Here is a 61,857-nt window from a genome sequence, read left to right as displayed (position 1 = left end):
ATATGGATCGGTTTTTTTAAAATTAGATCAGTTTGGTGTAGTGCGGTTATCCATTTTTTACTCATATATGAATCAATTTTTTTAAAAAAGTGAACCGAAAAATGGATTAGATATTTGAACCGATTTTATAAAATGGATCGGTTCGAATTTTTTTCCAAAATGAATCAAATTATTCAATGCAGATTGGATCAATTATAAATTGATTCGAATTAATTTGAATTTTTTCACACCCCTAATATTTACTAACGTCAGATACTCTAAATTCGATACTTTTCCTCTAGTCAGTGAGTAATATAACGCTATTTTGGTCATGCTATAAGAGAAAAGGATATATAGAATAATTCTAGTGAGATATCATTGTTTGTGTAGATGTTATTAATTTTACATTATATTTCAGTTAGCTTCATATTACTCTTAAGATGCAATATATGATGCATAAAAGTTATCACTTTTCAAGATTTTATATCTGTTTGGTGGTATGCACTCATATTGAAAACGATTTTTTGTTAATAATTAATTTTAAAAAATTGTCGTTAAGAAATTTTTAAAATAATATATTAAGTTTCGTGTTCTTTTATAATTAAACTTGTTTATTATTAATTTTTCATTCAATATCATTAAAGTAATAATTAATGAGATCATGTTAAAACTTTAGATACTTATACAAGATAATCACACCGACTGCTGCAAAAAAAAAAATCTAAATGACATATTGCTTCAAATAATGAATTTAATTAAAATAGAGTAAATTATATTCTTTCCTCAAGATAAATATGAATATTATTCTCATTTTTATATTAAAAATTACAATTTTTTTCATCGACAAATTTTAATATATAATAATTTATTTATTTTTAAATTTTTCGTCAAAGTTTTATTATTACACTTTTCTCTCTTTTGTGTTAAAATAAACATTTTTTTTGTTAATTAATTTAAATATGTTATATTTTAATAATTTTTTTTATTTACATATTTAATTATTATTTTAAAATTACTATTAATTTTGCAAAATTAATTATATATCTTAAAAAATATTTTTCATTATTGTTTTCACTAAATATTTTTAAAATTATATATCAAAATAAAAATAATTTATATATATAAGTATAATAAAATTAAATATAAATATTAAAGTAATATTTAATCAATGTAATATTTTATCTTTTAAAAAATAATATTTTTATTTTGTAGTATTAATTATATATATTAAAGGTAATATATAAACATTAAGATATTATTTAATTGATGTTATTAATAAAATATTTTAATATCTAAATAAATTAATGTTTTATGATAAATTATTATTTATTATATTTAATTAATATAATGCTAAAATATATATGAATATTATATACATAATTTTTAAAATAAATATATTAATCTTAAAAAATTATTATTAAATAAATATAATTATTACAAAATTTATTAATCACACACACACACATATATATATATATATATATATATTAATTTATATTATATATATTGACATATAAATATAAAAGTATGCCTATATAATTTATTTATAAATTATATTTACTTATTATTTTAATTAATTTAAATTTTATTATATGTTTATAATTTTTTAATCAAATGAATGAATGACAATGAATTGATATATTTTAATTAATAAAAATATTTTAAGAATGTAATTTATATTAATAATATTAAATTAAATAAACCAAATTATATATTTTAACATAAAAGAGAAAAATAGTGTAATAATCTTATTTTCGAGAGTAACGTAATTTACTCTAAATAATATCGATAATTTAAAGATAGTTTAAATTTTTATTTAATCATAAATTAACATATATTATAAAATTATTTTTATAATAATTAGTTTAAAAAATATTTCAAATATTTATAGCTAATTGTAGAAAAGTGCATGCAAAATAAACTATTAAATAATTTATTTAACCTGCTACATTAAATCTGAAATTTTGTGTGAAAATTTCTGTTGTACAAATATCTTAATTGACTATATACAATGTATAGGGCAGTTTTAATGTTTTATTTCCTAAAATGAGCTGAGTTGCGTCATTACAGTCATCTAGTGTCATGTCATTTCACCTTTTCTGTGCTTCCATTCGATTGTATCTCACTTTCTCTTTGTAGTAAAGATTAGAGAGCCACGGGGGCATCTACGCAACAATTATTCAATCAAGTAGTTCTCCATCAACAAAGCCATCATATCACAAAATAATTAATGCTATTAAAACAGTATACATGCCTATGGTGGTAGTTAGTGATTGAGTTCCAATTTGTTAATTGATTTTAAGTAATTAAAGGGTGAAAGATTTTTATTAAAAAAAAACTATTTATTAATGTATGATAATTATTTTATTTTTTTCTTTAATTATGATAACTCAACTTTATTATCATTCTATTTCTAACTTAATCAAATATATAGTGATTTAATGTTTTATTATTTTTTGAGATACACAGTAGCTTGTATCTAAAATTAATATATAGTTTCTCTGTTATAGTAATAACAGCGCTAACTTACCATCTCTATCAGTTTAGATTATTATCAGATAAGTGGAGTTGCTTGCATTCATTGATGGCATCAACCCAATCATTTTGATTGTTATTAATTTTTTCACCTTCATGCTGACGTGTTGGTATATGATTTCTATGTTGACGTGGGGCCAAAATACGTCATTGATGGAACAATATATTGTTTACGAAGCCAAAACTCATTATCGACTATGGGCCAAAAAATGAGAAAATGAAGATATTAATGTGAATAAAAATGTGATCATGACAACTTCTAAAGAAGTTTTAATGAAGGCAAGATATAAAAAATAAAAATAAAAATTGTTAGTTGTCAAAGTGGATTTATTATTAGCTCCATGCTTAGTCTATAAAATAAGGTTTTGTGGCCCCTACAAGTATTTCAAACTTCTTTTCTTCTATTTAATTTACTTCGATAAGTTTCTCTTGTTAATAATATTTTTCTATTTTAAGGAGTGAATTTTAGAATGAAAAATAATATAATTTTTTCATTTGGTAAGGTTTCTTTTTTTTTCTATTATGCTTATTGTCTTCTCTTTTTTTTCTTTCTTGTTTTCTCATGTCTTATTTTAGTCATGTTATTATTTAGTTACTTTGATATCCAATAATTTATAGTTCAGATTTATATATTTGTATATTCAAGTAATCTTGAATGAGTCTTACTAGTATTAGACCATTCTTTACTCAGCACAAGAAATCAACTGTGTTAAGTCCGAAACATGTTAAAGTTAGACTTAGGTAATTAAAATCAATCAACCACATAACATGTGCAATTTAATTTTGATTGATTGTGTTAAATGGTTTTACTAGTTGATTTGATGATTAGAACGTGTTTTTGGATTATATTCGAACCGGAAAAAAGGGAAAGATTTCAACGAACTAGCTCTAATGAAGCAGTACCCAAGCAGCAAGGGTTGATGGTACTGTTAGACATCACCAGCATGCAATCTAAAGTTCAAGTCACTAAGAATTCAAGCCAAGTAATAACATGTAAGAAAAGAAATGTCTCACTTGTAACGTGAGGTTGATTTATATAATGGTAATAAGGGTAGAAGTTTATTATTCATGTAGACCAGATAATTTGTTATGATACACATGGTAGCATTCGTGAATGCATGATTATATTGACCCACACATGATTAGATTGATCCCAAAGTGATTAGACCGATTTCAAATCGACTTATGTAATTGAGTCAATTTTAAGTCGGTCTTAGCATAGCCTAATGGGTTGATTAACTGGAACTTGCATGGAGAATCCAACGATTACTGCTTCAGAGCTAGATGCAAGTAAATTCTCTAGGACTCTTCAACTTAGCAGACGCAAAGGTTAATGAGCAGTAGCAGCTTCCCTCCATTTTTTTTCATCGAATTGATGTGCTGAAGATGCAGATACCGGTGATTTCAGCTTAGCATTAAAGTTCAACACTTATAACGAAAGAAACTCGCGCATCCATGGAGCCAACTTGCCTAAAGTTATCGTCCCGGTGTTCATAGTTAATGCAAGTTTAATACACTGACTCTGAACAACAATTGCAAGGTGTTTGCATACTTACAATTTAAAAAGGCCTACCATAAAATTGATGGCAATCCGGTTTAATATTTCAGATGCACAGTTAATCAGAAAATAAATAAAATGGATAATCAAGAATAGTCCTTGGAAACTAGTGATCGAGGAAACCGAGCTAAGCTGCTTCATATATTAATAAAAAAAACAAAATAAATAAATAAAATGCTAGCCCTTGAGTTTTCTATCATTTCTGCTTTTCTTCCTATATTCTCTATTCTCTGAAGGGTATTGTTTTTTTATCAATAGGTTGCACATTGCTGCTTTGACTGCTTCAGCTGCTGCTAAAAACACATTGTCATCAACGGATGCAGTTCCTTGCAACGTTTCTAGCAACTTTTCTCTCCCAGGTATGTTATCATCTTCCAGAACAACTGGCTCTTGCTTAACATCAATACCAGAAATTACTCGGACACGAGCCAAAGAGGGGTTATTACAACCAGGTAAATTAGAGACACCTGTAACCATCCATAATTTCCCTGTAGAGGAGCTGCTCCCCAAGCAGGTAGGGACAAAGGCCTCTCCAGCAACAGAAACCACCTGCAATGTTCCCGTCATTTTAAATGCTTTCCTTTAGAAACAAATATTTTCCTTCTTAGGCAATAGCAGTTTAACAACACGGGTAGAAATCTAACTTCGCAAATGAAAAATAGAGAGAGACTTTGTTTACAATAACAGCCATTACCTTTGCAAGAGAGAGACTTTGTGCTGAAACATTGCAATTCAACAATACTATTCCTTGCAAACTACAGGGGTATCAAATAAAACTTGTCAGTAAACCAAAACAATTCTCCCAAAGCAAAATATGACAGAATGCTATTGTGAGAGACTTGCCTCTGAATGGCTACTGCAACAAGCAAACCATCCTGGATGGTGCATAAATCAGTAACAGCATGGCCATGCTCCTCTGCTTTGCCATTAGACTCTAAAAGTCCTGCCTTTGGAAACAGAGGAAGAAAAACAAGAACGTAAAAACCAAGTGCAACAGCAAAAGGAGATAATAACCATCACTTTATTGAAATCGCTATAAATTATTTTATTCATGTTGACAAGAATTGAATAGTCCAGTAATAATTTTCAAAATGCTTTCATAGTGACAAAAAAAATTATACAACTCTGATTAATATGGAAATACCTTAATTGCAACCTCACAGGTATCTAAGAGTGCTCCAGAGGTGATATCCCACAACCGAACCTGTGGAAAGCAATTCACGTTATTTTCATCTAAAAGAGAGTCATAAAGAAAATAGACAGAATGGTTGAATCCTGATAGGTTGAATGAATTACTAACTGTGGAATCACCACTTCCAGAGACAAGAAGACCTTGAGGGCACTCCTGAGACTGAATGAAGGCAAGGCAGGAAACAAACCTGCAAGTAGATACATTTTTTTTGAATCAGGGTTCTCTATCACAAAATCTAAGCCATAAAATAACATTATTTATATTTAATTATAATTTAGAAACAATTTTTACAAATTTCATGCATTGTTTGGTGCAGTTTTGTTCAGGTGATCCTAATCCAATTTGAAATGGATCATATCAAAAAAGGACTTATGCGACACTCAGCATCCGCAATCATGAAATGTTCGTATTGTTATTCATTGAAAGTCATCAAATTCAAGAATAATGTAAGCAACTCTTACTCTGTATGACCGAGACAAAAACTCTGTATCTGGTGAGCTCCATTCAAGGGCTTGTTGGGAAAATTAGTAACCTGTAATATGCATATACTTATTAATATTACAGAACCTAAAAAAAAAAAAAAAAAAAAAAAGGCCATAACAAATGATGCTGTTTCAGATGCGAGAAATGTTATAGCTTACGCGAATTTTGAAATCACGATCAGCACTTAAAATAAAGCGACCATCCGGTGAAAATTCCTGCAGAAGAGAATCACGTAACAGCAATTAAACGAAAAATAACCTAACTAGGAAAAAAAAAAAAGCAATAACAAGTTTTGCGACAAACCAAGCTAGTGATGATACTGCAATAGTGAGAAAGAAGCGGTGCCGGTTTCTTATCGCGCAACGGTGGATCGAGATCGACGACCCAAACAAGGCCGAACTTATCCGCGAAGCACACGAAGGTTCCGTCGTTGCTAACGGCAACAGCGGTTACTCTCTTCTCGGAGGACCTAATTACAGGAAGGAACTAAATGATTGAATTGAAAGAATGCACGCGACGCAACAGAGGGTGAGTGTGAGAGAGAGATGTTATTATTACACGGTGGTGATGCAGCGCCACGACTGCGTTGACCAGACCTTGACGGTTTTATCGTCACCGGCGGAGACTAAGAGTTTTCCGCTGGCGCCGAAGCGAATGGCTCTGATGTTGTCCTTGTGGAAGGGAACGGCGTCGGAGTCGTCAACTAAGGAGGCTGCGGAACCGGCACTGTGGGTTTATCAGCATAATAACAAAACTAAGATGAAATGAAATGAGAAATGAGAGAGAAAGTGCCTACAGGAGATCGAAGACGCGGAGGTGGGGGCCGACGGCGACGGCGACGGAGGACTGGTCGGGGTGGACGGCGATGAGAGCCGGAGCCACTTCGGTTTCCTTCTTCGGTTCCGATTCCATGATGCTACTCGGAAACTAACCTCCGTGTTAGGGTTTGGCGCTTCTTTCGTTCCAAATATTGGGCTCACTTTGCTCGCTTGACCCACCAAGGAAAAAATGAAAAATGAAAAAAAAAAAAAAAACTAGAAAATAATGTGATTAATTCAAATTTTAATCACATTATCTGGTCGTTTCGATTTTTAGATGAATTAGACATTGTAAAGTGCACACTTCAATTGCTGTATCAAAAAATATCTTGGTAATATCCTTGATAAACGTTAGATGCTTAATAGTGAACGTATCCATAAAAGGGAGAGGAGAGAAATTCTTAACTAATTTTGAAGTGAAGCCAAAATGAAATGTTTATATTGTATGTTACATATGTAACAACTAACAAGCCAAACTTATCAAACTATTTGTGTATCTCATTTTAATAACATTTTATTTTGGCAAACAGTAATTTCTATGAATCGGAAAATACATGTCTAACAAAAGCAAGGAAAGAAACATGTGAAACATCTTCCAAGTCAATTAAAGAAAAGAGACCATCATTCTAACTGTAGTGCGTAGTATCAACATAACCCTCAAACACTCCATTATTGAGATAAGTATGTAAGGGATATGGGAATGAAAAATCCATTTCATAGCTAATTTAATTTTCATATTAACTTAGCTGCAAAAGCCACCAGTGCAAGAGGCGCGGGTTAAATTTTAAAAAAATATATACTTGGCTTATCTAAAATTGAAGGGTGTATTTTAAAAGATAAAATGTGTTTACCATTGTTAATTAGAAAATTAATGATTAAAATATCAACTATTGATATTCTATTTAACAATTATGTGTGTAGTTGATATTTCACTTTCAAGAGGTGGAGAGGCTACTTCATATAGCTTTAGCTTTTTCACTTTTTTATTACACAAGTTTGAGACTATAGACTTAAACCACGGAAAAGGTTAACACTTATATTCATGTTTCTTTCCAACGAAAGACATACTAAAGATGAATTGAAAGTACAACAGACTTCACTGAAATATTGGCACTAAAATATGTCCTATAGGCCACACACAAGACTTTCAGACCCTTTGGTTCTTATCTTCTGTCGGAAGACTATTGTTTAATCTCACCAAAAATTCCATATTGATAAGGAATCAAAGTGAATGTTAGTTTACAACCACCTTCCTATCCTAATTTGTCATGACGTCTTTTGAAGAGAAAGTCACAAATCCACAAAAAAGTGAAATGCGGCATACTTGGCAAAACAATTCACATTCGACAGTTCTACTATAAAGTTGGATAGATAAACGGGTGAATAGCTACGCAATCCCTCTCACCTATTTTCACTAAAGAAAATAAACGGGTGAATAGCTAAATGAAGTTGATATTTTCCCCGCGAAGTGATAAATTTCAAGGTGGGAATAGCACAGATTGATTTGTTGTCTGGTTAATGGTGATCCTTTACTGTTTTGCTGCGAACAAAACAGATACAGAAACTCACCTCGTTACCACATGTGATCCACGTAAAAACAAGAACAATAACAAATATTATGGCTTACATACAAAACAGGGAAGCCATTGAACACTGATTCTTTGTCTAGTTGAAGGGATCCAAATCCCCACGAGCACATATTACACTAGAACCTAGTAAACGAAAGCCTAAATTGTCAGCAGCGTACAACCAACAATAGTACCACGACACCGAGTCATTGGAGCTGCCTGGCGCCAAGCTGGTCTCTCACTTCCAAGAGAGAGAACATCAACTTCGGATAATGGCTTAATGTCCCAATTCCATCTATCAGGGCCAATGAAGCCTCCAATCACGTATAACTCATCACCTAGTCCAGTCATTGCAAATCCAATTCTCTTTCGAAACTCGGATGCTGAACCGACAACCTTTCTCCCTTCTTTGTCCTGCTTGATAATTAATCCATTGCTCATCACATAAAGTGCATCACGGACAACTGCCATTGGACCTTGGAGCCACGCACATTCCTCAACTGCCCACCCAGGCCCTGCATTATCTAATACTTGCACTGTTGACATATCCTTGTGCAGTACATGTACCTTTCCACCAATCACTACTCCTGAACAGGCTGAATTATGAGTGCGATGAAGATCAGGCATTGGAATCCAAACATCCTTCTCGGGATCATACATTTCTGCTTGAGATATAGATTTTCTGCAGCTGGTGAAGCCCCCAGCCACAACAATTTTCCCATTCAAAACGCAGCATGCAAACATAGAACGGGGAACAAGCATTGATGCACGGGGGGCCCATTGCCGGACTACAGGGTCATAAGACCAGACTTCATCTGTTGCAAAACAACCATCTTGGTCTCCAGTCAAAGGATCAACAGCATCACTTCCCCCACCAATCACAAACAACTTTCCAGAAGTGGAAACGGCACCAAAGTTGGAAAGGTGCCTGATCTTTGAGGGAAGAACAGGAAGTGTAATCCAGAGATCTCGCATAGGGTCATACAGCTGCCATAAGTTCTCTGGATCAAAAGCACAGACACATAACAGATCCTCAATCGAACCAACCTCCTGCCGAGCTTTAAATAGTTCAGGGCTACGAATAGCTGCTTGCCAAGAACGAGAGACAAGCTCCAATATTGGGTGGAGATAGAAGGGAACCCGTGCAAGGCACCTAATTGCAACAGCGTCAGGAAGTCCTTCAATCAGTCCAGACATTATAAATTTATAACTGCAGTTTCATCTATTTCTGATAACTCTTCACCACTGACTTCTGTTTTTGTAGAAGGTGCACCTGCAATCACAATATTTATCCATTAATGTATAGCAATATTGTGATACTTTAGAAATTGAAATTCAGAGTGTCAGTACTAATTTGAAAGGCATGGTAGACTTTGAATGAAATTCAAATTCAATTTTCAAACTTTAATGAAAATCTGTTGTCTAGAAACATGGAAGACTTTATTGGATATCTAAACAAATTAAACAAGAACATTTCTTTTCTGTGAATTTAACTTCAGCAAGAATAACAACCAAAACAGTTCAGTTGAATATAATTTATGATAATATTGGCTGCCTCTATAAATGATTTGTTTTATAGAACTTGCTATATTTTAGAACTTGAGAAAAGATACAGGTCATTAAATTAACAAAATATTAAGGAATATTGGATTTACATGTAAAAATATATTTAATTTTATTTTCATTCACTCTGATTATAAATAGTAGTAACAACTAACAAGTGAATCTCACATAGAGAAACATTATGACCCATTGGATTTCAAACCAGTGGTCCCTCCCTCTACCTAATGGTAGAAGTCATGTTGACAATCTAGACACAAACATGATAGTTTATTTCCTAAGAGTCAAACAAAGACAAGCTGATTGTTTAAGAAGAAGCCAAAAAAATGACTTCTAAGAAATCTCACATTTTCACCCTCTTAGCCCCAGCCACTGCCCCATGTTCTCACATGGTCTTCAAACTAATCATGAATTTTCATTTCATCTACCTCCTCAATCCCATTGAAGAATTGAGACTGTATATTACTGAAATACTGCTTTCAACATCACGCCCTCAATTTTTTTTTTTAAAAACAACTTAAATTTATTACATGATTATTCTCGTAAAAATATATCAACCAGCCTAAATCCTAAATTTCAACTCACACTGACATATCTACACTTAAGGGACTTTGGCTCATCTCATTTTAGACCACTCAACACATTCTCAAGGTTTTCAATATAGTTGTGGTAAATGGTAATACTATGGGTCCAATACATACTACAATGGTTAATTAATCAGCAGGATCTAATTCCCAAAGACTGCCTTGTACTTTCTCTGTTTTACATTTTGCATTCCATGCCCGAACTTGTTATTGAAAGTTACATAGACCCTCCCTAAGATGCATTAACTTTAGCTTAGCACAGCACAGTTTCATGGTTCCAAAAGTAAAGCAAAATGCATACTGAGGATCAAGGAAGAGTTAGTTAAGTATTGGAGTTCGAACACTATATGTCAAACCTAAATAATATATCAATAAACTAGTTATAAAGGAGTAGTTAAGGAAATACGAATCAGAGACACCTAATTCAATGAAACTGTAAGAGGGTCGTATACCAGACTCCTCTCCTTAACGGGCACAAAATAGAGCAAAATGTTTCTCTGTCATTTGAGAAAACCATGAATGACTAAATAAATTTAACCTTAGTATGCAGATGCTCCCAAGCAAAAACAAAGGTAAGAAAACAATTAACATGTAAAAGGACAAATAAACCCCATTGGAAATGATATGTCATAGCAAACATATGTGAACAAAAGCTACACGAAAACAGACCATGTCAGGAAATACCAAAAGCCACAGCCATAGAGAGGTGAAAAAAGAAAAGGCAAATATAATCTCATTTGCATACAATCCAATGCTTTGATAACAGGATGCGCATCCGTTGTTCAAAAGAAAAAAAAATCAGCAAAGAACAAGACTAGTTTGAGTTTCAGTGCATGACCCAAAACAAATGAAATTACAAAGCTGAAAATGTGTTGAATAGGGAGGCCAAACTGAGTTGTAGGAAGAGCAAAGTGAAATGGGAAAAATAAAGAGAGTGGCGTGTCGTATTGGATTCACGAAGCACTTGACGTGCAGAAAGGTCTCAGAAATGAAATAGGGATTCCAGCCCTAACATTTTAGAGGAAAAGGAAATTGCAGTGTAAGAAAATTAGGGGAATTGCGAGAGAGTGGAAATTGGGAATGAATAGAGCAATGGGCATTGGATCAAGTGGAAAGCGAAGCAAAATCAACCTAAATTAAGTATCGTCCCTCACTCACGATTCGAATAACAAGAATTAGAAAACAAAGATAACCAAGAAATAGGGGAAGCTGATTTACCTTACCTAGCCGCGAAGACCAAAGGGAATTGTTTGCGTTTTAGAGAGAGAGAAGAAGAAATTAAAGAGTTTAGGCCTTAGAATGTGAATGTGAATGTGAATGTGAATGTGAATGTTGTGCGTTACTTGCCCTCACCAGTCACCTAAGGTTTTGATTTGTTTCTGAAAATTGCAAACCCAATGTGTGTTGTTTTGCTAATTCTATTTCCCAATATTAGGTTTATTTTGGGAATGAAAATAATATTTGTATTTAATATTAATATATAAATAAGGATAGGGATCCCTTTAACTGCGTAATGAGTTGCGTTGCGTGCCACCCTGACTCACTGCTTGTACTCATTGCAGACGAATACGCTCACAGCATATTCTAAATTCCTTTTCATTTTTCTTCCCCCACAACTTCTGGAATCTCCAGTTTTTTTTTTTTATTGACGTTGGGTTAGGTTGACATGCGAATTGAATTGCGCGTGCAGAACAAACAAAATTGAAAAATAATGAAACAACAGGGACCTTTTCTTCTTACATCTCTTCTCACCCTTTCTAATCTATTCAATGCCTCCCTTCATTTCATTTCGATATTCACTCATCATTTCCTATGGACCAGCTAATCAATCTACCTTTCTTTTTTTCTTAAAAATTACTTTATTTAACTTTTAAATGCATGTCAAAAAATATAGATACAATGTTAATATAATTTATTTTTTCACTAAAATAATAATTAATAATGAAGTAATATAAATAAAATCTTGAATATATTAGATGATTTATTTATGAAGAGATAAATCTTTCATTATAGTTTATAAAATATACTACTAACATTTTAACATGTGTGATACATAAAATAATTATTTTTTTATATAACTAAATGTTATATGATAAATATATGTTTTGATTATATATAGAGAGAGTATTATAATCAAATTTTTATAACAAATAAATAATTTTAAATATTTTTAATTATATTTTTAGTTTTTTATGATATTTTTTTAATTCATTTTAGTGCTTTTATTTAAATATTCATCTTGATTCTTTATCTTCTAAATTTAGGTTTTTTTAGCTTTTTTTTTTACTAATTTAAGACTTGAAATTTGTCTCATAAAATTTACTTATATGAAAATTATTAAATATAATTAAAGTTCAAAACAAAATTATTATAAACATGATAAAAAAAATTAAAGTTTAAAAAATAAGCAATTAAAAAATATACAAAAAAATATAAAAGTAATGAAAATGAGTAATAATTGAATTTTAAAGATAAAAAATATATATATTTTATATTAAATTTCTTCCTCTTTCATATGCTAAAATAAGAAGAAAGAATCTTTTAGTGGACTCTACCATTTTATATGTTTAATATATTTTTTTATTTTTTATATGTTTGTCAAGATTTCTTTTCCTAAAATAAATAGTTTGTATTTAAAAAAAAAAAAAAACAACTCTTATCTGCTCCTTAAAGAATTACTTTTTGTAAAAGGATTTGTTTAAAACTATTTATTTTTAAGTAGAAACAAACAGACCCAATAAATTTATTTTAAAATTAACAAATAATAATTTTATTAATAAAATAATACAATTTTAGCTAATAAATTAGCACATATATTATTTAATATATTTTTATGCGATAAACGTAACACACAATTCCTTTTATCTTTCATAGTTTTTAATACATCGTGCGAGTTATATTATTTATTTTAATATTATAAAAATTATGTTATTTATTGTATAAAATATATATTAAATAATAAATATACCAAATTTATATTATTTATTTTATTCACGGTGATTTTAACTGACTCAAGATTGTCACTCATGAAAGGTATATGCAATTTCTATTAAAATATATATCATTTACTTTTTATATAATAAACATAAATTTTATTATTCAATATTTTTAATAAATATAAATATAAAAAATGAATGAAGTTAAAAAATAAATTAAAGAAAAAATGATTGTGTATTTATATTTATCGTATATAAATTATATTATACAATTTAATTACTAAAAATTATTCATTTTATTTAATACATTTATATTTATTAATTTTAAACTAGATAAAATATTAAATATAATTTAAAAAATAATTAACTCATGTATAACGCTTTTTATAATATAATGTTCATATTATAACTGTGAAGGTAGATGATTTAGTGATTTATACAATAAACATGAAAAAAGTCATTGGTTCTGATTTTCATATTATACTATAATTACTATTCCTTGCTACATTAACACTATAGCATTGATCCATGTTAGCATCATTTTGTCATATTATCATCAACTAAAATATAATTTACATATTTCATAATATTTATTTGTTATAAAAATTTAATTGTATAAAAGTAAACATTTATATTATGATTACACTAAACTATTGGTATAACATATGTAAACAATAAGGTGAATGAATTATATAACCCGTGACACCCCATAGTCTCAGTTTTGTTCATCTGGCTTAACTTAATTAGGTACAATCAAAGAGCTTTGGCTTTATGTAATGTGAGTTGAATAGAAAGATTTATGAAATTTGTTACACGAGTGGTAAGATGGCTAAAAATGATGAGTCACGGAGCACTCAGAACTCAAGTTCAGTTGCAGAATGCAGAATGCAGAATGCAGAATGCAGAATGCAGAATGCAGATAAAGAAATGAATAAATTGGAAACTGATGTATAACCTATCAAGATTTGAAAATACGCGATGAGAGCATGACGTTAACGTTTCACTCTCTCCTGCTTATCAACACATTAATCAATCCCTTCATTCCATTAAATTCTTAAAATCTTGGTAAATAATCTACCGGAATCTGTGTACACATGGAACGTCAAAAGGAGTTGGAATATATACATATTTGAAGATTTAGATTATACCCTCATATCATTGTCATTTTCACAATATTTCTTATGGATTAGAAAGTAAAAAAATTATTTTTACCATAACATGATTTAACTCCATATTTTAAATTAATATAATCAAATTATTTTATATATTTTTATACAACAACTCATTATTTGTAGACATTCTACCATCAAGATACATTTAGTAACCATTACTACCACATTGATGATCACTCATAGTTTGACTTTGTTTTGAATTAATCAATAGAATTAAACATGATCACTATATTTCAAAACTATTACATTCTCCCTATTGGTTTAAACTTTTAAAGAGTTAATTAAGAATTCTCTTATGAAATGATTACATAAATTATAACAATAATTCCTCTTATAGTGAGTATTATCATCCATGTATCATACATAACCAATTTCTCAAGTTTTATACTTAATGTGGTAACAAAACTTGATGAATAAATTCCATGTTTATTCTTGGTCCAATGAAATACATTTTCTCAAATAAATTTATGTGCACATGAATATGAGAAAACATCAAAATAAATGAGTATCATTATTCATCTATATGTATACAATCATAACATGGAATCAAGTCTCATTTTTCTTTACATGATCCTTAAATTTTACTAGTGGCATGCCTTTAGTCAAAAGATCAATGATCATAAACTTAGTGTTAATATGCTCAATGACCATGTTCTTTTCTTTTACTTTTCTCTAATAGTTAAGTACTTAATGTTGATATGTTTGCTTCAACTTCCACTTTTGTTATTCTTAGCCATGAAAACAACAATTGAATTATTGCATAAAATTCTTAATAGCTTAGAAATTGAATTAACAATTCTAAGCTTGGAAATGAAACTCTTAAGCCATACACCATATGAAGTAGCCTCAAAACAAGAGACAAACTCAACTTCTATTGTAGATTTAGTTACCAAGGTCTGTTTAACATTTCTCCAATAACTAGCTCCACCAACCATCATGAAAATGTATCCTGATGTTGATAATCAACACACTCGACAAAATTAGAATCTGAATAGCCAATCACATCTAGATTGTTTGTCTTCCTGTACATAAGCATGTAGTTTTTAGTTCCTTAAAGGCACCTCATCACTGTCTTTGTAGCTCTCTAGTGTTCAATACCTAGATTACTCTTATATCTTACTTACATTTTTCAACAACAAATCTAATATCAGGCCTTGTTCATACCTGAGCATACATAAGGCTCCCAACAACAGAAGCGTAAAGAATGTTTTTCATTTGTTCTCGCTTAAAATCATTCTTTAGTCTTTGGTTCAAATTGAACCTATCAACTTTCATAATGGGAGCGACACGTGGTGAATAACCTTTCATTCAAAATCTCACTAAAACTTTGTTAATGTAGGTTTCTTGTGACAAACCTAAAATACCTTATGATTTGTCTCTATGGATCCTAATGTCAATAACATAAAATGCATCACCCATATCCTTCATGTCAAAATTCTTAGAGAGAAATTGTTTCACCTCATGAAGTAAACCCTTATCATAGGTTGCAAGTAAAATATCATCAACATATAAAACAAAAAATATATATTTTACTCTCACTAAACTTTTGGTATATATACATTGATCCATGGGATTTTCAACAAATCCAAATGAAGAAATTATCATGAAATTTAAGATACCATTGATGGGAATCTTGTTGTAAACCATATATTGACTTCTTAAGCTTATAAATCAAATGCTCACCTTTACTAGAGGAGAAACATTAAGGTTGTTTCATATAAACTTCTTTCTCTAAATTGCCATTAAGAAAGGATATTTTTACATCCATTTTTTGCAATTCAAGGTCAAAATAAGCAACTAATGTAAATGTAACATGGAAAGAATCTTAGAAACAAAAGAAAAAGGTCTCCATATAATCAATTCCTTCTTTTTGTATGAACCCTTTAGTAATGAGTCTTGCTTTGTATCTTTCAATGTTTCCTAATGAATCCTTGTTGGTCTTAAAGACCCATTTACAACTAATGGCCCTTACTTATTAGGCAACTCCACAATATCCCAAATTTCATTGTTTTGCATGGAATTCATCTTATCCTATATGACATCATATACCATAAATTTGTCTTTCTACAAATCGTGGTTTGTGTGAAATTTTTAGGATCATTTTCTGCTCCAGTATTATAGTCAAATTCGTGTAGATACACAATGTAATAATCACTAGGAATAATTGATTTCCTTATCATTATAAATATCCTTAGTAGTGAATCAACAATTTCATCTAAATCATGTTGTTCAACTGGTTGTTCATCAATTCCTTGCATTTCATGATCAAGTTGATCTATTAGATTAGCATCAACAATTTGCAGAACACCTATGATTGGTTGTTCAACATCCATTTGAATTTCAAGAGTGTTATGAATGACAATCAATCTATCACTTGATACAGACGGTTAAGATACTATACGATCAAGTTTGGAAACTAAGTTCCTAGTTTGATCACTCCTACTAATCAAGTCATTTTCAAGCAACTTAACATTTCTTAATTCCACAATCATAGTAATATGAGACGGAAAATAAAACTTATAAACTTTAGACCTTTCTTGAAAGGTACCTCGTGTTTATGTTTATTTTATTTAAAAAATAATTAAAGTTAAATATGTGTGAATGATTATAATATATACCATATTTATTAATAATATAGACAATAAACATTTTAGCTTTTGAAATACACAAGCTAAAATACTAATTAAAATTTAATTTGAAACTAAAAGTTAAAAAAAAGAAAAAAAATGAGATGAGTGGTTAAAAAAAATTCTTAAAAACACTTTTGTTATAGTGAATAAACTAAAAATATTCTTATTAAAATATAATATGCTTTAGTACGCTTAAAAATCTCATATCATCTAATAGTTGAGATTAAGAATAGTTTATAAACATTATTTATCTCTCTTTAACCTACCGAGACATCAATAAACATCAAAGCGAACAATATATTTGTTTCATGAGTTAAAGAAATTTTTTTATAAATTACCTTAACCTCAATTATTAAGTGATGTAAAATTTTTTAACATTGCAAAATAATCCAATAAATACCTTCATTCAATATAATTATTCTAATTTTTATATAGAAAAAAATAGCTATTATTTATACCATGTACAATGTCTCCAAGTCGACATCAAATTAATTTTAATAATAATAATTTCAATTTAGTGTTTTATTAATCTTCCCAAAAACGTAAATCATCGAGGCATTGGCACTTTTATTTGTATTATTCATCAATGAATTCTTTAGATACCCGTGCATTGTACTGTTACTAACTAACACTAGATGCATATAATTTCAAAGAAAAAAATTCGTTTAGCTTGTTAAATACGGTAGAATATTATTTCAACCTTCAACACAGTTGGTTGACCCAAAGTTTGGCACGGGCCAAAATTTTAGCCATATGTTACGATATAACCTAATCTGATATGTCAAATATTGTTATTTGGTGCCAGTGATTTCTCATAAAGTCACAAATATATATATATATATATATGAGAGTATTTTTTATTTCTTAATTAGTGGATCAACCCGATACCAAGAAGGATTAGTCAAACTCATAAATCTAAATGCTAGCTTGTTATAGCCAAAAACAAAAAAAGGAAGCAATGTGGAATTACCACGAACATGATTAGAAGATAAAAATGTGCATAAAATATACAGGGTAAATATTCCTAAATTTGTTAAGAACAAAGGACAAATAAGTTGGAAGCAATAGAAGATAATAACAAGGTTTAAAAAAAGGTGCAGCGACGTTGTCTAGGTCTTGAAGGTGAAAGTCAAAGTCGTTGCAAGGACAAACATGACAACCAAAGAACATGGGAATTTAGTGGAACTTGAATTTCCATAAGATGAGCCACCGACACTTCTACTGCTTCCGGTTGTTGATGAAACAGTGTTTGATCCAATACCTATGCCAAACAAAAATATCAAAGTCACTATGCAAAAACGTTATTTCTTTTGTACAGGGCTAGTTGAAGATGCCATGTATGCAATAAGTTTGACATAAACTCTTGGGTCACTCGGGATTAAAGGAAAACTATCAACAAATTTTCTATCCACTCTTTGCTATAATGTAAATTTCACTTTGAATTTTTACTAAACAAGAAATCAGACCCAATAAACAAAAAGTGAGAATCTGATATTGCATTGAAAAGAGTATATTTTTACATTTATTTTTATCTAATGATTTACTTACGACTCACAAGAAATTATTAAGTTGCGTAAGATTACTTTGTGGTTATGACCTCGACTATGTACTTAAAATTTTCAATTTATGTAAAAAAAAAAATTAAATTAAATTATACTAACATTCCATAAAATTTATAGAGATCGCACACAATCGTTTTGTTTTTTTTAACATTTATAAAAACTTTCCTTTATAAGGAACATAGTTCATGTTTTATAAAAAAATCAAGGCATTAATGTAATGTCTAAAGAGTATGTGTAAACAAACAATAGGATTAGTTTAGAAATAGAAAAACTAGAAAGATTAGTGCAATCTAATGAAACTTCATGGAGTGAGTCTAATTTACTCCAAGAAAAAAAATTAATAACACTAGATTGTGTTATAAAGAGATTAGTAGGATCATAGTGTTTCGAATAATCTAATAATTTCTAAAGTAGAATATCATTCTTTCCCCCATATTGTTGAGCATGTGTTGACACATCTATTGCAGTAATATTTCTTAAACTGCAGTTTTAATGTGACACACCCCAATGATCAAATTAAGATAAATGTTTAACACAAAAAGCATCTATGAATTTCTCTGTTTGGTACCTGAAGGGGAATTCGGAAAATTCGAAACAGAAACACCTGATGAGGAAGAAGCTGAGCCTGAAATCATAACATAACAAGGCAAGCTTTTCAGTTTTCACATGTTGCAGTTACATTTTATAGGAAAAATTCAGGAACAAATTTATAACTCATACTGCTACAGGTGCTAAGAGGAGGTGTCTGAACGTTGCAAGAAGTAGGAAGTGCCAAAGCCCGAGTCTGATTGATGTTGAAACTTGCAGCAATAGATGAGGCACCACCGTTAACAACCTCACATAAGCACATTGGCTGTGACCTCACCACAAGGGAAAGTTGAGAGCAACAAGAAGAGGAAGGGGTAGAGGCATTTCCTGTAACATAGTCAAGGCATGGAGAAAGACTTATGAACACATTGATGCAATTTGATTGGGATTGAGCCAATGTGGAAGTAACACCCCAAAGGGCCATCACAAGGGACATGATCACAAGAATTTCAGTCCTTCTAGGTGCCATTGGATGATGCTATTGCTTGATCACAAATGCCAATGTTTAATTGCTCAATTGAATTGAAGGGTTTCTTTGGATTTTTTTGAGATGGAAAAGTGTCAAGAGAATGGCTTATAGTGATAAAAGAAAGTGTGAATTAAAGGGTGGCAGCTGGCTATAACTTGTGCAGCAGGTGAACAACTTTTTTACTTTGCATAGGCAGCAGATTCTTTGTTAACAACTTTACCATTTTGATTTAATAAAGTTGCCTTATGTGTCATTCTATGTTTCTTATCTTTTGTGTTAAGAACTTTACCATTTTGTTATGTCCCTAATTCATGAGTAATATTGTGGGTATTGAAAGCACTAAATTTATCATCTTTTCATGATGGCTTTACTTTTGAGAATGATTTGTAATGGAATTAGTGTGTGCCTATGCAATGTTTCATGCTTTTGGTACAATAATCATGATGCATAATGGAGGGGACTACTTAAAGGGAGTTAAAATTTTAACGCAATAGCGAATGCTTAGGAGAGAAGGCAGGTTGTGGCCATGCCCATTGAAACATGGGATACTTTTTTTCCAACAACTTTTTTGATTTTTCTATTTCCAAAGTCTGCACAAATGATCACGCCAAGAATAGAAAGAAAAGTTGATTAATATTAAGGGATCCTTTTTTTTATGTATGGGAAATATAAAGTATTTGTCATTAACATGTTCACAATAGGGCAAGTTTGATAATTTATCATAATCCACCCCTATTTCTTGAAGTTTCTTATCACTCATTGATGTTCTAACAAAACTCTAGCTTTTACATACATCCTTCTCTTATTCAATACATTTTCCCTTCTCTTATTCTCGAATTTTCCTCACTTTAATGATGACAAATTGTTTTGGAAATTAGTTTTAGTTTGGTTAGTTCCTATAGATGGTCAATTTCGTCAGAAATCATGTGCCTCAATTTTGTCCAGCAAGACCTACATGACGTTCTAGAATGGACATTTTTAGCATTTATTCCTTTTCTTCAGAGTCTTCTAATTCCATCACTTTGTTTGCAGCTGAGAAAGGAAACAACAACTGAAGAGAAAACGTCCCTTGCTGGATGAATTAGGTTCTCATAACAGGAAAGCATATCCTCAAACTACTGACAGATCATTTATCATTATAATTAGTGAAAATTGTGTTACCTTATCACATGATCATGTTCTGCACTAGTTTGTGCATGATTTTCTAATTCTAATGTCAAACATCCTAAAAACCAATTTCCATCAAACTATGGAAATTTGTCTAGCCAACCACACCAAATTGCAAGTCTGTAACAATAACTGAGGCAATTGACAGGAATAGTCTTCACTTAGTCAAGTTAGTTCAACTCCTTTGTCATATTCAAATCTACCTGTCCTTTTCTCAAGAATATTGTAGCACCATTGTAGTATATAAAATCATTCCTTATCTTTGTTTAATCCAACATAGACCATTTTATTTCACATCAATCTTCTTCCAAAATTGATCCTTCTACCCCTCATGGAACAGCTGAGATTCACAGCTTTTCAAATAGGAGTGATACTAGCAGCTCTTGTTGTGGCTTCAGCAAAATTGGTTAATGGGCAAATTAGTACATCATGCACAACCTCTATGATGAGTAGTTTCACACCATGTGCCAACATCATCACAGGAAGCACTAATAATAATGGTTTGACTCCACCAAGCACTTGTTGTGATTCATTAAGGTCTTTGATGAGCACTAACATGGATTGTGCTTGCTTGATGATCTCTGCCAATGCTCCTTTTTTCCAACTACCCCTTAGCCAAGCTCTTGCTCTCTCTCTTTCACAGGCGTGCAACATTAATGGAGTTTCTTTACAGTGCAAAGGTGCAAATTGAATTCATGCTCCATTGCATCTGAATATTAAAAGTTTAAAACGTTTTGACAAACTTTAATTTTCCCATTTCATTTCCTAATAATCCAATTGGATTTCTAATGGTGTTTCTTGTGGGGTACATTGCAGCTTCTGGTTCTCCTTTATCGGCTCCAGGTATTGATTAATTGCATTTCCCAAGATTTTATTTTTCCTTGCTAATTTTGATATATTACTGTATTTCCCAATATTCAGTCGTACTCCATTTTGATATATTTTTAACTTGGTAAAAGTTCAATGAACATTTTTTTTTTTTGTAATCAAGATTATCTAAAATTTTTAATTTTAACTTTTTAAATTATGCTATTTCTTTGGTCAATAAAAACAATCAGCTAAAAAGGGGTAATTTTTGCAGGCCCTGCAGTTCTTGGATCGAGCGGCCCAACTCTCCCTTCAATTGCTACTTCTCCATTGAGCCCACAAGGTAAAAGTAACGTGTCCAGAGGCATATAAAACTGGACTTAACTTCACAAAGGAATCAATTAAAGAAAAAAAAATGAATATAGTAAAGTATTATTTGCATGTAAAAATTGATATAATATTTAGACTACTTCAACTTTCAAACAAGAATATATTCACCGACTACCGCATATTCATAAAAGTAGTTTATTTTCTTAGTATGAAAAATTACAATCAATGACTACAGTCTACAACTGTAAGACAGAAGTTCGACCCTTTTTTATTAAAAATAAACAAAGTTATTTCCTTTTGTTACTAATTTATAAAAGAAGTTTGAAATGTGTTTAAAATGAATTGCAAGGAAATAATCATCCACTGAAATGAGAAATTTACGTGCAGTTTCAAAAATAGTGGCTCTGGAGGAAGCAGAGAAATATGAGAAAGTAGAATTGGCAGCAGCTTCATCTCCGGTGGAAGCAGAAGTGCCAACTAGAATTCCACAAATCCGACCAGTGTTGACTCCACGTCCTTCTGCATCTCCTTCATCTTATGTCTCCCCATCACCTTTTGCATTCCTCATAGGAATCATGGTTTTTGGCATCTATTAAATGTTAATTACTATTGTTATTGTCCTACACAATATTTTTTGATCATACTGATCACACATATTTGGAACAGCCAGCAGTTTGTATGTTTATGTTTGATCATCACTAAAATTTACGTATAAGCATAGTATTCTCTGCACAAGATAATAAAATTACTTCTTTTTTTTTGTCTTATCTAAAATATCTGAGTTTGATTGAAAAAATATGTCGAAAGAATAATTTTAATGTAATAAGATTTTGAAAAGATTAATTTACGATAAAGTTGGTAGAAATATTTGTCATTATCATAATAAAAAAAACATAGATATGCATAATCAATACAAAAATGACCTTTAACTCATAATCCTATGAATCCGGAATCAATTTCTTAAAGTGGAACCAAAGTACCAATTACCAAACATGTAAGAATTAATTATCGCTTAATACACTTACAATAAAGTGGGTATCTTAAACTAATTGTACAATTAAATAACCTAAAAAATATTTAATTAAAATTAAATTTATTTTTAATCCATATCAATGTTATAAAATTTGATATTTTAAAAATAATTTTAATATTCATAAATTCCAAAATAGTCCAAAATGATCCATGTCACAAGTTTGTGGTAACATGGTAATGATGGCATATATCTAGTTATGCTTATATCTGCGACAAACAATCTATCCTATTTTCACGCACTTAGATAACATAACTGTATAAATCCTTACAATACATAATTCTAGAAGATAACGAACAATACTAAATTTGGTGTACAAAGATGGATTCATTCGAGTTAATCGAATACTTGAGAGACAAATTAATTAAAGAAATTAAAATTAACATAACACGCCATTCAACAAAAATGAACGAATTGTTTTCAGACGAAAAAGGCCCAAATAATTTCAAATGGGCCAACAATAAGCCCATAAATCGATGTGGGTGATGGTAGCTTCTATGGTGGCAGAGGTCGAAGTCCGAAACGGTGGTTTCTGATGGCTATGGCAAACAAGTGGAGGAAGCAAGTGGTGCTGTTAATGTTTTGCATAACATTAGGATTTGTCTTGTGTTTTCGTTTATGAAACCAAGCACCAATTCTTATCCTGGTCAGAGTCAGACACACATTCTGTCTTTTTATCCACTTATTACCCACCCATTAGGTTTCTCGGATTTCTTCTTCTCTCTCTCTAAAACGCAAACAATTCCCTTTGGTCTTCGCGGCTAGGTAAGGTAAATCAGCTTCCCCTATTTCTTGGTTATCTTTGTTTTCTAATTCTTGTTATTCGAATCGTGAGTGAGGGACGATACTTAATTTAGGTTGATTTTGCTTCGCTTTCCACTTGATCCAATGCCCATTGCTCTATTCATTCCCAATTTCCACTCTCTCGCAATTCCCCTAATTTTCTTACACTGCAATTTCCTTTTCCTCTAAAATGTTAGGGCTGGAATCCCTATTTCATTTCTGAGACCTTTCTGCACGTCAAGTGCTTCGTGAATCCAATACGACACGCCACTCTCTTTATTTTTCCCATTTCACTTTGCTCTTCGTACAACTCAGTTTGGCCTCCCTATTCAACACATTTCCAGCTTTGTAATTTCATTTGTTTTGGGTCATGCACTGAAACTCAAACTAGTCTTGTTCTTTGCTGATTTTTTTTTCTTTTGAACAACGGATGCGCATCCTGTTATCAAAGCATTGGATTGTATGCAAATGAGATTATATTTGCCTTTTCTTTTTTCACCTCTCTATGGCTGTGGCTTTTGGTATTTCCTGACATGGTCTGTTTTCGTGTAGCTTTTGTTCACATATGTTTGCTATGACATATCATTTCCAATGGGGTTTATTTGTCCTTTTACATGTTAATTGTTTTCTTACCTTTGTTTTTGCTTGGGAGCATCTGCATACTAAGGTTAAATTTATTTAGTCATTCATGGTTTTCTCAAATGACAGAGAAACATTTTGCTCTATTTTGTGCCCGTTAAGGAGAGGAGTCTGGTATACGACCCTCTTACAGTTTCATTGAATTAGGTGTCTCTGATTCGTATTTCCTTAACTACTCCTTTATAACTAGTTTATTGATATATTATTTAGGTTTGACATATAGTGTTCGAACTCCAATACTTAACTAACTCTTCCTTGATCCTTAGTATGCATTTTGCTTTACTTTTGGAACCATGAAACTGTGCTGTGCTAAGCTAAAGTTAATGCATCTTAGGGAGGGTCTATGTAACTTTCAATAACAAGTTCGGGCATGGAATGCAAAATGTAAAACAGAGAAAGTACAAGGCAGTCTTTGGGAATTAGATCCTGCTGATTAATTAACCATTGTAGTATGTATTGGACCCATAGTATTACCATTTACCACAACTATATTGAAAACCTTGAGAATGTGTTGAGTGGTCTAAAATGAGATGAGCCAAAGTCCCTTAAGTGTAGATATGTCAGTGTGAGTTGAAATTTAGGATTTAGGCTGGTTGATATATTTTTACGAGAATAATCATGTAATAAATTTAAGTTGTTTTTAAAGAAAAAATTTGAGGGCGTGATGTTTAAAGCAGTATTTCAGTAATATACAGTCACAATTCTTCAATGGGATTGAGGAGGTAGATGAAATGAAAATTCATGATTAGTTTGAAGACTATGTGAGAACATGGTACATTGGCTGGGGCTAAGAGGGTGAAAATGTGAGATTTCTTAGAAGTCATTTTTTTGGCTTCTTCTTAAACAATCAGCTTGTCTTTGTTTGACTCTTAGGAAATAAACTATTATGTTTGAGTCTAGATTGTCAACATGACTTCTACCATTAGGTAGAGGGAGGGACCACTGGTTTGAAATCTAATGAATCATAATGTTTCTCTTTGTGAGATTCACTTGTTAGTTGTTACTACTATTTATAATCAGAGTGAATGAAAATAAAATTAAATACATTTTTACATGTAAATCCAATATTCCTTAATATTTTATTAATTTGATGACATGTATCTTTTCTCAAGTTCTAAAATATAGCAAGTTCTATAAAACAAAACATTTATAGAGGCAGCCAATATTATCATAAATTATATTCAACTGAACTGTTTTGGTTGTTATTCTTGCTTGTTACAGATATTGTGAATATATTACAGATATTGTGGATACATATATTATAGTTATTATCCTCACTATCAATTAGGGATATGATTAGATTAGTTTCCATAATATTAGAGATTAGTATCTCTATCATTTATTGTATTCACTCTATAAATAAGATTGGTATGTGTACAACAATACACACAATTCCTGAATCACAACATGGTATCTAGAGCTTAGGTTCTTTTCTTTTAGAATATATTTTTTCTCTCTTCTTGCAAAGGCCCTCGCTGCCACCTCCAGCCGCCGCCGCCGGCTGCCTCCAATCGTCGCACTGCTGATTGCCTCCTTCGGTTGCTACCTCCAACCGCAGCCTCCGGTCGTCGTGTCGCTGGTTGCTGCGCCGCCGACCGCCACCACTGGTCGCTGCCTCGGGTCGCCGCGCGGCAATCGTCGCCTCTGGTCACTGTGTCGCCGACCGCCGCCTCTAGTTGCTGCCTCCAGTTGTTGCCTCCGACCGCTACCTCTGGTTGCCACGTCGTCAACAACCGCCGCCTCCGAACTCGCTTCCGGTCGCCGACTCTGACTGTCGTTTTTGATAGCCATCTCTGACCGCCGCTTCTGGTCGCCGCTTCCGGTCGTCGCCTTCGACCGCCGCATCTGGTGGCCAACTCCGACCGCCGCTTCCGGTCGCCACCTCCGGTCGCTGACTTCGACCGTCGCTTCCGGTCGCCGCCTCCAACCGTTGCCTCCAACTGCCTTCGGTGACCAGTTAGCAGATGTGTTCACAAAATCGCTTAAAGGACCTCGGATTGATTATATTTGTAACAAGCTTGGTGCATATGATATATATGCTCCAGCTTGAGGGGGAGTGTTACAGATATTGTGAATATATTACAAATATTGTGGATACATATATTATGGTTATTATCCTCACTATCAATTAGGGATATGATTAGATTAGTTTCCATAATATTAGAGATTAGTATCTCTATCATTTATTGTATTCACTCTATAAATAAGATTGGTATGTGTACAACAATACACACAATTCCTGAATCACAACATTGCTGAAGTTAAATTTACGGAAAAGAAATATTCTTGTTTAATTTGTTTAGATATCCAATAAAGTCTGCCATGTTTTCTAGACAACAGATTTTCATTAAAGTTTGTAAATTGGATTTGAATTTTATTCAAAGTCTGCCATGCCTTTCAAATTACTACTGTGACACTCTGAATTTCAATTTCTAAAGTATCACAATATTGGTATATATTAATGGATAATACTGTGATTGCAGGTGCACCTTCTACAAAAACAGAAGTCAGTGGTGAAGAGTTATCAGAAATAGATGAAACAGCAGTTATAAATTTATAATGTCTGGACTTATTGAAGGACTTCCTGACGCTCTTCTATCTCCACCCAATATTGGAGCTTGTCTCTCGTTCTTGGCAAGCAGCTATTCGTAGCCCTGATTAGTATTTGTCTTGTGCTTTCGTTTATGAAACCAAGCATCAATTCTTATCCTGGTCAGACACAAATTCTTTCTTTTTATCCACTTATTACCTACCCATTAGGTTTCTCGGATTTTTTGGAATAGTTAATATTCCTTCAACTATTGTATGAAAGCTTTGTAGTTTGTACGAATTGGACTTGTTAGGTTCACAAAAATTTTGGCCCTTTATCTTTTAACTTGTTCCTATGAGATTTTTTCTTTATCTTTGCAACCATTGTTTATAGTTTGTGAAGAGTACTGAAGGAATGATGCCAAACCATAGTTAAAACTAGTAAAGGGGTTCACTTTGGTGAGTGTAATTAGATTGGTTTCTGGAAATGTTTTAACTTAGAAGTTAAACAATGCAGAAATTTTCAATTAAATTTTATGTATGTCAAGATCTCCCTATGTTTTTACCAGACTCCTATTGTTGAACCTTTTAGTTTTAACAATGTTCATTCCTCTTTTGAGCATTATAACTGGCTTATTTGTACTGTCATTTGTTATGCATGTTGTTTACCAATGGACCCTGTGAATGTGCAGGTTTTTATTGACTTCATGCTGAAATTCATCTTCACAAAATTGCTGGTAGGTGAAGATGCTTGCAATAAGAAAGCTCAAAACAGGACCTGATATCCCTTTTGTTTTATGTGTCACGGTTGCTAATTGCAATTATGGTACGGTCCGAGTTTCCAATAGCAAAAATGTCCGGTCTATTGTGAAGTCTGTTGGCTCTTGTTCAGCCAGCTCAAGTTCGCAAGCATTTCTACTGGGATTGGAGAATAAACATACTCTTCAGGGACTATATTTCTCTAGTGTGACTGAAAGGATCCTAGTCCAGGCTCGAGATCCTGCCAAAGTTAGTTTGGAAATTCTGGATGCTATTAGTGTGAATCAATTAGATTATTCATGGAAATTATTGGAGCAGCATATGCACATGGAGGGATTTCCCAGAAAATCTGTCATTAGCAAGCTCATAACAAGTTATGTGGACAGCCATGATGTGCAGTGGCTAGGAAAAGCTTATGAATTGGTAGAACGTGCTATTGAGGAAGGTAAGCAAGACTTGTTAGAAAAGGAAGTGCTTATCTACCTTAGCTTTGGCCTTGCAAAAGCAAGATTACCAGTTCCAGCATCCACCATTTTAAGAAAGATGATAGATATGGAGCATTTTCCCTTGGTCACCGCCTGGTCAGCAGTTTTGGCACACATGTCACAAACAGCAGAGGGAAGCTACCTTGCTGCTGAGTTGATTCTTGAAATAGGTTATTTGTTCCAGAACAATAGAGTAGATCCACGTAAAAAGAGCAATGCACCTATGATAGCCATGAAACCAAACACTGCTTCTTTTAACATTGCGTTGGCAGGGTGCCTCTTATTTGAGACATCTAGGAAGGCTGAGGAGCTTCTTGATATGATGCCTCGAATTGGTGTCAAAGTTGATGCAAACTTACTGATAATAATGGCACGTATATATGAGAGAAATGGACGAAGGGAAGAGCTCAAGAAGCTGCAGAGGCACATAGAGGAAGCTCCAAATCTAACTGATTTACAATTCCGACAGTTTTATAATTGTTTGCTGACATGCCATTTGAAATTTGGGGATCTAGATTCTGCAGCAAACATGGTTTTGGAAATGCTTAGGAAAGCAAAGGAAGCAAGAAATTCTCTTGCAGCTACCAAATTTATGATAACTGCTGCTAAAATTGATCATAACCATTCTCCTGGACGGGCTTCTGTGCATAGTTTGAACAACAGTAATGATTTTGATAGTTTAGAAAACAAGCCAATTACAAATGCTGTAATATCTTACGAGGAGTTCTCTAAAGATAGAAATTTCTCAATGCTTGAAGCAGTGTCAAATGCTGTACTTGGTTCTTTATTAGCTAAGTTGCAGATGCAGGTGGACTTGATTACCACCAAACATGGTATACTGCAGCCAACTGAAACAATTTATGTGAAATTAGTTAAAGCTTTTCTAGAAGCTGGCAAGACCAAGGATTTAGCTGTGTTTCTTCTGAAGGCAGAAAGAGACGATTCTCCGTTTTCCAATGACAACTCAGCCTTGGTTCATGTTATTAATGCTTGCATTTCACTTGGATGGCTGGATCAAGCACACGATCTCCTTGATGAGATGCGTCTAGCCGGAGTTAGAACTGGTTCATCCGTATACTCCTCACTTTTGAAAGCATATTGCCGAGCAAATAGGACCACAGATGTGACGTCACTTCTGAGAGATGCTAGGATAGCCGGTATCCAGCTTGACTCAAGCTCTTATGAGGCAATGATCCAATCGAGGGTGCTCCAGCAAGACACACATGGAGCACTCAAACTATTCAAAGAGAGGAAAGAAGCTAGAATTCCAAAAGTCACTCAACAAAACTCTGGCATGATGGCTAAAAGTGGTGCCGAGACAGATGAAGCTGGACTGATGACCAAGCTGTTACAGGAAATCAAGGAAGGGCAGAGAGTGGATTATGGAGTTCATGACTGGAATAATGTGATCCACTTTTTTTGCAAGAAGAGACTCATGCAAGATGCAGAAAAGGCTCTAAAGAAGATGAGAAGCTTAGGCCACTCGCCGAATGCGCAAACTTTCCATTCTATGGTCACTGGGTATGCTGCTATTGGAGGGAATTATCAAGAGGTGACAGAGCTGTGGGGTGAGATGAAAGCTCTTGCTTCTTCTATCTCCATGAAGTTTGATCAGGAACTTCTTGATTCTGTGCTGTATACATTTGTAAGAGGTGGATTCTTCGTTCGAGCCAATGAAGTTGTGGCAACAATGGAAAAAGGAAATATGTTTGTTGACAAGTACAAGTACCGAATGCTGTTCTTGAAATATCATAGAACACTTCACAAAGGCAAGGCTCCTAAATTTCAGACAGAATCCCAACTAAAGAAAAGAGAAGCAGCCCTCGCTTTTAAAAGGTGGATAGGCTTGAATTGAGGAGTGTCAACTAAACAATGTATTAGCTCTTGCAAATTTCAACTTTCAAGCAGTAATCTTGGAGGCAGTTGAATTTCTGTTCTCTCTCCTTTTCTCATTTAGATTTATATTTATAGGGTTAATTGACACTAATGTACTACCAATGTGAATAAACCAACACATTAGTAAGATATTCCTCTCACTTGCTGATACATGCCACTGACAATACAGCTACATTGTAGAAAGACTAGTTAATTTTAACCTCAATTTGCTAAAATATATTTATTTATTTTCCCTCTATTTACTCAATCATGTTATCTCATTCAGAAAGACTTAAATTATTTTAACATATCTTATCTCTTTTTTTTCTTCTGATTTTAAAAATTATTGTAACAAAAGTGTTGTTAGAGGAATATCTTACTACAGAAACGGAAGCAAGTGAAAGTGTATTTTTTTTTTTTTTTGGTCAGGCGAAGGAGGGAGGGTGGGGTAAAGGGAAAAGAAAAAAAGGTAACAGTTAAGAATAAATTATTATGTTTTGATACAGAATTTATATACAAAATATAAATATTGTTTGACTTCACGTGAATATTAGTGATTATAATTACCTAAAGTTAAAAATAAAAAATAAAATAAAAAAGTGATGAGTAGGGGGTAAATTGGAAGAGGAAAAAAAAGGCACGAAATAATTACGATTAGGTTATGCAAAATTTGTGAGAATCTTTTTATGCATATATATAATCATTGCTCTATACTTAAATGAATTCATTATATATTGTCAATTCTATATCATGAAAATATGAATTAGTAAATTAGAATAGATATCTTGTTCCAATTTTTTAGTTGTATACTAAATGACTATTTGTTAATATAAATGAAATATAAGAATATATAAATTAAAAAAAAAAAAAAAAAACAGTATATATCACTGGCAAGTTCACTCAGTATAAAAAGTGAGATATAGGCACGCGCTTGAAACATGGTAAAAGAGGAGTTCACTGTAAATTTCAGTAGATTTTATTTTTTATTTAACAATTTATTTTTCTTAATTTTACAGTTTTTAATAAACTTTACCGATAGTAGAAATATATGTTTAAAGATTATTATATATATAAAACAGGAACAATTATTCGACTAAAAAAAATTTAGAGATCCTTTTGATTTTATATTTAATTTAATTTTTATTTATCATAATTTTTCATGAATTAAATTTTAATATTTTTAAATAAATTATCAATAAATAAAAATAATCTTATACTACAATATAAATTATTTATCAAAAATCTAAAATATAATTTTTTATATTTAAAAATATTTATTTATTTAAATTTTAAATATAATATATATATTTTAATAAAAATATTTATTTAAATACATGTATTTTTAAAAAATTAATTATATATAATAAACATTTAACTTGGATATACTAAAATATTATTTTTTAATGAATGTCTATAAATTATAGATACTGTATTCAAATGAGTACAGTGGAGAGGTATATTTTCTAGCATTTCACTACATTAAAATTGTACACTTATTTTGACCAGTAATCTCATTCTCAAATCTCAAGTAATTTCAAAATTAATGAAGGTGAGACAATTTCTACTGAAAAAAAAAAAAAAAAAAAAAAAAAGTAACGAGACAAAACACTTTTTGTTTATCTTTTGTGGGTTGAAGGTGTTGTGTTGTATTGTATTCATTCTGTGTTGATTTGACGAACACAAACTAAGTTGCAGATTTGACACTCTGACGTAACCGCGACTAATTAATCATTTTAATGTTAGCTGAAAAACAAGAGTCCATTAATAAGTATTTTGGAGTAGTTGTTCTATACAATGCTTTTAAAGTCGTATCATCATTTAAACATTAGTTTAACATTCAATAATTTAATTATAAATGAATTAATCAGATCCATATTGATAAAATTATTATTATTATTATTAACATAAAAATAAAATAAAATAATATAATATTATAAATTTGTAATACTAAATATTAAGATAAAATATTGTTTATAAATGTTTAATATTTAATATACACTTAAAATTCTAAATTATATATAATATAATATTTATATTTATATTTTAATAAAATATAACAATGTCTACTAATAATAACAAATTTACATCTAGAATCAATATCAAATTAAAATAATATAAACTATAAAAATAAAGATATTAAAAATTGTAATTTAACATAAATTATTAAATATATTTATGAGACTTGTATTAAAAATAAGTTATTCTGTTAACAAGTTGTTAATTTAAAAGATACTGAATTCGATTCTCTTAAGTTAGAGTCGACTTAAACATAAGATTCTTAAGACCTTTTCTTTAGACTCCTTAAAAAAATTAAAGTGTCACAATTTATATATTAACTTTTTAATTAAAAAATTATTTATTAATTTAAATTAATAAATATATCTCCTTGTAATAGGATAATAGATATCATGTCATCATTTCTCTTTTAAAGGCATTAATTGTCATTAAAATTTCTATTATTTGAATATATTAATGTATTAATTACTTTTGTGATCATTCTAATAATTTTTTAAAAATATATTAATTATAATTAAAAATTAGTTCAAACCTTTTGTATTTTTTATTTTTTTTATTCTTTCAAACTTTTCATAATATTTTCACGTACGTTATATCTTAAATTCTTAATTCTCAAATCACTCATCAATTTCATCTCTTCTCTTTCACAATTCAATTATTTTGTTGTCAATTATTTGAGTTTGTATTAGTTAATTATTTTTTAGAGGGTAAAAGTAATTCAACCCAAGGTTTCATATTTTTCTTTTCTTTTCTTCTTATTATTAAGTGTCATCTTTCACTCTTTCTTATTATTTTTTTTTAATGTTTGGTTGTTTGCAACATTCACTATCATTAAAATGAGATTTTTTTTTTATATTTTGCGGTGTTTAAAAGTTAAAACACTTAACTGAGATATTGTTCTTAATACCTAGTATACTATTCCTACTACTAAATTTGGTATGTTTTCCTTTTATTGGATTTTATTTTTTAACATTGTATTTATACAATTTTTATTGATTTTTTTCATTTTAATTGTTCTTATTTTTATGATTCTATCCATTCTAATTTTTTTTATTTAAGATCAACAATATCTCAACAAAGATTAAATGGATTAACTTTAATATCTTTTGAAAAAAAAATGATAAATTTTTTGATTATAATAATTTAATAAACAATTTTGCATCTTTAAAAACTTGAAAGAAGCTTTCAGTAAAAAAATATTTTTATTGAAATATTTTTAATTTTTTTAATTAAAATATATTATCATTAATTTTAAAAGGGCCTCATTTTAAGGTTTATTTTAGGCCTAAAAATATGTTGGCTTGCCCTACCTTAAGTAACTTCTCATATTCAAATTTTGCACATGAAAAAAAAAATGGTTAAAAAGGAAGACTTCACTAAAGATGATTAGTCAAATTTTTCGACAGAAATTAGTTATTGATTGGTTCAGTCTTATTCTCACAATAATGAATCTAAATATGCTAGTAGTGTGTCTTTATATATATTTTATTTAAGTTAAATTAAGAAATAGTTATAATTTTGTGTAAAAAAATGATTTTTGTTTTGTTTTGGTAGTTTTATTAATGTGAAAAATTACGTTGTCTCATATGTGTTGTAAAGATTTTTCTTTTACGTAGTGTATCTAGAGGAGGTTAATGAACGGTTGGAGACAGTTGTGGAATAATTTAATATTAATTAATTATTAAATTAATATAATAAATAAAAGTTACTAAATTATCCTTTACCGATAAAAGAAGATATAAAAGACAATTTGATAAATAGATAAAAAAGACATAACATAATGTATACACGAAAATATTGTATAGATTTTATATATTGTTATAAATTATAAATAAAAAAAAACATTTATTTATTTTTCTTAAGAATTTGTCAACAGTCATAAGATGAGGCCGAGGTTAATACTTTTACTTCGTTTGATAAGAATGAATGTATGTAACTAGCATTTGAAGTCATCTAATATGTAGAGTGAATAATTTTATATATAATTATTTAATTGTATATATTAAAAATACTTTATTAATTTTTAATGAATCAAATCAATATAAAAATAATATTTAATTTAATTTAAATATGAAAATAATAGTGAAAATTGCACCCACCTTCCTTAAAAAAAATTAAATGACACACACCTTTCCTCTAATTTTTCAAATTAACACTAACTTTCCTTATTTATTTCATCTAAGTAACGCATGCTTTTTTTTTTATATATAATATACAACTATTTGTGCACTTTTAAAAGAGAATAAATTATTAATGTAAATGTTAATAGTTAAATGAGACTTTATATTTTACTTAATTTTAACTTTCAAATTATATTTAAATATCACACATGTTGTGATTTAAAAAATATAGCAACTTATATGATAATTTTGAAGAAATGATTGAGATTATATTTTAAATTTATAATAAATAATTTATATTGTGACACAAGATTGTTTTTAATTATTAATAATTTATTTTAAAAATATTAAAATTTAATTCATAAAAATTATAATAAATAAAAACCAAATAGAATAAAAAGTTAAAAAGAATTCCTCAACAACTCCCTTATGGAAGAAAAATCATTAAAATATTTTTGCACAATATATAAGGGTAAATTATAATTCTAACAATTCGTGTAAAAAAGACATTTCATGTCTTCGTGTATTTTATGTAAAAATAAATAAATAAAATAATTGATGTTAAATATGCCTAAGTAGTTAATAATTAGTGGGTGTGAGAAATTTTGAATAATTATTTTAAAAAGTGAGATATTAAAAAATAAATTTATGAATAAAAAATAAAATCTAAATAAAAAATATATGGAGGAGAAAAAATGTTTGAAAGTTAAGGGTAAAATAGTCAATAGAATGTATACACCAAAAAGACATATTATCTTTATTAATAACTAGTGGAATCGAGACATTTTGTGTCTTTATATTTTATTTAATAAAAGTGTTTAAAAATTATTAATATTTATTAAATTAATTAGTGTTTCCAACTTGGGGTGAGTAGAGATGGCAATGAGCCGTGGGGGTGGGTAATTGGATACTCGTACCCGCCCCGTTAGATAAAAATTTGTCTTGTACCCATTTCATACCCATGTAGATATCTGTTCAGCGGGTATTTACAAATTTTATAAATACTCACACATGTCCATATATATTTGTGAATTGTTTTGAAAATTAAAATAAAACATTATAAATAACTTTATGCTTATATTTGAAAATAAATATATTGAAATATTAAAGATAAATAATTGATATTAAATTTTGAACTTGTAATTAATGTTTTTTGAAATACTAAAAATAATATAAAATATAAAATAAAAATATGAATATTTAAGTAAGATTATTTAATAGGTATAATATGGATACTACTGTACCCGTCAATGTCCCGTTTATAAACGAGTAAAAAAATACTTGTATCTATTATCTATGAGTATCCCTTTAGACTACCCATTTATTATTTGTGACAGATTTTATTCGCAGGTACCCACAGATGAATTTTTTGTTACCTATAAGCGTGAGTGGCGAGGGATTCACATCGTTTAACCAAGTGGTCAAGGTTTGAATACCGACTCCTGTGAATGCAGAAAACTCAAGCCGGGAGGGGATGGTCACCTATTTAGTATCTCTTCAAAGGAGATTGTCTCTATGTTCGACGATGAATACTCCTTGATAATGAATCATAAAAAGATCAATTCATGTTGTATTTGATCCTCAAACTTTAAGATCTTGAGTTTGAGTTTTATGTTTATAAGAATGATTACTTTTTAATATTATTTTTTATTATTTAAAAATTTAAAGGTAGAATATGTACATCAAATTAGACTATAATCTTTATATATATATTATAGATAATAGATATAAATATAGACAATATTCTAAAGAATAAAAATAATAAGATTTTTTAAAACTTAAAATTAAATAAAATTTATTTGAAATTTAAAGTTAATAACAATAATTAAAATTGAAAAAAAAAAAGAAGAGACTCTAGAGTTGCTAGCATTCCTTCAAAAGAAGAAGCAAACACGAGAGACTCAAGAATCATTAATGTCGGTTTAGTGATAGAAGATTGAAATAATATCTTATATTTAAACACTTGTATAATTGTCAGATTATTGTAAATTTGATAATAAAAAAAAAAAAAAACACTTCATTGATATGAGATAAATGCAATAAATATTTATTGAAATGTGTGGAGTATTATCCCATTACAAGGGTATATGCATTGCATTGGGCATCAAATCAAATTGATTGGTGGATTTGTCCTACAAAACAGTTGCTGACTCATGAATTTATTGTTGAGAAGGTTAATGGAAGTTGCATCTTGACAACTTAGACGCGAGTCATTCATTATTGTGGGGTCACAATTTATTCTCTGAAAGGATCAATAGGTCAAGCAAAAGTACACTTTTCTACGGACATCTCTTTACACAACTAAAACAATTATGTCATTCTTTAACGGATATCGAAATTTATCACCAAAAATTCTAAACAAGACGATTCAAGAAAGGACCACAAGCGTTTGTTTTAGGTGTAACAAATTATTTAGACAACATTATTCTTGTTAGCATTATGTGAATTGGAATTATTCCTTTAAGAATGAACATTGACCGAAACCGAATAGATGTTGCTCAAAGAAACATGCCCGAATCAGAATGAAACAAAAGGAAAAAGAAGTTTAGAATTGGGTACAAATAATGACTTACTGGTAAAAGGCTACAAAGTGTAACTAGTGTAGGTCCTTTTTCCTTTTCGTTGCAACTAACTCATAAAAACAAAATTGAAACAACAACGTGAATTTTACTTATTAGCTTCAATGATTCTCATTAAAGCTGCTATAAGAAAATAATAGGACGGTTAAGAACTTGAGATAGTCAACACTGTGTACAAATACTTGCTGGTTATCTCTGTAATTGCGATAAAGAATAAGTCAAACACCATAGTTTCAATCTTCAAATCCTGCAAAAATAACAGACAAGAAATTAATTTTCTCATAGACATGAAGTAAAACCATTTTCCAATAAGATATAGCATGTGTTAATTTTGGTTACATTTTGTCATCATGAGAATTGAGAAATGCTATTTGTCTTCTTTGACCCATGCATGTACACACAAGTTTCGTGTACTCGTCTATTTCATATTTAAGATCAGATTTGAACCATGAATAACTTGATTAAAGAACACAAATCGTTATCACTAGTGTCCACTAGTATTGATACATAGCCATTATTCTACCAATAAGATTGTGAGCCCCAAATATCCTTAGTGCAAACCCACAAACTCTGCAGCTGCAACAATGAGGTATGGAGAAGGTTTAGCAGATGTAGAAAGAAAAAAATACAGAGAAATTGAGAAAAGGAAAGAGGGGCAAAGGACAACCTTCTTTGGGAGTGTGAGGGTAACAGAATGTCACTTTCATCATAGTGACTAGCAACTCCTCAGTCCTCATTGTATAGCCTACCTAAAAGAGGAGGGGGCCCAAGTGAGGGATAAGGATAAGGCTTGCATGACATCTCAACTAGAAACTTTATTAGGAAGAACGACATGGTCAAATCCATTGCTGTCAAGAAATCTCTGAAATATTTATTGCATTAGTTTCTGCAGGCGCAAATTAATAGCCAAGAACTAACCATACGAGTATTTATACCTTGAAATGGATCTTGTGGTTAGAAATGTATACTTGTTTGGTGAAAGTAGGTAGGTATAGCTAGACCTAAACTATGTGGTCAGTTAACAATTAACTAGCTAATTTTGAAGACAAAGAAACTTTAAGTCCTGCTCAAATTGAATCTTGGCCTTCATTGAATTTTGAAACTGTTGGAAATACTATTAATGGCAAAGCTTAATTTGTTTTTTTGCAAGCTAAATTAAGCAAAGGATAGAATATTTATTGGATTTTCCTGTTGAGGTAAATTACCTTGTTTGGTACACTCAGCTGTTTCCATTCCCTCAAATGATGAAGGAGATCTCGTGGATTAAAAATATTTGGCATTCATCAAAAGTAGTTCAAATCAGTGTAGCCGTAACCATGTGAATGTGGCAACAACTCTTCTACTTCAATCCTGGAACTGGAGCTTTTCTTCATTTGGTTACAACTAATAGACTCAACTTCTGCCAAGAATATGCTATAAACTGGCCTATGATCAGAGAATCTTGACTCCCCACGAACATATGATAATTGGTGCAGGCCTCTTCCATACCACAAGATACGATCACACCTTCATGAATAGAGATTTTGATCATTTACACAACTAATGATATAATTTTAAAACAATGCTCTAGGACATTTCATTTGGCATTAGTAACATTTATTTGCCCCCCACTTCTCCTTCCATTTACATTTGTCACTTCATTGATTCACACAAGAAGTTATTTGCAAGAAAGAAGATTACCATGCGGGAGTTCTTCTCTTTTGTTTTGAGCGTCTGTCATCACCGGCATATCTGTCTGAATTGTTTGAATACTTATATGTGGGAGGGAAATATATTTTCCCTTCATTCCATCCTTCAAAGACTCTACCTTGCCTCTGCTCAATACACAGCTGAAATAAAAAGATATCAAAATCAAATGGTCAGGTATATCTAACATGAGAAAGGAACAAAGATCAATAAGAATTGCATATAAAGGGACAAAGTAGTACTAGTAACATGCCTGGTCATTCTCTAACAAAGTTTTCCAATCATGCATCTCTACAAGAGCTTTGGCTGCACGGTAAGAAAGGGCTATCCGATAATTTAAATCCCCGAGCCAAATTATTCGACTACACCAGTTAAACCAACGTTTAGTTCTTAACTAGGATACAAGTTAGCATTTGGTAGTGAATTTTATTTAGATTCACAATCTCCAAGCATCACATGCATGGTATAACTCAGATGTAGAGATAAGAGGCTTACTCATGTTCCAGAATTGTCTGAGGAGAATTCTCATCACCCATGTCATGGACCTGGGGAAACCTTGTTTTCCTGAGAATCTCCATTACATCTGAATTTCTCCTTAACTCATCACCATCCTTTTGTCCAGAAGTCAAATGACTACAAATGAAGCAAAAGCTTGTTTGGTGCAATGACATACTAATTGATATTGATCCCTGGAAAATCCAAGAGAATGAAATTGTCTCCTTCCCTAGTTCATTTATAAACTCTGCTATTGAAATAGGATGTCAAATGTACCTTGTTTCCTAGATATCCCATCAACCCTCTGCCAACACAAGACACTTTCATGTTGTGAACATCATCTCTTATATCACTTTTCACCCAAACAGTTAGAAATACCCCAACCATTTGCTTACTAGCAACCAAGCAGTATCTTGAGTGTCCTGTCTGTCTATCACTGTCCTCCATAGAGAAACAACCACCGCCATAAGATACCGGTGAATAATGTGTTGTAATTGGGGAGTCACCAGTGCCATTTTCTTCATCTGATGAACCCCATCGATAATTGGGGTCATAGTCACTCGTTCTGTGACCTAGTATCATTCTATCACAAACACTGAGACGGCGATCAAGGCAAGCTTGTTGTATTAACATGTCATTATCCATTCTCATACTACGACTCAAGGATTGGAAGGACCGCCTTTGAAAGAAGGAGGTTGCCTTCTGCCTCATTGATTCCTCAAAATCAGCATCTAGCTCTACAATAGGATTAGGGAGGGGTGAAGGAGTGTGGCACCCACCACTTGTTCCAGGAAGGCTATTCAGGGTCCTCCTAATAAGGGCTAGCCATTTTCTTGCAGGGCCATTGTCTTCCGTTCCCAAAACATTACCAGCATTAAGAGGTACAATTTCTTGAAACCTGAGTCCAAGAAAATGTAAAATAGTTCAGTGTGTGAACTTTTGGATAACCGAAGGAGATGGAACATTATTTAGAATCTGTTTAAATACAACTCAGAAATACTTTTTAGAGCTTTTTTTAGTAAAGGAGCTCTAAAAAAAACTCTTATAAACTTGTATCTAAACAGATTCATAGTCAGTAATTTACCCAAGAACATAGATGTCGGCAGGTGGAGAGGTGTGAAGCCAATCTTCAAGACTCAAATAAGTTGGAGGTGACTTCCCTGCTACATTCCATGTGGCAACAAAGATCCTGTAGCCAGAAGGGGGAAAAGAAAATAGAATAAAAATTCTTCAAATTCATTAAAATAATAACAACTAGTATAGTAAAGTACAACATACAGCTACATGAAGCATACCTATAATTATACACATCTGTAACCTGAGCTTCATCAAGTTCATTCTTACCTCTTCGTATTCTGTCTGAGTACCATCTGCTTGATCTCTCTATGCATCAAAATTGAGATTAAACATCTGAGATTAGTAGTAGACAAAAGAATAGAAAGATAAAAAATAATAACAATAAGAAGACAGAACAAATAGATTTCAGAAATTGTGGAGCAAAAAAGTCGTCTAAATTTCCTTTCATCTTCATCTAGTGAGGGATTTGGAATGGTGTGGTCCTAAGAGATATGAAGGTGAAGATACTGAACCTGATTTGCTTTTCCTAATGGTGCATGCCTCCCTCTCTGAGTAGTTGCTACTACACTCTTCATCAATACCTGAAAAAGGAAAGCCATAAAGTTATCAAAGCTGTGCTCTTTTCACGGTCATTCTACCATCCTACAGAATCAAACAAAACAAAATAAAGCAGAATTATTTTTATACCAAAAGGGTAGAATTAGAAGCCATGGAAGCAGGAAAACAACAAAGGGCAGATCTTGTGCAGCAAGAAGCATACCCATTGAAACAGACAAGAATAACAAATAAATAAATAAAAACAGATAATTCATTTGAACTAGAACTAGGAAAAATATCCTTTTGGCTTTTGAAACAAAAGTTAAGATTCCCAATCCGAGAGCCCTAGAATGTAGATTATATGAAAGTGATGGAAATTGATGAGTCACCTTCGCAGAGAACATCATCAGCCTGAAAATCCTCAGTTTTGCTCTTGATATTGAACCACTTCTTGACCAATGTTTTTGGCCAAGAAAGCTTGAACAAGAAAAACAGGGTAAGCAATGCCAATCCCAGAAATCAAATGCAAATGAATTTGAAGGAGAGCTGGCATTTCTCAAACCTTGCTCTTCTTCGAGTTCTCATCTCTCATTGTTGGCACAACTCACAACTTCATGTAGCTTCCTCTATGCACAGAAACAAAGGTTCTGAATTGATGTCACACTATCTATTCCTTCTTTCAATGAATACTCCTTTTTTGAGTGAGTTAGTGTAAGTTAGAAGAGAATTATATATCTCAGGACAGGAGAACCTTAATTTGTGTTGATTTTCATGTATTGGTTTATGTCTCTCTATTCAAACAGATAAACAAAAGGAGGGGAAAAAAAGAGGCTGTTTTGGTGATGAAAGCAATGTGATGAAGGTGAAAAGGTAAGAGAAGATTAAGTGCTACCCCAGTTGTGAAGTTTAAGGCTTTTAGGATGAAGTAATGAGGAAGAAGAAGAAGAAAAAGAAGAAGACAATGTAGAAGACACGAAGAGAGAGAGAGAGTGTGTGTGTGTTGGAGAAACCTCGTTGAGGTACAGTACAGAGAGGAAAGCAGCGAAGCGAATTTGAAGGGAATAAAGAGAGAGTTTGGAGTTTGGCTCTTTCTTCTCTGGAGGCCTTTTACTTACCGCAAATTCAAGGCCTACCTCACCCACCACCCAACCAGCAACTATGGTTGCTTATATATTGCTAATGCTCACATTCTTTCACACCCAAAGTCCAAACACTCTCTTAACACATTATAAAAACTCTTTTCCTTCTCATTTTATTACTTACAAATACCATATATGATAACAGTTTTTATAAATAGATGCTACATATTCGTTTCTTGTTCCACTTGAATAGTTCAAACTAATATTGTTTATATTAGTGTAATGGTGGCTGCTCTAATGATGTTCCAAACACAAAATTGCATGCTATATGGATTATCCTCACAATCATCCCATCAGATTTAATAAATGGTAGATGCTGAGATATATAAAGAGTTTTTTCTTTTTCGTGTATATAAAAAATATATGACCGAAAGTTATCTTTTAAATGAATATAACTGTCTCAAAAAATTAGTCTATAATTTTTGGTCGAGAGACCTTAATTTAACAAAAAGAAGATAAAAAAAAATAAAGAGTTTTTATCTTAATAATCAATAAAAAAAATTATTATATAAGATAATTTTGTTAAATTTTATCAATATATAAAAATTAAACTCATTTTAAAAATATAAATATTAACCATTATAAGTATCACCACTGTAATCTTAATTAATAACACATTATTTTAATTTATTATTTTTTTAATGTGATTTTAATTTTTTTTATTAACATTAAATATCAAGTGAAATGATGTTTTGCAAAGTAGAAAGAGCGACAAGTGTTTAAATTTTCAGAAACTATAACGATGGTGCACTTAAATACGAACTCTTATACATATATAAGTCAGACATTAGATTATGAGTGAAGAATGTATACTATAGTAGTTCAAACATTTTAGGTATCTAAGACTGGTAGTTGTGGCAGGACAGTAAAGTTAGGTTTGATCTTAATATCGAAGCATTGGTGACCCATCTCACATTTGGTATTGTAGGAGAAAGCAGTTAAAGAAGAGAAAAGATAAAGAGAATGTGTGCATCATTGTTTTCCTCTTGTTCTTGATTCTTTAACTTCTCTCCTTGTTTGAACATTGTCTTCTATACACACGACAAAAATCATTTCTATTTTTCTCTTTGTCCACCCATTAATTTTTATTTTCATTTGTAAAAGCCTATATTGGGTTCAGGGGTGGGTTTGAATCTACTTGGTTTGAGATAGTATCTTATAAACATTCGTGTATGTGGCCTAGTTGAAGAGAATGTTTCGTGTTTTAAGGAAAAGTGGAGAACTACTTGTGATTCCAAGGCCATGCTATTTGTAGTTTGGACACGAGTGAATGTGAGTAATTTTTCTTTGGGGTTGGCAATGCAAATTTAAAGAACTCATTGGTTCTACAAGCTACATAACACAATGTCTCCTCAAAAACTTCATTGGTAGCTTTTTGAATAGAAATATATTGTTGAGCAAATGAAACTTTGGCTTTTGTTTTTGTGTGAACCTTAGACTCATCATGTCCAAGAAGACAAAAGGCGATTTTTCTAAATAATGGATCTCGAATTGGGTACTTTTCATTGTGTACAAGCTCGCACTTGCACATGGATCAGTGTATTATGCTTTGCATGAGGTGACGCCTCCTTCATCACTAAAATATATGCATGTTTATATTTTCATATTATATAAAGAATTTAGTTATAATGCAAGGTTAAAGTTATCTACGGTTCTCAAACTTTGAGTAATTTTTTTTTAATTTAAAATTTGTCTTTTTAATCTTAAAACTTTTAAAAAAATTATTTTAATCTCTAACAACACGAATAATGTTATTAATAATGACAAATTTATATAGTTGTACAATATTATCTAAGTTAGTTGTACAACATTAGTTAAATGTAATATAATGTTGTCATTAATAAAAAAATACTAGTGAGTGAACTTTGTTTGTGTAATAAGTTTAATAACAGATGAGTTTTATTTTTCAAATTATAAGGATTAAAAAATAATTTTAAATTTAAAAAACTAAAAATAAATTTATCTCATATTTAAGAAATTAAAGATATATTTGAACCTAAGATGTAAATATTTTTTATATTATGATCCAATCATAAATTATTATATAATAATCTAATCAATTGATTTAGTGATTGAACATCTTACAATTACACATTATAAATTTGTAAGGACAATTTATTTAACAAAAAAATTTGTACTGAATTTTATCATATTGAAAAATCCTTAAATTAATATTACGAGAAAAATTAGTACTTGATTCAATGGGTTAAAATATTCAACATGATTAAAAAATATATACCATACATACTATGATTAATTTTTATAATAATTACTTAAAAAATATGTAAAATGAATTCTAATAAATTCTCTGCACCTATAAATTATAATATATGAAAATTAAGCCCTCCCAATTCCCAAAAGTAGTATATTTTTGTTGCCATTGCGAGTTCCTAACTACACTCTGCAATTCATGTCCCTACTTAACCCACGTGAAAATATGTGATCCCCTTGACCTAAGAGAAACCATGTATCTATAAAATCATAGTTAAGTTTTCTTTTCTCAATGACCTTATGAGCTTTTAACATGAATGAACATGCCAAGTTTTGATGTTAAAAAGTTCAAATCATGAATTTATTTAAGATGAGGGAGATTGAGAGAAGTCAAGCTAAATCTTAGAGTTGAATGAGGCAACATAGTGACCCACTAGGTTCAGTGAAGCTTCCACTACCACCATATAAGCCTTACCCTCAATAGTGCATAGCTTGTCAAGGCCAGTACATGTGATTGCCCCAAAATACCGTGCTTTGCTAACTATACGTGTCGTGTCCTGTCACCTTATATCATATGTCATATGATATGGATATCATCGCACTTTCTCACATAAATAGACGGAATATATATATTGAGTTAATTATCTATGAAAAATGTTGTATCCTCCCAAAATGGAAGCTGAAAAATTGCCTGAATAATTAAAAAACTTTACACTGACAGTATATGGATGATTAACTCATATATATTTAGGATCCTTTTCCTCGTGTTTTTATTTAATTATGAAATTATTGACTTATTTTTAATATCTATTTTTTTGTTGTCAAATCATATTTGTATACAAAAAAAAAAATTGTTTTCATTGTTTCTTACACAAATATTTGAAAATGGAAAACAAATTAAAAATAATGTAAGTTTATATAAGAATAACAAAAAAAAAAAAATCCAAAACTAGACGCGTTTCCATTTTCTTTAATGTCGCGTAACTATCTTAAATGATCATTTGACATTAAGTTTTAATAATTTATATACAGCTGAATATATTACTTAAATTTATTCCTTTTATTTTCGTAAAACTGAAATTGTATATATGTGCGTGGGACATATTATATATGTATATGTATGAGGTTGTTTGTCCGGCCTATGTTCTAATAATGTTAAAGGAAAATAGCCTTATTCTTTTCTTCATGTAAATCGCCATTGGAATCATTAAGATACAAGTCAATGCAAACATTTAGATTTGTGAAATTGGGGCTCTTGAGCACTTGATCATAATGCATATATCCGATCGAATCCGACAGATGAAAGGTCACCATTGCATATTTTGTTTCTCATAATAGTGCCAATGATGCTTACAAGAAAGGGCAGTATCAAAATTAAATATGAATGGGTCCAATGCATAACTAAAGGGGATAGCGTTACCCTACAATATTTGAATCTTCTAAATTGCCCAGGGAAAGGTTGCTGCCTCTATACTACTTACTAAATTCTCAAGAAGATTGAGATTTATCATCCAAAACGGTAAATTTAAGTAAAATTACTATATTCAATAATTCTTATTTTATATTAAATTTCAACGATTTAATATTCATATTAAAAAATTTTAATGTATAAATTAAGTTTATAATTTTTTAAAAAATATATTTAAAAAATATTTAATATTTATTTCATTAATTAAAATTAAAAAGTAATCATAAAAAAATATTTTATACGTTAATTTAAATTTATATAATAAAATATTATATAATTTTTATATTTTAAAAATTTGTAACTTAATCTATAAACTAATTTTTTTTAATTTAATTGTTGAAATATTAAAATTTAATATAAAATATAAATTATTAAGTAAATCTAATAAAACTTACTTTTAAGTAATAACTTTTAATTTAATTATTAAATAATTAAAATTTATTATAGAGCATGAATTATTAAATAAAGTAAGTACATCTCTCCCTTTATATATAACCATTATTCATTAGGGTTTTTTGTTCTCTTCTGATGATCATATATATTCTACAATAAATATTTTACAGAACCGAGTAGTAGAGTATATTCAAACTATATCTGCCACGTGATTGTTCTAGGGCAACAAGTTAATAATTTTTTAGAAATTTACAATGAATCATCTTAGAATCCTTCATGTTCGCAATACTATCTTTTTCACTTTCTAAACATGTTCCCTTTTCTTTTAAGAATGATAAATTTAGCAATTTCTCATTCTTACTTTTTTTTTTTGGGTTAAAGAGGACAACAGAAACTGTTAATTATTTGATTTTTCTTTAAACAATATGTTGATTCAATAATAGAATGAAACGATAATTTTTTAAGATTTTACTACGTACACTTATTTGGGAGGAAAAAAACAAGTGTTTTGAGAATTGTATTTCCCTTGTTTTAATACTAAAAACGATAAGAATAATTTAATTTAATGAAAAAATGTACAAAGAACATTGTAAGAACTCATCATAATACAAATTATATAGGAAAGATGTCTATGACATTTTTCTCCTACTAACATAACAACTAATTATTAATATTTACCTATAAAAAAATTACTTTGATTGAAGTGATTTCATGTAGGTGTGTGTTTAGTCAAGTTTATTTTCGAAAAATAGGTTTTTTATTTATTAATCTTTAAAATAGGTATTAAGTAAACAAAAATTTGATTTTGATGAATTTCGAGATCCAACTCACTTAAACATTTAAAAAAAGTATAAAAAAAAAAAAATTGTGCCAAGTTCATGATTTCTGAATAACTAGGTAGAAAAAATGGTTGATAGATTAACGAGGCAGTCAAAGGATGTTCTTTAAGTGTACTTTAACTAAAGCATAATATATCTTGCAATTGCATGGAAGGGTGTCTCTTTCTATTTCTTTTGCTTTTGCAGCTTTGAAAGATCTCGTTATTATCGTACTTTCCTTTTCTCCCTCACCCCCTCATAGCCCTTTGATTTGATCTCAAGGCTTCTCAAATTTTTTTATTTATTTTGTCTTTTAGAATTAATTTTGCTGTCATTTTCTTCACAATCTGGCAAAGGAAAGATGTATGGTACTGTTGTGCACTTGCACTTGGATACTGATGTAAACAAACATCATGCTCATGCCTTTTACTTTCTCAACTAAATTTTCATATATACTAATGTCCTTACAGTACAAAATATTAATGATGATATGGACTATGGACCACCAAAAGAATTAATACTTGGACAAAGTTAAACGTATTTTATTTTAGAGAAAAAAAAAATCAACAAAAGTTTCTCCAGCTATCATGGTGTTACTCCTTCCTCCTAAATTTTCTTTTCTTGCTCACTCTAAATTTGGACTTATTATTGCTCAATCATGGGGGCCATCACTTGAAGGGCCATATATATACATTTTTTTTCTCCTTAATGATTTATTTATCTGAATTATGGAAAGCAAACTACAGTTGTTCAATCCTAATCATATTACAGAGGATAGGTATGTGTCAATTTAAGATTCTTTTTCTTTGTTTAATTGTATTGAAGTGGTACGTGGATAAATTTATGTGCATATAGTTAGATTAAGAGTTAATCACCCATACACTATCTGTGTAAAGTTTTTTTATATTGACAACTAATTATATCTCTTAATTGTGTCATGTCACTGTTAAAAGTAAATGTGTTTATAATGATATTAAGAGATATAATTGATTGTCAGTGTAAAAAATTTTTACACTGGCAGTGTATATATGATTAACTCTTAGATTAATCATAACCAACTAGCAATTTTTTTTTTGTAAGGGTTGCATCACAAGAGCAAAAACGTTAAGGCCGGGATTTGTTACAAAAGCCCATAAGGGAGATTTGGTCATCATAATACATAATTAATAGCAATTCAAATTGTGGCTTCAATCTCACTTTTTAGAATAAGAAATAGTAATGAAAGGAATTTATTATATCTTTAGAGGAAATGATTTGAGCAAGAAAAATTGTTAAACCACTCTTTTTGTCTCTCATTTAATTTAGTTTATTTAATTTACTTCATAAATTTCTAAAAGGATGTAATGTGTTCTTTTTTGTATATTCAAGACTAATGACACTAACTTCTTGTACACACAACACAATAAAAAAAATGGCATGTATCATTATGTATATAAAAAAATTATTATTGTTGATTTTAATTTAACAAAAAAAAATCATATTGCATCGTTTTAATAAAAAAATCAAGGGATTAAATTGGATCTTTTAATACAATAGAGAGAGAGAAAATTGAATAAATTAAATAAATTAAAGAATCAAAAGAGTAATTTAAGAAGAAAAAAAAAAGACTGCCAATAGAACCTAATGTTGCATTATTGGAGGAAAAAAAACAGAAGAAAAGACTCGATTAGCTTTTTTTTTTTATTTTACAAGAAAAAGACTTAATTAGTTCAATTTTTGAAAAATAATATGCCTATCAATCAGAATTAAAAATGTCATATAATTGTGAGGTTTATTTAATTAAAAAATTAATTTTCAACATTTATGAAAAATATTGTTTAAATTGTACAGAGTTTGGAAATTTTATATATATGACCAAGAACGGTTCGTTTAAGGTTGATTTGCTAATTAAGATTTTATTGAATAAATATTTATCAGGTAAACATTTATGTATAAGTTATTTTTATAATCGAATAATAAATAAGATTAAATTGTTTTTAGTTTTTATACAAGGTGTACGTGGTTTGATAAGTATTTTTCATACGTCATCCTAAAAAGGTTTATTAAAATAAATTGGAAACAAGTTATGTATTTGCAATACAATTGGTATTAAAGTAAAAGTTTGATGAGCACAGCAGTAGCATATCCTGGACCTACTGCAAAAATTTCAATAGTAATAAAAATGATAAAAACATAGGAAGACGGAAAAGAAAGGTACATAGTCGTTGGTGTTGGACTTGGAGTCAGAGACAGCATTGTGCAAAGTAAATGGAATACCAGAATGGGCCCAACATTCAAGGGGTAAAGCAGAACAAAGCAGAGAAGCAAGCCCATGCAGATTGCAGAGAATGTACATTTTTTGGACCCTTCTCAACTTTGAGATTGGTGCCTCAGACAAGGAAGCAATGAAACCTCAACATTAACTTCGTATGCTTTTTCCAAACTCACCTTAACCATAAATACGTTGTTTTACAGTTACATAAATGACTTGCAGTGCAGTTTCTGTGAAAACATTACAAATAAATTAAATTACATTAAGGCTGTTGTGTTGACTTTATGAAGCTGATATTGATAGTGATGTTGATGTGAAGTTTTTCACCGTGAGGTACAAAATCAGAGTTTTCCACCCAAACAGTTATTGTTATACTTTAATTTAGTAACTATATAGGAAAAATTATTACTTACTTATAATCTCAATTAATTCCTATATAATATATATTTAAGTTTTTTTAGTTTATAAAAGAAAATTAATAACATCTAATTATATGTCATAAAAATTCATAATTCATGTGACTGAGGAGGACCATCTAATAATTTCTCAATTAGTAACTTGAGTCCTTTCCTCTTGGCAAAAGATATTTTCTGTTTTCCATGGTTTGCCTATACCATTTGCGAAGCTTTTTGTTGCATCATTGTCTTTAATTCCATTATCTTCTGTCAGACCAAACCCACGCATGCAACCCTTTCTTGCATGTTGGATCATCACATCATCATGGCTAGTTAATTATAGATATGTGTACTAGTTCAAGGTACAATTTGGCAACTGTGTATGTAGACAACGTGACTGTTTCTCCTATCAGAAAATTTCACTAACATATTCTGTACTATTTAACAAGTTACATTGATGTGTTGCAGAGGATACACACCTAGGAAGCTAGGAAAACGACATGGTATGCATGAGAGTAAAACGGTGGCCTCATTTGGAAAGTGATCTTTAGGTGAAAATATTTCACTCTCATCAGATTACTATAAAGAAAGCTTCTTTTATTTGTTCATTTATTCTTTTTTGGGATCTTTGCTTTATCCTGGCAGTCAACAGACAAAAGAATGCATAATCTTCGCATGCAATAACAGTCCTCTCAAGCTTATAGTTATCCATCCATATCATGTTCTTCACTGTTCATATTTAACTTGTTCAACTTTTAACCCTTTTTTACTTTTCTTGGTGAGTATATTTTAGTTTTATGTTTTCACTATTGTGTATTGCTCATACAGCACATAACAATTTGGTAACATTCCCCCGGCATAATCTTTATAAACCATAGGAGAGTCCCATTGCAAGCCTCATAATTTGAATATCATAAACATATTGTATTTTTTTTAATTTTAAAATTTAAAAGTCTCTGTCATATTAGTCTCTCAAATTAAGAAATTATAAAAGCAACTGTGGACAAAATCAGCTTCACACCCTTCTGCATCCTTAGCTATCACTGTTTTTGGACCCGGAAGCAGGCTTTGGTCTTTTAGTTCTACACGATTTTAAACAAAAATTCTTGAAAGAAACATGGTTCTCATTGGTACAACGGTCTTCAAAATGAATATTTTTTTTTTACCCGATCAGAATTACGATAACAACATCATAATTCAAAGTTAGGATCATATGTATGTTATTTCAACTATCACTACTAGACCACCCTATACATACTTTTAAACTTTCTTTCTGAACCCTTTTAAAACAAGTTTAAACTTCACGCTGTTTCTTAGTTAAACCTAACTCAAGTAAACTGGGTGTTACAACATATGTTAAGACCTTAATAAAAAATGTGAAGCCTTTTAGTCAATTTTAACAAGTTCGGTGGATAAATTATATTCTACACCATAAATGCAACAGATTTTATTATTATTTATGAGCATTTAATATATTGCTTGCCTCAATCAGGGAGGAGGACAGATTTGAAACTAGATAAATTTAGAGTGTATCTTTGAATGACAAATTTAAATAGAGTAATTTTTTTTAATTTCAAATATTTGAGATTAAATCTTTTGTTTGGATAGAGAATTTACAAAGAAGTTGAAATTCAAGTATTTATAAAATTCTTTAAAATAGTAAAATTTTAAATTCTCCTAAAAAAGTCAAAATTTGAAATTTTTTACATTTTTTGTTTCTTATCTCACCTATATAATTTTTCTCTCTCTCTCATCTCTTAATTATCAAATATTCAAAAATATTTTTAAATTGTTAAATATTATTTAATATTAATTTTTAAAACTACTAAATATTTTAAAAAATGAATAACATTTATTCTTATAAAATTTAATCTTAAAATCTCAAAATATATATATATTTAAAATTAATTTTATCCATGATGAAAATCAAATTATTATATTCAAAGTAAAAATTTAAAATTTTAAAAAATTGAATTAACTTATCTAAACAAAACATTCAAAAGAATGATAGAAATTGAAATCAAAGTAATTTAAATTTTAAGAATTCCTAAAATTCTTCATCTAAATATACTATTAACTCTGAAAACAAATTTTAAGAAAGTATATCTTAAAAATATATAAAAATAAGATTGAATTTGTAAAACTTATAAGACTAGACTTTTATGAATACTTTAGTAGCAGTTCAATAATGAGTAACTCGACAAATTCAACAATGATCGTTAAAATAAATTCTGAAATTATAATAGAATTTGATTTTGGTATTAATTCAATCTCAAAAAACTAGTTAATAGAGTTACCTCAGTGAACATTCTAAGGCAGACGCAGAATAGTTGAGTTTCTTTGGTGGCATATTCAATGTTTTAGTTACGCCACCCTCGAATTAGCTAGGTTGGTAATAAGTTTGGTGGATATTGTTTAAGCTTTATACGCTTCAATGGAAAGTGTTGAAATAGTTGCTAAATAGTACTTGTCTATTTATCGGTCTTAATTAATTGTAGTTATTCCTAGTTGTGCACTGTACTGCAACATATCATGGATTTTCTCCCAAACCTTTTACACATCAAATGTGCAGTTGTGCAGACACAACAACAACAAAAATAAAAACAAAAACAAACATTAATTCATTTTGTCTTCCATCTCTTTTTTCACTACATTTTCTTCCTTCTTTTTTCATCATTACTTATCACGTTTATTATTTCTTTCTTTCTTTTTTATCTCCTTCCTTACACCCGTAAACGGGAATCAATGCTTAATATATAAATTACATTAATTATGATAACTCAATAAATGTCTCTCTTTTGTCCTCTTTGTTGCACCACAAGTTGTGAACTATGAAATTAAGTAGTAGAGTATATTTTGCAAGGGTATTTTCCTTCAAACAAGGAAAGGGTAGGTCTTATATTGGCCGCGGGGAATTGTGGATGATCACTGCTTTGATTAATTGCGCAATGCATGTCTGATTTAATATGTCAAGATGAACTATTGTTACTAATTATACTATGCATAATTGATCAATCAGAAAGTGTATTAAATGGAACAAAATAATAGTATTTGGTTCTTTAGTACAATCTGACTAAACTAGCGTAAACTCTTTGGATTATTTCTTTTTGTTTACACTAAATCAACATTTATCATTATAAACTCAACAGTCTATATCAACTATATTATACCTGGTTAATTTACATACATTACTTACAAGTCACAACAATATAACAGAACACAGCTCAAGCTCCTCTTTTTTGCATAATTAATCACGTCATCCTAAACAGTGCAAATTAATAATAACAATAATATAACTTGTAATTTTTTTTATCCCTGTCATTTTAATCCTTTTATTTTTTATTTTTTTCATTTTAGTCCTCTCGCCTCATTGTTTAGATTCCTATAGAACTGTAAACTTTTCATATAGATCCATTTAATATTGGAAAAAAAATTTGTAGGATCACACCTCTTTTTTGTTTTTGGTAAAATAGGTAGAATTCAAATCTCTATTAAATACATTATCACAAACTGGAAATCCTAACATCTGAAGCTAAACAATTAATAGGGACCAAAAAAGAAGAAAAAAAGTTACGATGAAAAAAACAAAAGTAACCATATTATAAAAACTAATTAGCCAAATCATATTCATCGTCCAATCTTGGTCCAGAGTAGCAACATGATTCAGTGCAGCTGCGCCAGCCTTGTTGACATGTAAATTAGATTGATTTGCGCATTGGCCCTCCATTCTGATGACAGGGCAATCACTTTGTGGCAAGAGTAGCAGATTGACTGCTAGACAGTGCCCTGTATATCTTCCTAATAGTAGCTGGAGTAGTTCTGCAACAACCACCTACAAGAGAAGCCCCTAATTCGCACCATTTATTTACATACGAGATAAAATCTTCATCTGTAACACCAGTATTTTGCTGCGAAAGCAACAGCATAATATCAATATTACATAATCCAAGCAATATCCCAAAATATTTTCTCTAAAATGATCATGCTATATTTGATCTCTCACAAAGATAAGGATGTACAATATGAAGCAAGCGCTTATCAAACTTGTAAAACACAACAAAGTATATAAACATAGCTCAAAACAGATAAATAACTTGAGGTTAGGTTAAGCATAAACTTTTACTTTTCTGCATTCATGTCCATATGAGTTCCGTGAATTTCTTGAAACTAATGTTACATGCATTGTTTGCTGTTATCTTTCAAGGAATATAGAAAATTACACAGGCTGAACATGATTAAATAATCACTAATAATTTAATATCTCTTGACTACGTCCTATACATGGTTTAAAATCATGTATCACTAGTACAAGGAAATGATTTAGTTCCTTAAGAGCAATACATAAACCTTCCCAACATGAGTGCGCACATTAACTTCATGATCATTATAAATCTATCAACTACCTGTGTAAGGTTAAATGAGAAATCAGCCCAAAATTTAGAATGAGATTCAGAATTTCAGATAGCGACAGAAAGGAGGGTCCTGCTATTGGCATCCAATTTTTACTTTTCCTTAAAATCTCCATGTGTATTTGTACACAATTATTAATAAAAAAAATGTGAAATCTGTCATTCTAATACCTACCAGTACCAGGCTATCACTTACACTTAGACTCCTACTTCTGAGAAAGTTTCTATTTTAAATGACAAATCATACATAACAATCTGAAACAGTTGTACAGTTCAAATAAAAATGAATAAAGTGATTTCACCAAAAAGGAAAAGAGAAGGAATAGGCACATGCCTATCTACTTTTACTCTTTAATTAAGTTTGCCTTTGCAAGTTTCATTTATTTGACAGCATATGAATTAATTTATTTCAAGCAGAATAATTTTCACAATCCAATTTTCCAATGCGTAGTGGTTCATATTTTATTCGATAATTTACATAAATAGTTTTATCTTCTATAATAGATATGTTAAAATAGTACAACCAAATGAAATGAACTTACCACCCACCCCTTTAGGTCAGCATCATAAGTTTCCCCACTGTTCGGATATATAACAATTGGTTTTGTAGTCACCTGAAGATATTACAAGCGAATCAAGGATAAGTATTTCATAAAGAAAGTCGCATGACTATAATAATATATTTGCTTATTAACACTGGCAAATTTCCTTGGATGAGAGTAACACATAAAAAAAAGAAGAAAAAAAAGACAATCTATATTTCAAAAGACAAATAGTCGCACGTTAATGTGAAACTGTATTAGGGTAAAGGTTAAGTATAGTTGAAGAAGCTCCCATTCATAAAAGGCATCTTCATTAAAAAAAAAAAAAAAAATTTGAAGGCTATTTACGATATTATGCAACTCCTGAACCTACATAGATTAACATCCATGTGTATTTATTATCCACCCAATGTATACATGACTTATCAAAATGTAAACAACTTGGCAATGAGGATACTGACACTTTTAGAACTGAAACAAAGTTAATTAATAAATGGCCTAAGAGAGTAGGAGGAGGTAGATAGAATCAAAATATTATGAGTGGTAACTTAAAAATAATTTAAATAAATAAAAGTTCAACAATTAGCATATGAACATCATATTCAGTTGGAAACAAGAGTACCAAAGTCCTACCTTCTTAAGCATAACTATCAGACCATGTATAAATCTAGGCGGGGTACAATTGATTCCAACAGCAACAACTTTATTACATGATTCAGCAATAGAGCCACATTCCATTAAAGAATCGCCACTAACAACATTAACTCCATCCTTAGAGTTAAAAGAAAACCACGCTGGAATCTTTATGTCCTCCTCTTTCAGAAGCTGAGCATAAGCCTGCTTCGTCAATAAGTATAGTTAGGTGAATTCTGGGGTCACGACAAAAATGAAAATAGTAAGTGCAGAGGGTTACAAATTTTAATTGCCCAAGACTATTATTTTTATCTTGATCCCGGAGTTTAATTGATTATATATGTCATAAGTGAGTTAATTTACTCATCATATTTACTTGTGAATTTTACCCTTTCACAAAATCAATGGAAATTCCAAGAATAGAAATTTAATGCCTTCTCAGTTTCTGGTGGTCTATGGAGGCAAGGCAGAATTTGGGGTAAATTTAGTTGGGAAGACTATTTTAGAAACAGAAAGATTGTATGGATTGAAAGAGAGTAATATTACAACATGATCAACTTTTTGCTCTTTTCTCTATCCAGAAATATCATATGACAACCTGCTAGGTCTTCTGACTGTAATTGAGCTTTATTAATTTTAAAGAGACAGATGACACTTTCTAAAGAGATAAAAAAGAACCAAGGGAGTTTAGCATTTGGCTGCCCAAAGCTTTAGGATACCTCAGCTTCAAGCTTATTGGGCACTGTTTCAAAAGCAAGTAGGTCAGGACCCGAATCTGCTAAAATTTGAACTCTTCTCCGATGAAAATCTTTTAGAGTTTCCACCGTGATAGCATCACCATAATTCCCACTGTTAGGAACAAAATATCAATAAACATTACAATAAAAAAAATATAATTTCCAACAGTGCTGAGAACAGCAGCAAAAGTTTATCAAACCCCAATCTTTCTAAAATGTTAATGGTCCTCTATGCTAAAAAAGAAAAGCTCAAAACCTTAAACACGAGATAGACCTAGAAATTCAGTTCATACAATATTCTGATCTCATTCCTTTTAAGAACAACAAAGATTTGTGCCAAAATAACCGATACAGAGCTTAACACGCAACTTTGAAACATGACATATCATGATCATGAATATCATCTTGATTGTTAATCAATAAATGGGCGACATAACAGAGATATGAAATACACACAATACTATAAGTAAACTGTTAAGAATTCAAGGAGGTTTAACACCGGAGAGAATCTCATCACTGAATTATGAACAAACCACACAAGTAAAAACTTGACACCAAATTTTAATTCAAAACCTTAAGGTATCAAGTTTATGGGTCTTTCACACTTATATGTTACTTAATATACCCAATGCTATCTAATATGGAACTATCATTCACACTTTCATACCAATATAAACAAAAATTTTGACCAATGCTAAACACTAGATCATAATCATTTCACCTGTACTCTGATCCATCGGCCAAATAAGCTCCATAGCTCCCCACTGATGCCGCAACCAGGATAGGTCGTTTTTTGAGGATTCTACCTTGGGCACCATCACCCGAACAGCATCCAGCACATCTTTCATAGTACACCTCACGTGCCTCGCGAGCAATTTCAACACTTGTTCTGAGCATAGTTTCACTTTCCTCTTGAGAAAAGCCTTTGGCTTTAAAACCTTGAATTGTGGCCTGTGCAAAAACAACCACCTCAATTTCAGCATTAGCAACCAACTCAAAGAAATTAATACGACACTGCTCAACCAAACCAAACCAACTCAACTCACTTGATAAGATGCTGTGATTATAATGTCTGCGCCGTTTTCCAGGTAATCGAGGTGCACCTGCTCCATTTAGTAACTCGATCATTACTTTAATTTGCAATTGAAGAGAGAAAAAAGCACGTCAATCAATTAAGGTAAGAATATCAACATTACAATTCATGAACTCGGAGATTAACATAAATGAATTAACATTGTGATGCCATGAAATCGAAAACAATACAATAAAAGTTTAAGAGTCGAAACGGTGCGGTTAGTGTGTCAATGTAAACAAATTTGAATCGAAAAGGAGAGTGTACTTGGCGAATGAGATGAGGGGAGGAAAAGAGGCATTTGGCGCTCCAAAGTGGGTCGTTGAGGTCCGCGCCATGGCGCTCCAGCTCCGTCGCCAGACCGCCGTCGATGACGGCGGTGCCACCAGTTTGACGGAGCAAATCTGATATCAACGACGCCATTCTTATGCCGAAAAGAGGAAACGGGAATTTCTCAGTTTTATTTATAGCTTTATTTTCGAACCAAAGCCTGGCCCAATCTTAGTATGGCCCAATCTTTGTATGGCCCAATCTCACGCTTATAGTAATTAAATAAACATCCATACTATTAATTGATTTTAGTTTCCACGTATAATAGTGTTTTAAATATGACAAATAAAACAAGGTAAGAATATATGTAATATATTTAATTATGTTAAATTTTAACTGTTAAATACATTAACCTTACCATTGCAAATGGAACATGCCTGATGATATCAATTTATTTTTAAGGAAATGAGAGTATATAAAAAAAATTCTGTTTCCTAATTTTTTTTTAACATATTACCACCGCTACTTAATTGTGGATAAAATGATATATGTAAATATAGCATGTCTCGACAATATAATAGAAATATTTACTATTTTCCTCCAATATAAAAAAAATGTTTATTTGGGAGTGTAATGCAAATTATTATTTTCAAAAATTAAATAATATATTGATAGTGGATTTGTATGTTCCGAGAAAAATTCTTATAGGTTGTGTTAAACGTATTAGATTAAGAATGACTCTTTTATCAAATGCTATAGGTGTGCTAGTGTAGTTTGTCTTTTTTTTTTTTTTTTTTCTTTGTTATCTTCCAATTACTAAAAAAGAAAAAGAAAGAAACAGTACTTACTACTTACGATATATGTAATTTATATATATATATAAAAGTGTAGTTTGGTATAAAAAAAGTATTTACGATAATAAATGTTGAAAATGAAGGAAGTGAAGTTAACCAATATAGGGGAGTGCAAGTAGTAAAAGCCCTAAAGGAGTTGTGATATTATCCCATTACATCTTTTGGCATGGGCCTCAATTTTATGTGTTTCGTTTTACCAGTCGAATTTATGCTGATACATTAACTGACATACGTGAGATTTTAATTAAATATGGCCATGATAACATTTTAATTACCTATTTAGCTTTTTCTTTGGGGGGAAGGGGGGGTATGAAGAATGAACAATATCACAATAAGATGAGTTAATAGCATTGATTTTTTTTTTCATATATTTTTTGTGAATTACTCTTAAAACTTATGTGATTTTACTTCATACTGATATTTGGGTTTATGGATGAGAAGAAGGGCAAAAAAAATGGAAAATGGAAGGTGGTGCAAGAAAAAATGTTGAAAGTAATAAAGTGAGGTTTGAATGTGTGCACATGGGATGGAGGGTGTTTTTTCTAGTGTTGTGGATGGCGTATGTTGGTTATTTAACCTAACAACATGATGACAAATTATATGATAGCTGAGTGGGACTGATATCATTTGAATTTTGGGGTTTTGCATCTCTGAAATAGGGACACCACAATGAATTAACGTACGTACACATCCATTTGCATAAAGTCAAACTATTAGCAACTTAACTTTGTATTTATTTACCTTCTTTTCACCCACACACGGGTCCATCGCAGCTAAGTACTGTTTAGGGTTTATTTTGAAATTTAGTTTTGATAGAAAATAGGCATGATATGATCTTTTCCTTTTTATGATTTTTCATTTCTTCAAAAAGAAATACCATTTTCATAACATATAAGTTATCAAAAAATTATGATGAGAAAAAAATGTTTTTTTTATACAATTCGTTTATTTATTTTCATTATCTTCTACTCATATAAAAGTATTTTTTATTTTTATTTTTCTCTTCTTACATTTTTTCCTTAGAAAAAAAAAAATAGGGTGGACATTGGACAATGATAGAGAGAGAGGTAGATGAGCGATTTGACGTTGAAAGGAGGAACAAAATTTGCCGTCATTTGCGCCTCTTCCCGACTGTTGTGGTTAGTTGGTTATATTCAGTTTATACTTTCTGCATTTTATGATTGGCCTTTACAACTAAAACTAGTACTATTTTAACATTTTCTGAAAAAAAAAAAAACATTTTGTGTCTCAATCCAAAAATAAAATTAGTAAATTATAAATTTATTTTATAAACTCAATAAAATTAACTAATGACATTATGTACTACTTATATTGATCTATAAGATCCGTGTCTTATAATAAAAACCTCCTATCGTATAGTTTTGAGTGAAAATTTTTTCAAGATAATATATAGAAAAAAAAATAAAGATGTACTTATTTCAAGACTATACGAGAAAAAAAGTCTAATTAATTATAAAAGTGAAAAGGGTAAGAATCCTTGTATAGGTTAGTTATTATAATTTGTAATAGATAAGTAATAAAAGAATTGTATATGTAAGAATAGGTCATTCTATAATCGATAATTATGCAGCTTTTGGCGCAACGGTTCCATTTCCATGGAATCACTTTTGTGCGTGCATGTTTACCATACTTTTGGGCAGAGGCTGTAAATACTGCAGTGTTTTTACTCAATAGACTGCCAACAAAAGCTTTACAACAGAAAACACCTTTTGAAGCATGGTACGGTTACAAACCTGAGCTCTTTAATTTAAAGATATTTGGTTGCTTGTGTTTCTCTTATATTCCTCATATTAAGAGAGACAAATTGGACAAGAAAGCAGAACCTGGAATTTTTGTAGGCTATAGCTTGATTTCAAAGGCCTACAGGATCTATCTTCCACACAAAAACAAAGTCATTGTTAGCAGGGATGTGAAATTCTTGGAGTTTGACTGTTGGAGCTGGAAAGACAACAAATTCCTTGAACAAATTGATTGTTTGGACTGGAAAGGCAACAATGAGCTTGGATTGCAGGAGGAGAATGAAGATGTGGATGATGAACCTGTCAGAGGAACAAGATTGCTTTCTGACATCTATCAAAGGTGTAATGTTGCTGTCATGGAACCTGGTGGATATGAAGAGGCTGCAACTGACAAAAAGTGGATAAATGCTATGGAAGAGGAGCTCAAAATGATTGAAAAAAATCAGACATGGCAGTTGGTGGATAGACCTAGTCATAAGAAGGCCATTGGAGTAAAGTGGGTTTATAGAACCAAGTTCAATCCTGATGGTTCTGTGAACAAGTACAAGGCAAGACTTGTTGTCAAGGGATATGCTCAGATGTTTGGGGTGGATTTCTCTGAAACATTTGCCCCAGTTGCCAGGCTAGACACAATAAGGTTGCTGCTAGCACTAGCTGCACAAAAGGGCTGGCTTATACATCAATTGGATGTAAAATCAGCATTTTTGAATGGATATTTGGAGGAAGAAATTTTTGTGGAACAGCCAGAAGGTTTTGCTCTTCAAGGACAAGAAGACAAGGTTTATCTACTGAAAAAGGCATTATATGGTCTGAAACAAGCACCAAGGTCTTGGTATAGCAGAATTGATGCACATTTAATGAGCTTAGGCTTTGTGAAAAGTCTGAGTGAGTACACCTTATATATTAAAAAGGTGAATGAAGATATACTTATGATATCTCTGTATGTTGATGACTTATTTGTTACAGGAAATTGTAAGGAGATGATTGACAAGTTTAAAGAAGAAATGGAAAATGTCTTCGAAATGACAGACCTTGGAAAGATGACATTTTTTCTTGGTATGCAAGTGCAACAAAAGAAAAATGAAATATTTGTGTGCCAAGAAAAGTATGCAAAGGAAGTGCTTATGAAGTTCAACATGGGAGAGTGTAAGTCAGCTGCAACTCCAATGAACCAAAAAGAAAAGTTCTGCAGAGAAGATGGTGCTGAAAAGGTTGATGAAAAGCTGTTTAGATCCTTAATTGGATGCTTAATGTATTTAACTGCCACCAGACCAGATATCATGCATTCAGTGAGTTTGTTATCAAGGTACATGCATTGTGCTAGTGAAATTCATTTTCAAGCAGCAAAAAGAATTCTTAGATATGTTAAAGGCACAATTGATTATGGTGTATGGTTCAAGAAAGTTGAAAGCTTAAGTTTTCATGGTTATTCAGATAGTGATTGGGCAGGATGTGTTGATGATATGAGAAGCACTTCTGGTTATTGTTTCTCACTTGGTTCTGGAGTTTTTTCATGGTGTTCCAAAAAGCAAGAAATTATAGCCCAATCAACAGCAGAAGCAGAGTATGTTGCTGCTGCAGCTGCTGTAAATCAAACTGTCTGGATAAGGAAGATCATGGCTGATTTACACATAGAACAAGAAGACAGCACAAAGATTTTTGTGGATAATCAAGCTGCAATTTCAATTGCCAATAATCCAGTTTTTCATGGCAAAACAAAGCATTTCAAGATAAAACTTTTCTTTTTAAGAGAAGTTCAAAGAGAAGGACAAGTGAAACTAGTTTACTGCAAATCAGAAGATCAAGTGGCTGATATCCTAACCAAGGCACTTCCAAAATCTAGATTTGAGTTCTTGAGACAAAAGCTTGGAGTTTGCAGTTCCAAAGTCAAGGAGGAGTGTTGATTGATGACTATTGGAAATATTAAAAAAAAAAATTAAATTATATGTTATGCTATTTTTTAGGAAAATAAAAGTCATGTTGACTAGTAGGATTTATTTGCTATTTTCTAGGCACTAAGAGCACTAGTTTGTTAGTGGTTATAGTGGCCTACATTTACGTACATTTCCGTTCACTTATGTGCTTTATAAAAGCAATTGCACTCTTCAATAAAATACATGCAGTTTCATATTCCTCTGTTCCACACTCAATTTTCTCCGTTCCACTCTCTCAACCTTTCCTTCAATAAAATAACCAACATCTACCATATCTTAGTTTTACTATTATTCAATGTTTTGGATTATCCAAAAATAAAATTGAGAAGTTTCTTTTCATAAGACAACTCATTTAATTCACCAAGTCACATGGGTTATCCGTATAGTTCAACACTTGCAGCATACTTTCTAGATAAGCCAACT

The 61,857-nt window shown here is 30.8% G+C and overlaps 7 protein-coding genes across 15 annotated transcripts; 2 read left to right on the top strand and 5 right to left on the bottom strand.

The window, feature by feature from the left end:
- Nucleotides 1–4,185: 4,185 nt before the first annotated feature.
- Nucleotides 4,186–6,774, bottom strand: TRM82 (Transducin/WD40 repeat-like superfamily protein). Its single transcript, XM_020380672.3, has 10 exons — nt 6,544–6,774; nt 6,306–6,473; nt 6,051–6,216; nt 5,906–5,962; nt 5,726–5,796; nt 5,373–5,451; nt 5,217–5,276; nt 4,916–5,019; nt 4,767–4,827; nt 4,186–4,621 (listed from the first exon to the last, which is right to left on the bottom strand). The coding sequence occupies exons 1-10, from the start codon at nt 6,657–6,659 to the stop codon at nt 4,250–4,252; spliced, it is 1,254 nt and encodes a 417-aa protein (XP_020236261.2). The 5' UTR covers nt 6,660–6,774; the 3' UTR covers nt 4,186–4,249.
- Nucleotides 6,775–8,148: 1,374 nt separating this feature from the next.
- Nucleotides 8,149–11,921, bottom strand: LOC109815850 (Galactose oxidase/kelch repeat superfamily protein). 3 transcript variants are annotated; one of them, XM_083059323.1, is made up of 2 exons: nt 11,501–11,921; nt 8,149–9,406 (listed from the first exon to the last, which is right to left on the bottom strand). In XM_083059323.1, the coding sequence occupies exon 2, from the start codon at nt 9,328–9,330 to the stop codon at nt 8,293–8,295; it is 1,038 nt and encodes a 345-aa protein (XP_082915449.1). In that variant the 5' UTR covers nt 9,331–9,406; nt 11,501–11,921; the 3' UTR covers nt 8,149–8,292. The 3 variants fall into 3 exon arrangements, with proteins under 3 accessions (XP_082915449.1, XP_082915448.1, XP_029130713.1); XM_083059322.1 differs by having other exon boundaries at nt 11,496–11,918; XM_029274880.2 differs by lacking the exon at nt 11,501–11,921 and adding an exon at nt 11,116–11,489.
- A 6,045-nt stretch (nt 11,922–17,966) lies between these two features.
- Nucleotides 17,967–19,785, bottom strand: LOC109815854 (Bifunctional inhibitor/lipid-transfer protein/seed storage 2S albumin superfamily protein). Its single transcript, XM_020380666.3, has 3 exons — nt 19,298–19,785; nt 19,146–19,202; nt 17,967–18,276 (listed from the first exon to the last, which is right to left on the bottom strand). Exons 1-3 carry the CDS (start codon nt 19,632–19,634, stop codon nt 18,125–18,127), a joined length of 546 nt encoding a protein of 181 aa, XP_020236255.1. The 5' UTR covers nt 19,635–19,785; the 3' UTR covers nt 17,967–18,124.
- Nucleotides 19,786–20,319: 534 nt separating this feature from the next.
- Nucleotides 20,320–22,712, top strand: LOC109815853 (non-specific lipid transfer protein GPI-anchored 21). 2 transcript variants are annotated; one of them, XM_029274882.2, is made up of 5 exons: nt 20,321–20,970; nt 21,142–21,481; nt 21,618–21,644; nt 21,883–21,951; nt 22,326–22,712. In XM_029274882.2, exons 2-5 carry the CDS (start codon nt 21,244–21,246, stop codon nt 22,532–22,534), a joined length of 543 nt encoding a protein of 180 aa, XP_029130715.1. In that variant the 5' UTR covers nt 20,321–20,970; nt 21,142–21,243; the 3' UTR covers nt 22,535–22,712. The 2 variants fall into 2 exon arrangements, with proteins under 2 accessions (XP_020236254.1, XP_029130715.1); XM_020380665.3 differs by having other exon boundaries at nt 20,320–21,481.
- A 715-nt stretch (nt 22,713–23,427) lies between these two features.
- Nucleotides 23,428–30,306, top strand: LOC109815846 (Pentatricopeptide repeat (PPR) superfamily protein). Of its 3 annotated transcripts, none has more exons than XM_020380655.3 (3): nt 23,428–23,733; nt 26,874–27,102; nt 27,612–30,306. In XM_020380655.3, the coding sequence occupies exon 3, from the start codon at nt 27,667–27,669 to the stop codon at nt 30,016–30,018; it is 2,352 nt and encodes a 783-aa protein (XP_020236244.2). In that variant the 5' UTR covers nt 23,428–23,733; nt 26,874–27,102; nt 27,612–27,666; the 3' UTR covers nt 30,019–30,306. The 3 variants fall into 3 exon arrangements, with proteins under 3 accessions (XP_020236244.2, XP_020236246.2, XP_020236242.2); XM_020380657.3 differs by having other exon boundaries at nt 23,428–23,738; nt 26,874–27,024; XM_020380653.3 differs by having other exon boundaries at nt 23,428–23,738.
- A 6,366-nt stretch (nt 30,307–36,672) lies between these two features.
- On the bottom strand, nt 36,673–41,759 carry LOC109815848 (type I inositol polyphosphate 5-phosphatase 4). 4 transcript variants are annotated; one of them, XM_020380660.3, is made up of 13 exons: nt 41,111–41,759; nt 40,938–41,025; nt 40,524–40,592; nt 40,230–40,317; nt 40,019–40,123; nt 39,211–39,832; nt 38,935–39,128; nt 38,693–38,801; nt 38,434–38,582; nt 37,959–38,259; nt 37,421–37,502; nt 37,093–37,329; nt 36,673–37,000 (listed from the first exon to the last, which is right to left on the bottom strand). In XM_020380660.3, exons 1-10 carry the CDS (start codon nt 41,138–41,140, stop codon nt 38,037–38,039), a joined length of 1,677 nt encoding a protein of 558 aa, XP_020236249.2. In that variant the 5' UTR covers nt 41,141–41,759; the 3' UTR covers nt 36,673–37,000; nt 37,093–37,329; nt 37,421–37,502; nt 37,959–38,036. The 4 variants fall into 4 exon arrangements, with proteins under 4 accessions (XP_020236249.2, XP_020236248.2, XP_029130712.2 ...); XM_020380659.3 differs by having other exon boundaries at nt 37,421–37,615; nt 41,111–41,758; XM_029274879.2 differs by lacking the exon at nt 41,111–41,759 and having other exon boundaries at nt 37,421–37,615; nt 40,279–40,317; nt 40,938–41,009.
- A 10,851-nt stretch (nt 41,760–52,610) lies between these two features.
- On the bottom strand, nt 52,611–57,062 carry LOC109815852 (selenocysteine methyltransferase). Its single transcript, XM_020380664.3, has 7 exons — nt 56,884–57,062; nt 56,591–56,647; nt 56,266–56,495; nt 55,527–55,656; nt 54,808–55,011; nt 54,175–54,246; nt 52,611–53,131 (listed from the first exon to the last, which is right to left on the bottom strand). The coding sequence occupies exons 1-7, from the start codon at nt 57,037–57,039 to the stop codon at nt 52,967–52,969; spliced, it is 1,014 nt and encodes a 337-aa protein (XP_020236253.2). The 5' UTR covers nt 57,040–57,062; the 3' UTR covers nt 52,611–52,966.
- Between the last annotated feature and the right edge of the window lie 4,795 nt (nt 57,063–61,857).

This window comes from Cajanus cajan, chromosome 6, assembly GCF_000230855.2.
Source record: "Cajanus cajan strain Asha chromosome 6, NIPB_CcT2T_4, whole genome shotgun sequence".
Classification (NCBI taxonomy): domain Eukaryota; kingdom Viridiplantae; phylum Streptophyta; class Magnoliopsida; order Fabales; family Fabaceae; genus Cajanus; species Cajanus cajan.
Note: the sequence above shows the minus strand (reverse complement) of the source record. Positions and strands in the feature narration are given on the sequence as shown.

Bases quoted from the DNA above. Each gene is read 5' to 3' on its own strand.
- LOC109815854 (XM_020380666.3), bottom strand. From the start codon at position 19,634: ATGGCACCTAGAAGGACTGAAATTCTTGTGATCATGTCCCTTGTGATG. The intron at 19,203-19,297 runs GTATGAGTTATA...TTATGATTTCAG, and splicing joins TCCTCTTAGCACCTGTAGCA to GCTCAGCTTCTTCCTCATCA. The intron at 18,277-19,145 runs GTACCAAACAGA...TGTTTGGCATAG, and splicing joins TTTTCCGAATTCCCCTTCAG to GTATTGGATCAAACACTGTT.
- TRM82 (XM_020380672.3), bottom strand. From the start codon at position 6,659: ATGGAATCGGAACCGAAGAAGGAAACCGAAGTGGCTCCGGCTCTCATC. The intron at 5,797-5,905 runs GTAAGCTATAAC...TGCATATTACAG, and splicing joins ATCGTGATTTCAAAATTCGC to GTTACTAATTTTCCCAACAA. The intron at 5,020-5,216 runs GTATTTCCATAT...CTGTTTCCAAAG, and splicing joins CCTGTGAGGTTGCAATTAAG to GCAGGACTTTTAGAGTCTAA.
- LOC109815853 (XM_020380665.3), top strand. From the start codon at position 21,133: ATGGAACAGCTGAGATTCACAGCTTTTCAAATAGGAGTGATACTAGCA. The intron at 21,645-21,882 runs GTATTGATTAAT...TAATTTTTGCAG, and splicing joins TTCTCCTTTATCGGCTCCAG to GCCCTGCAGTTCTTGGATCG. The intron at 21,952-22,325 runs GTAAAAGTAACG...ATTTACGTGCAG, and splicing joins TTCTCCATTGAGCCCACAAG to TTTCAAAAATAGTGGCTCTG.
- LOC109815846 (XM_020380655.3), top strand. From the start codon at position 27,667: ATGCTTGCAATAAGAAAGCTCAAAACAGGACCTGATATCCCTTTTGTT.
- LOC109815852 (XM_020380664.3), bottom strand. From the start codon at position 57,039: ATGGCGTCGTTGATATCAGATTTGCTCCGTCAAACTGGTGGCACCGCC. The intron at 56,648-56,883 runs GTACACTCTCCT...TAAATGGAGCAG, and splicing joins CCCCTCATCTCATTCGCCAA to GTGCACCTCGATTACCTGGA. The intron at 55,657-56,265 runs GTGAAATGATTA...TGTTCCTAACAG, and splicing joins GCCGATGGATCAGAGTACAG to TGGGAATTATGGTGATGCTA.
- LOC109815850 (XM_083059323.1), bottom strand. From the start codon at position 9,330: ATGTCTGGACTGATTGAAGGACTTCCTGACGCTGTTGCAATTAGGTGC.
- LOC109815848 (XM_020380660.3), bottom strand. From the start codon at position 41,140: ATGAGAGATGAGAACTCGAAGAAGAGCAAG. The intron at 41,026-41,110 runs GTTTGAGAAATG...TTCTTGTTCAAG, and splicing joins AGAACTCGAAGAAGAGCAAG to CTTTCTTGGCCAAAAACATT. The intron at 38,260-38,433 runs GTAATCTTCTTT...CTATTCATGAAG, and splicing joins AAGAGAAGAACTCCCGCATG to GTGTGATCGTATCTTGTGGT.